This window comes from Urocitellus parryii, chromosome 5 (genome assembly GCF_045843805.1).
Source record: "Urocitellus parryii isolate mUroPar1 chromosome 5, mUroPar1.hap1, whole genome shotgun sequence".
NCBI lineage: Eukaryota > Metazoa > Chordata > Mammalia > Rodentia > Sciuridae > Urocitellus > Urocitellus parryii.
The window spans coordinates 133,907,169-133,979,257 of NC_135535.1; the positions used below are offsets into that span (position 1 = coordinate 133,907,169).

General features: G+C 36.5%; 1 protein-coding gene across 1 annotated transcript; it reads right to left on the reverse strand.

Annotated features, from left to right (window-relative positions):
- Window positions 1-17,801: 17,801 nt before the first annotated feature.
- LOC144254932 (ankyrin repeat domain-containing protein 26-like) lies at window positions 17,802-56,384 on the reverse strand. Its single transcript, XM_077798925.1, has 13 exons — window positions 56,325-56,384; window positions 54,325-54,423; window positions 49,764-49,834; window positions 43,082-43,175; window positions 40,881-40,973; window positions 38,914-38,984; window positions 33,860-34,023; window positions 31,962-31,995; window positions 31,255-31,396; window positions 26,166-26,367; window positions 24,491-24,674; window positions 21,563-22,483; window positions 17,802-18,455 (listed from the first exon to the last, which is right to left on the reverse strand). The coding sequence occupies exons 5-13, from the start codon at window positions 40,948-40,950 to the stop codon at window positions 18,354-18,356; spliced, it is 1,890 nt and encodes a 629-aa protein (XP_077655051.1). The 5' UTR covers window positions 40,951-40,973; window positions 43,082-43,175; window positions 49,764-49,834; window positions 54,325-54,423; window positions 56,325-56,384; the 3' UTR covers window positions 17,802-18,353.
- Between the last annotated feature and the right edge of the window lie 15,705 nt (window positions 56,385-72,089).

A 72,089-nucleotide genomic window follows, 5' to 3' on the forward strand; every position in this document is an offset into this window, starting at 1 on the left:
TTTCTCTTCGCTAGCATAGCTAAGGTCTGTAAATTTTCTTTATTTTTTCAAAGAACCAACTTTTTGTTGATTTTTTAAATTGTTTCTATTTCATTGATTTCAGCTCTAATTTTAATTATTTCCTGTCTTCAACTGCTAAAAGTCAGGTTTTAAGAGTATGATATGCTCATTTAACCAAAGTATGTCTGGTAGAATTATGAGGAATTTTATAATTTAAAATTATATTTTATTATTACAAAATTGTGAAAAAGCACAAGATGTATATGGAGGGGCATATTTGTTTTTAAATTAGCAGGGTTGCCCATGGTGGCAAAGCAGACTAATAAATAAGAAATGTAATCAGATACCCTTTTAGACCTATGGGCACTAGCCCTAATGAACCCAGAATGAGTATCAATAAAAACATAAAGAAAGAAACAAGGATGAAAAGGAGGGAAATGGGTAACATTCATTTATCAAAGTACATTGTAATGTAGGTCTTGTGGATTTATAGATATCCACACAGGGGTGTGGTAGGGTACACACTGAGAACAGTTGTTAACTATAGCATGAGCCTGTTGTAAAGAGATGGAAAACATCTTCATTAGTGTTCAAGTATTTTGATGAAAAAAATCCATGGGATTTTATAGCATCTTAAAAGACAAAAGGGATTTTACAGCTTTATCTGTGTGAGTGTTACCTTTAGTCAAAGGTCCAGCAATTTTGGTGTGTTTTTTTTATATGAGAGGGAGATAAAGGGTTAAAAAAGAGATAGTAAGTTGGAATCCAAATGAGGACATAACACAGCTATAAAAATAAGAGGAACAAGTTTAGTTATCTATGGGGACAAGTGCATGGACTACTGCATACATGGCATAGGTTAATGGCGTCTGAGTGGCAGGCCGCTCTGCTCATGCTCATGCCACTTACCCTGTAGGCACAGCCCTGGGCATGAAGTCATGTGTTGCAGTTTCTGCACTTGCTCCATGGCCTACTCCTGAATTGGTCACTGGAAGGACAGTTAGAAATTGCATTGGTGGCGGCCTGAATTCTGCTTAGCTACTGCCTGAATATATATATATATATATATATATATATATATATATATATATATATATAGTAATTGTACAATAAAATGAGACCTGCTTTCTGATTAGCGGCTCTGCAGCCACATCCTCTACCCTGTTCCGTGGACTTCCTTGATGGACAAGAGAGAGCCAATCTGTAATAATGTTTAAAGTATTAAAAAATATAGTCATAGTGCCAGGATAATGGTAGTTAACTTAGTTTGTTGTGGAGAGATTTGAGGTAGGGTATAATAGTCTATTTCTCATTAATAAGAACCAATATTATTATTTTTTGTTTACCTCCACCCGTTTATATTGTTATTTCATCTACAAGAGGAACAGTAGAAATCAAGGAAGAAAAAGTATGTGTAAGTGAGGCATGTAAGAATTAGTTGGTGTTAAAATATCTGTTAATATAACTTGATGGTAGAGACATGAAATTTTTTATAAGTAAGGTATAAAACATAAATGTCTATGCCTGTTAAGGATAAAATTTCAGTATGATCATTAGTAATTAATTGAGTATACATGTCAGTAAAAGGCAAAATATCATAGCCTGAAAAGTGAGGATTATATAATATATATATATATATATATATATATATATATATATATATATATATATATTTAGTTATGTTGCAAAGGCTCACTTGTGACCCTGAGTTTCATAGTATTTGTATATATATATATATATAAATTTTTTGGTTATAATAGTAACTACTGTTGTAAAAGCAATGACAATGGCACATTAGATATTGAAAGTTGACCCATCATTATTGTTTATAATCCTTCTTAATTTTCTGTAAAGTCTATTTAAAAAAGGAGTTAAATTTAAAAAAGGAGGTAGCATTCTGTTCCTTTAACAACTGGAAAAACTGAGAGATCAGTTTGGCATTAGCTCTAATTTTTAATTTACATATTGAAGAAACTAAACTCTTGATGATTAATCCCTTTTATGTTAAACATGAAAACATAGGAAAAACATGTTGAAAAGTATTAATCATCCCTGTTTTCTTGAAGAAAATTTTTAGAAGTAATGGACATTATATCACAGACATTTTTTTAGAAATTAAAATTTTATTTTTTGGTCACTAGAAAAACCCATAAGTTAGAACCTTAAAGACATTTATATTTTTATTTGATGACTTGATTTGAATTAAGTTATTTGGATTCATTTTTTAATTTCAATTTTTTTTCATGAACGCTCCTTTGTCTAAATGTCAACTTTGATATCAAGTACATAATATATAGACACAGGATAGGCCTGTGTATTTGGAAATGCTAGGTTTAATACCTAACGGCTATGATGGATACTGAAATCAGTGGTTTCAGATAGGCGGCTATTTGTGTGTGATGCTTACCAGAAACATGCCCAACATCATCAAGTCCATATCTTCCTAAGGATTTATTAAAAGAAAATTTCAAATGTATGTGAGAGTTAACTCTGGAGAAATTGGCCTTTGGATAAAGACAGAATGTAAAAACCTGTATAGTTAGATGAAATAAGACTGATCAGAAAAATACATCAGCTTAAATAGAATACTTAAAAACCTATATTGCCATAATACTGACTTTATCAGGTCAGAGTGTACTTGTAGTTTAGATAAGAGTCAGTTGGAAGCCTGTGAAATTTTTAAGAAAAAACTTTTTCTCAAAAAGAAAGCTTGTATATTTAGAATGTTTTTCCTTTTGTCTTTCTGTGCTGTAACATTAGGGAGGAATTAATCAAGAAAGCCAGCTGAACATAGACAGTAGGCATGTAGTTTGGATTTAAGAGAGACACTTTTCTCCTTTTGGCTTAACTAGTTTTTTATAAGTCTAGTAAATCTTGTAGGTCCTGTAATTTACATTTTAAATATAAGGCTAGGAAAGTTAGAGATCCAGCAGAAGTTGAAAGGTAAGTAAAACTGTTGTAACCATTTTTTTTCTTTTATAATTCTCTTAAAGCATGGTGTTGCAATTTATATACTTTGTGGAGAGTTCTTTCTTTTTTGTTTTAAATCTTGCAAATCTAGTAATACTTTCCATATACAGTTGAATATAAGTGATGATTTGTTGTGGATTAGAAAGGATAGAGCCTGGTAGCCCCAGGGAGCCTTTGGATATTTTTTATTTTTATTTCCTTTGCCCTAGACCAGGGTGGTCTCTTGAGCCCATGCATAAAGCCATACCATAAAAGTATTACCATGACATTAGTATTTGTGTCTGATAACCCTGTAATTGACTGCTCATTTAAATAGTAAATTCAGGTCTACTTATAGTAACTGATAAACAATTTCAATGACATTAGAGTCAAATCTTGTACTTCTCCTTTCATTTAAAGGTTGTAATTCTTTCAATATAGCAAAAAGTAACTGTTCATGTTTTGGCTGGTTAGCAGAGTTTATCTTAATAGGATAGACAGGTAAGCTATGAGATTCCCCCTCTTCCACAGCTTGTCCAAAACACTAAATTAACTGGGAACTAGCTGGGGCTGGGCGTCTGCCTCAGCCAGCCACAGAGGCAACTACAGTGAATTTGTCAGAAGAGTTGTATATATGCATGGGAGGCTCCAGGACAACTCCAGGCAGAATGTTGTTGCCAGGGCTGTTGTGCAGCTGCAGGAGGAGCAGCAGGGGATTTAAAGGGGCTGCATAGTTAGGCACAGAAAGAGAAGAGCAGGTAGGTTGAAAAAGAGAGGTTTTTGTCAATTGCATCTCTATAAAGAAACAAAGTTTGAAGGACTGGTATAGAAGTTTGTGGCTTCTCATGAAGTGTTTCGCCTATTTTTTTTTCCAGTCTTTCAAATTTAGTGTCCCACTTTCTGGGGAAAAAGGACAGCAAGAGCTTATCTCTGTCAGCAAGGCAGTAAGATCAGCATTATGTATGGCATGTCCAGTCTTGGGAAGTAGGAGAGAAAGCTCAGCTTGATGATGTCCTTGAGCATCATAAGATAGAGAATTACCCATAGCCTACTGATTAGGGATGGGTACCAGCCAATGAAAGAGATGCATGTCAAAGGCCTGTTCCAGGAATAAGTAAGTTATTTTTCCTCCCATTAACCTGTCAAAATCTGGAAGGGTCTCTATTAAGGCGGATTCTTTTGTCCCACTCTGTGGACTGGGAGGCCTTTTGGGGCAAGAACTCTTCTTGTGCCCCAACAGTGGTTGTCAAGCCACAGTGGCCAGCAGAAAACCACATGCATACTGGACACTACATCCCACAAACACCATCTACCTCCCAGTGTGCCCAGGTTCAAGTATATTGACTTGTGCACCCTAGAGAGGGGTGCAGCCATGTACCGTTCTGCCCCATGGGCCACCCAGCATCATATCAAACAAGTTAAAATACCTCTAACTTACACTGCCACACCTTACACCCTCCAAAATATACACTGGTACCACACCCTGGATTTGACAGCCCTGGATACATGGAGTTTTTCTTCAGCAGAGCACACAAGACTATACCTCCTAACACGGTATAACTAGGCTGCTTACTCGGTATAACTAGGCTGCTTACTCACAGAAAATCAGGTGTCCTCTCCTCTGAACCAACAGGAAGCTACTAGGGACCCAAGTATACCAAAGATGGAGGGAGCCTCCTAGAATTTTTTTAGAGCTGGTGTGAACACTATTGCCACAACCAGAGAAACATAGACTTAAAGCTGAAGATTGGTGGGCATCTTCTAAAGGTCCCAAATTCTGGTGAAATACAAACAAGCAAGACTCAATAAGAAATTTTTCCACTTTGGCTTGGATATTACATAGAGCACTAATATCAGTTTTGATCTTTTTGAATCCATAAATGTTATCTTTTATCAATATTACACCCTCATCAATATTTGATTGTATTCTTGTAATATTTTAAAGTTTGGAAACAATTTTATTTTTGTTTTTCTAGGTCAGAGTTGCTCCTCTTAGCCCCACTTTCCCCTCTTACATTATCTGCTACTAACACAAATTCCTCCATCCATCTTTCTTTTTAACTTGGTTTTTATTTTTATTTTTTCTTTCATTCTTTCTGTCCATTTAATCTCTTCTTTTCATCTCCTACATAATGTAACAGTAACTTTACTATCTTTAATAACTCATTTCCCAACCTATTCCAGAATGTTACAATTTTATACCCAGAATATGAACCTATTTCAGAATGTTACTACATTTTTATACCCAGAATATGATAACAGTAGAGAATTTTTTCATCAAGTTCCACTTGACCTAAGGTTTATTAGTGTAAAGTTTGCTCTGAAGATACTAAGTATACTGGTCAAAAACTACCCACAATCCACATGACTCCCACTTATCAAGAGTGAAAGATGGCCTGGCAAGGTGGTGCACACCTATAATCCCAGTGGCTCAGGAGACTGAGGTAGGAGGTTGGTGAGTTCAAAGCCAGCCTCATCAATAGTGAGGTGCTAAGCAACTCAGTAAGACCCAGTCTCTCAATAAAATACAGAATAGGGCTGGGGATGTGGCTCAGTGGTAAAGTACCCTTGAGTTCAATCCCTGGTACCAAAAAAAAAAAAAAAAAAGTGAAAAATGCTTTTTAGCGGCCCCAGCAAACTTCCGGCTGATTGGCTCCTCTCCGGTGAAGCTCATTGGGCTGTTTCCCCACCCTTTCAGACCACGGAGCTGCTCACTGGGGTACACTTTTGGCTCTGCCCATGCGACCCAGCCAATCAGCCTCAAGAGCGGGAAGGGAGGGGGTTGAGAGGCTGGCAGGAAGCTGGTAGTGGCCTTTGGGCTCTGATGGAATTCCTGAAGAGGTCCTGTGGTGCGGTGTGTGCATTCTAAAAATAAAGTTCATTCCTGCTTGATAAGTGGCTTGTGAATTGTGCCCAGCCAGACTGCGGCATTTGGTGGCCTGTACGAGGACTGCTGCTCCTAGCTGGGGGCTGACAATGCATCCACCTGCCCCAGCCCCAGCTTCCCCTCTGTAAAAGCAGGAGTGATGGTTGCTGCCCCTCAGGACTGAAGACCATAAGGTAGTGTACAGATGCCCAGCACAGTGCGGCCTGGGAGCCGGTGCCTGGCAGGGCTGCTGGGCTGCCCTCGGAGGTGACTGGTTCTGTGCAGCACAAGATGGTACTGGTTTCTCTTGGGGCTGCCAGCTGCTTCTTTGATTCTCTTCTTCTTTCCACAGGACTCAGATATGCTTGCTTGTCATAATTATTGGCACTGGGCTTTATACTTAATTGAAAAGGTAAGATGGCCACCCTGTGGGCACCCTCACTGTGAAGACTTGGAGGAAGAAGTGCTGTCTAGGGTTTGTTGTCTGCCTCTGCCTCACAGTGGCTGGGATCATGGGTATGCGCCACACACAGCTTGTGCCTGTATTCTCACTGCACCCATCTCATGAGGTCTGGTGTGGGATTTTCCACTTGGGGTGTCATGTCAGTGCTCAGAGGTTCTGGATTTCAGGTTTGGGGTTTTCGGTGTAGGGCTGCTTCAGTGATGCTGAGAATGGGAACAGCAGATGATACATGCTGAATGGGAGTATCAATACCTGGATATTCACCCAGCCCAGGGCACTTACACAAAGAAGCTCACTCAATTGTCTCTTGTTTAAAAGTAGAAATAATAACTAGGCGTGGAGCCTCATGCCTGTAATCCCAGGAGCTCAGGATGTTTTTGCAGTAAGATCACAAGTTCAAGGCCAGCCTGAGCAACATAATGAGGCACTAGGCAACTGAGGAAGACTCTGTCTCAAAATAAAAAATAATGGACTGGAGGTGAGGTTCACTGGTTAAGCTCTTGGGTTCTATTCTTGGTACAAAAAACAATAGTAGAGGTAATAATCATCTCAGAAGATGGGTACACACAAATATAAAAAAACAAGTGAACCTACCACCCTAAATAACCCACAACACTTCGACTGATCTCATTGACACCACAGTGAATAAAACGTTGAGAATTAAGAAAGTTCATAGTTAAAATACTCAGTGAACTAAAAATATGTAAGGAGTTTAAAAATACAGGAAGTAAAAGATGATTTCAAAAAAGAGATTCTGAAAAGGAATCAAAGAGAAATCCTGAAAAGATTCAGTAAACCAAATTAAAAATTAAGTGGAAAACATCACTAATAAATTAGACCACTTTGAAGATGGATTCTCAGACCTTGAAGTCAAAGTGTGCAATTTAAAAAAATAAAGTCAACAGTAAAGATGTTAAGAGGCCATGACCTGAATATTCTTAGATAACAAAGAATCATTGGCATAGATGAAGGCACCAAAATACAAAATATATGAATGCACAAACTTCAATATACCAAAAATTTGCAAAACATTTAAAATGAGATGGAAATCCAAATATAGAGCCTCTTAGAACCCAAAATAGGAGGGATCAATAAAGATCTTCTCCAAAACACAGTATAATAAAATGCCTAATATACAGATTAAGGTTAGAATTTTAAAAGGTTCAGGATGAAGGAGGATGTCACATTTTGAGGAAAACCAGTTAGAATTTCAAATGCATTCACAGTTCAAACCCTAAAAGCAGGGAGGGCTTGGAATCATATAAACCAACCAAGATTAACACATCCAGCAAAATTTGTCCTTCAGAATTGAAAAGGAAATAAAAAACTTCTATACTAAATGTAAAAGAATTCAAATAACCAAAAGCTTGCACTATGAAATTTACTCAATGAAATATTTCATGCAAAAGAAAGAATCAGAACCAGTAGAGGGATGAAACTCCCTAGAAGAATACTCAACTAAAAGAGAATCAAGTCTTGGCTTGAAGGCCAAAAAATAAATAAAAATGGCAGGAAATATAAATCATCTCTATATTATCAATGTAAATAAGAATCCTTTGCATGGCATGAAATCCTACAAACATTTCCACTAAGAGTTTGCTAACATAAATACAAAATTGGTAAGAACAAGTTGACAGGGATTCCAAACCCCATTACTCCTCTCAGTACTATGAGGCAGTACACTGCAGAAAACAATGGAAACTCAAAGTGTGTGAATTTTACCCTAGTGGCCCCAAGGTCAGGGGTCAGGTACCCTCCTTACTCAGAGTAGATGGTATCTGCTCTACATGGTCCTGCTCTCATATTCACCTGCTTAATGCCTACAGGTTCTGGCCTCACCCTCCCAGACTACTTGTCAGTGTTGCAAGTTCCTAGTTCCTGGTGACTGCTGGGGCCCAGGTTTATGAAGCTTGCTTCAATCAGTCTGTGGGTACTAGCAGCCTCTTCACTGGTGGTCACTGTTTCCCAAATACCCTGTGAAACTGGAATATGATGAGTTGAAAAAAAACCTCAACTAGACTCTAACACAGCCTTGCTCAAACATCTATTTTTCTCAAAGAAAACAATCCTAGAAGCATGTTTACACGTTTAATTGTGAGAAATAGTGTGTATTTTGTGAATGCATGATTCCATTTGATTTGGAGATATTTGTTCATGTAGAAGAGAACAATAAACCCAAGAAAGTAAATATCCTTATATGAAACAGTTTAAATCTGACAGGATGTACTCTCACAGTGGTTGGATCACAACTTTTGCACTTGACTTTTGAGTGCTTGTAGTTAAACGTTTGTTTTTCTTCATTAATAAGTCAGAGGTTTGATGCATTTTTCCAAATAGCATGGAATTTTCCAGAATTGTATCATAAATGTATAGAATATGTCTTCCAGCCCAGAATACACTAGTAAAATGGTATTAGGTGTTAGAAACAGAACTTTTCTCTGAACTCCTCACTCTATGACCTCAGTTCATGGAGAATATCCCCATAGGAAAACAAAAACCTGTAGGAATTTCCTTAGTGACATATTTGCCACTGGGCAAAGACACTTTGGTAAATATTCCAGTGCACATATACTGTTAGGAAGTCCTAGAAACTGCAGTAGTGATTATTCACAGTGTGTGTAGAGTTAGGCTTTGCAGTTTCATTTGCATCTTTTATGATAGCATGCTCCTGTGTGTGTAATTTACTTGATTCATTAACCATCATCCATAAAGCCATTCCCCTACCCCAGTGTAACTGAAGAGTGGGCCTCCCTGATAAGGGAGGACCTTGGCTTGAAGGCCAGACTTGCCTCAGAAGGATCTGGTTTTGCCCAACACTTTTGGCTGCAATGGGCAGTGCAAATATCCCAAGTGATTTTGGAAAGCATTGGGCCAACTAGATGGTGCTTCATACAGCACTATGTCAAACAGAACATGTATTGTTTGCTCTAGAATCCAGGGTGCTCCTTGAGAGACTACTTACTGCATAGGCTCAGGAGGAGCTCGGGAAACTAGTGCCCTGTGGAAGGAATACTCCTTGGCTTGCTTAAAGTCTTCTGCAAAGTCAAGAAATCACAGTTGTGTTTGGACACATTTCTGGAGTCAATGCAGCTGATCCCCTCTCCCTCACTTTCCTATAAGAGCTACATTGAGTTACTAATTTTCAACTTCCAGTATACCCAGACATGATTACAAACTGTTTTTATTGATCAGTTGACATTGTGTTTAAAGTCTCAAAGCAGAGCAAGAAGGGTTGAGGGACAGGGAAGAGGAACAGGAAATGGAGAATTTAGAATTGCTGGAACCAAACTGACCAGTGTGCCAGGTGCTGGTGGTGCACACCTGTAATCTCAGCAGCTTGGGAAGCTGAGGATCACAATTTCAAAGCCAGCCTTGGCAATTTAGCAAATCAGTAAGCCACTTAGGGAGATCCTGTCTTAAAGTAAAACATAAAAATGTTCTGGGAATGTGCCCCAGTGGCTAAGTGACCATGTGTTCAAACCCCAGTACCAAAAAAAAAAAAAAAAGAAAGAAAAAAAGAAAGTAAAAGAAAAAAAGAAAGAATAAGAAACAATTTTGACCAATGCTATGGACATATATATGTAAATAAAGTACAATGAATGAATTTCACCTTTATCTATAAATCAGTAGTTTAAGACGCTTCAAATAAATTGAAGGAAGGCTTGTAGATTAGAAGTATGGGAAAGGGGGTACTAGGAGAGCTGGGAAACGAGTAGTACTAGGGACTGAAGTGGAGGCAATTACGTTCTATGTATGTATGATTATGTAAAAGGAAAATTCTGATATTATGTGTAAGATATTAATGAAAACATTCAGAAAACTCTTCCAGACCTGTGGTTATTTATTGCTTTTTACTATTACTGTAGTTTCACTTGCCTTTTTTCCCCCTTAATTAAGATTGACAAGGGACTGGGGTTGTGGCTCAGTGGTAGAGTGCTTGCCTAGCACATGTGAGGCTCTGGGTTTCATCCTCAGCACCATATATAAATAAAACAGATAAAATAAAGGTATTGTGTCTGTCTCCAACTAAGAAAAAAAATTAAAGGTTGTTAAGCTGTGTGCAGTGGTGCATGCATGAAATCCTAGAGATTACCCAGGCTGAGGCAGGAGAAGTCCAAAATTTAAGTATCCTGGGCAACTTATTGAGAATCTATCTCAATATAAAGAAACTAAAAATAAGGCCTGGGACTGTTCTCAAGGGCAGGGTGCCCTGGGTTCCATCCTGGGTTCCCTCATTACTGCAGAAGAAAAAAAGAAGATTGAGAGCCACAAATTCAATGATTATTTGAATGTTTTATCAATTTATTCCTGATATTACATTTCCAAAGTCATTCATTTCTTTCATTTTAGTAATATTTTTGATACTTTTAAGATGAGAATGTTTTGTCACTCTTGCTCACCTCTTAACATAAATACTAAGATGTCTTATTTTAAATCTGTCAGGTTTGTGTACGATACCTGCTCTGTCTTCTGACTTACCCTGTAGTGCTCCTTAAACTGACATACCTGTGACTAACTATTTCTGTTTGGATATCCATACAGGGAAACCTTCACTAATAATCTCAGCTAGATATTTCATGACTTCTCCAATCTTTCTGGAAATTCAAATTCTCTGAGCCTTCCAAGCAGAGAGCTGTGACCTTCTGTCACAAATGCATAACCTACTATTCCTGGTGTCTGTCTGCAGTACTCAGGTGCTCAATCAGTTGCCACATTCTCTCCTGTTCTCAGGGTCCCCTATTTCAGCTCTCTGTGTCACAGGAGAAAGAAAGCAATCACCTGAAACACCAGAATGTTGGATTGATGTTCCCTTTTCTGACTCCCAAGGAGAACATTGAGAATTTGTTATTTTCTCCTGATCATACCAGATTGTGTCCACTTAAGAATAGGCTGTTCTGGGTACTTGTTCCTCCCCACTTTCAATAAGGCTGTTCTTACTTTTGCACTCTGTACTGATGTTGTCTTAGCTGTACTAACATTATTTGGATGGGATGGAGGGCTGTCCATACCTCTAGGTGTGGTTGTGAAAGAGAAGTCATTTTGCAGAGCTGCTAATTTACATGGAGTCTATGCCCTTTTTTCATTGTTCAGTGTATAAATGTAAAATGTGGTGAATGTAGTTTTGTCTAGATTTGCTAAAGTGAAAATCAATGGTAACTTTGGGTAGTAGAACATTAGAGGAGTACTTATGAACAAATGTTTAGCAAGTTCAAGAATGAACGAAGAGCCTGAGATATAGCTGAATGGTAGTGAATGCCCTGGAATTGACTCAAGGATTTAAAAGGACAATGAAGCCAGGGAGTACAGACCCTCCTTCTCAATGAATTAAAACTAAATGGCATAATTGTGGGTGATCTAATTTTTATCTTGTTTAACTGTATCTTTGAATTCTGATATAATAATCATGCAATATATTTACCACACTTCAAAGAGTCTTAAATTATATTACATATATGGGGTACCAAAAAATACTAGACTAAGGTTTTAAGTAATAAATTCATAAAATTATAAACTAAACAAAACCCCCTTGAATGTATCTCACCAATTTCTTATTAAATCTATTAATTTACTAGTTTTTGTGAATAAAGAGCATATTAAAAACAATTTGAGGGCAATATTTCTTGAATGATAAAAATACTTTAATTTGAGGATATTTTAAGCTAATCAAACATACGAAGTATGCAATCATATTGAGATACTACATTTAATAACAGTAACCAAGGGAGAGAGATTCAGAAAATAATCTTATTTTATAAACTGAATTTTTGTGAATTGTATATGTTTTGCACAGCCACACCATCATCTATAAAAAGGAACGTGACATGCGTGCAGAGTGCCACTGAAGGGAAGATCCCCTGCATTAGCAGTCCCTTGGGTTTAACACAAGATCTGAAAATTAGTGCCTGTACACCCAAACAAGTTCATTGCCTTTTTTTGTAAATGGAGGTTTTTTTTTTCTTTTTGTTTTGCAGTGGTTGTAGTGAACCCAGAGCCTGATGCCTTCTAGGAAAGTGCTCTACTACTGTACTATGCCTCTATCCCTGAAAATAAAGTTGTGTTGTATTACATTCACATACCTTCACTTAACATTTATAGCACAATCAGTCTACACCCACAGAGGAACTTCTGGTCCACACAGCCTAAACTATTTTCTATCTGGCGCTCTGCAGAAAACTTTTGTCAACTCCTTGTTTAGTATATCAAAGTCCCTTTAAGTCCCTTGTTTAGTATGTCAAAGAACCAATTTAATATGCTTTACTAAATACACTGAAGTATTAGTGGGGCATGGATCCCCATGGGCAATCCCTTAGTGACATTCAGATTAATTTGATGGACCTCTATATGAGCACTCATGCACTGGGAACAAAAACCAAAAATATAACAACCAATAGTAACAAGGTACAGCGCCAGTAGCAGGCAGCTTCCTTTGGCAATTTAGCAATTGTTACAGATATTTGAAATAAATTTGCTTAAGATGTGTTATCTATCTAGAGTGCTTTAATTATACTTCACACTATTATTATTTTCTACAGTTCTAAAATTTTAAACATGGTTGCATACTACATTGTTTTATGGATGTGAAAATAGAATGTTTTTCTTATTGAGTAGTAATAAGATTATCTCCAATTTGATATGATAAATACTATAATAAATGCACTTAGAACACACGTATATATATGTGAAATAGATTTGTATAAATGTTCCTAACACATATATTACATATCCTTTATGCATGTTATCTATATGAAACATATATTCAGCTGTGTATGTTATATATAATATAAAATAAATGTGCTTAACACAACAATTCCAAGGGCAATATTCACAACTACAACAAATAGTGCTCACATCTTTCTCCCCGAATGTGAATCAGAGCTTCTCGGGAAAAAAAAAAAAAAAAAGACTGATTCTGGGTCCAAAGTAGAGAAAATACAAGGTGATCTGGGGAAATGTTGTTGTGCCAGAGAGTCGGAAAGTACTCAAAGATGAGTGAGAACATAACAAATAAACATAGAATCACCTTGAAATGGCCACCATTACCCAAATTTGGGGTGTGCAAAATACCAAAACAATAAGCTGACTTTTCTCTCCCATTTGTGTTTTGTTGTATTTGTCTATGTTGACTAAATGAAAGAATAAGAACATCATCATTGGGTAAATCACTATGGTAATAATTTGATTCAAACAAGAACCATCAATGAAATGCTAAATCTAGAGGGTGATATTTTGAGACCAGCCAGATTTCTACAGAGTTTCAAAGTATCTCTGCATAAGATGTTTATGAATCACAAAGGGAAAATAGAAACTATAGCATGGACCAAACTGGCAGATACTCCTTAACCAAATAGTCAAAGTCAATATTGGCCAGGCATGAAACCAAGTAATTGCCTCCATAGTTTCTTGTGACTGTGTAACTGAGGCCACCAGCTGTTTGCTCATTTGACTAGGAGCTTCCTTTAAGTCCTAGAGGATGCTTGCTCTTCCTGGAGGCTGTAAAGAGTTCTCAGCCATGTGGGCTTCCTCAACATGGCTGCTTGCTTATCAAATCAGGGGTCTGGCAGTGAAGACTGAATATGCTACATTGGGAAGAACTCAACATCACTAGTGGACATTTCTGCCTTGATGGCTGAACCTGAATCCAAATATCAGGAAACATCATCTGATCCCAGACTGAGGAAAAATCCATGAGACTACTGACCTATACCATTCAACATTATATATGTCATGAACAGCACAGAAAGTCTCAGTGCCTGTGTCAGATTAAAGGATACTAAAGAAAGAAGACCTCTGGACACAATGAATCACAAATTGTGAAAATCCCTAATCTTGGATTTACTATGGTTGTTAAGGGCATTGCTGAGATAAGTGGCAAATCTAAATGAAGTTTATATATTAGATATTCTTAGTTAAATTTTAATTTCCTGGTTTAGGTGATTATATTGCGGTTTTATAATACCTTGTTTTTAGGAGACCCTCATATTTAGAAATAAAACAGTATCATGTGTAACTCACAAACATTTCAGAGAAACTAGACTATGTTATATACCTACATTTATATTTATTTACAAAAAGAGAATAATGGGGGGCTGGGACTCTAGCTCAATGAAATAGTCTAGCATGTGTGAGGCACTGTGCATTCTATCCATCTACAATGACAAAAAAATTAGAAAAAAAGAGAATAGTGGAGAAGGGATAAAGCAATAATAATAAACTGTTAATATTTGGGAAGAAGTATCTAGAGATTCTTTGCATTATAATGTGTATAAGTCTGAAATTATTAAACCAGGGCATTTATAAAAAGAAAAATGAGTATAAAATGATATTAACACATAGTACATGAATAAGATAAGCCCTGGATCCATATGGGTAAATAAATGAATAAATTCAAAGTTGCATGAGGAGCACAAACATTTATATAGTCTCAAGTTATATATCCATAAAACATGAAATAATTATGAGGTGAAAAGACAACATCACACAAGAGAAAAATCTCAAGATCCCCCTTTTTAGTGATCCCAGGTTAATATCATCAGTAATGGGAAAATTAAACTTATAGGATACATGATGGGTTTAGAAGAGAATCACAAAATTATTTGATACTCTTCACAGAAAGTGTGATCTAAGTGTAATCATAAAAAAACACATAAAAAAATCCACTTGAGATAAATTCTAAAAGAGATGTCCTTAAAAGATTCCATCCATGTCATGAAAGTTAAGGAAAGACTGAGAAATGTTTGAGACTTCAGGAATCTAAGGAATACAATACTAAGTGCATTCTCCAGATCCCAATGAAATCCCTTTGGCTAGAAAGGACAAGTCACAAAACTTCAAAAGAATCTGAGGATTAAGTGATTGATAGAATGTATTAGTATTGACTTTTTCTTGTGAAAGTTGTATGGAAGTTATGGAGCATGTTCTGACTTAAAAGAAATATTTTAGTAATCACGAATGATGGCAAGTCTCAGAAATTTACGCTCAAATGGTTTAGAGAAACAAAGTTCTTTTAAATAGAACCTGGAACATTAATTTTAAAATTATTTCCAAAAAATTAAAGTTGAAGAACCAAACAAAAAGGGAAATATTTTAAGGCTTTAGACATTCTTTCTCATCAGGAAAAAAAACATGTCAATGCTTAAAATAAAAAATTAGAAAAAGTATATAAGGTTGACTGCACTAAAATAATTATAATACATTAAAACATTGCTATAGCTGCGTGGTTAGGATCCGGGCAGGAGAGGCGGCTGCTCGCAGAGCGAGAGCTAGGCCTCCCGGAGGAGCCGATGACGGAGTGGCTGATGGCTGCGGGACTAGACAAGAGGAAGTGAGGGGTAAGGAAAGAATAATACAAGTGGAAGAAGTGTTTTACAGTAAAGGGGGTTGAGAGAGAAGAGGGGAGGGGAGGGGAGGGGAGGGGGGATAGTAGAGAATAGGATAGAGAGCAGAATTCATCAGACACTAGAATGGCAATATGTAAATCAATGGAAATGTAATTGATGTAACTGATGTGATTCAGCAATCTGTATACGGGGTAAAAATGGGAGTTCATAACCCTTTTGAATCAAACTGTGAAATATATCAAATTAGATGTAATGTTTTGAACTACCAACAATAAAAAAAAAATTGCTATAGCCACAGTCTTGATGTGGCAAAATAATGTCTGTCTAAACTCTTAGGTACATATTTAGAAATAAAAATTGGGAAATAAAAGTAATCCATCAATAATGTGAATTTAATTCCATAAAGTTATTAACAACACTTGGTTGTTAGGGTAGTGTTTAATCAGTTGTCATTTGGGCAGTTTTAGTACATAAAACTCAAATTGATGTGCACTTGCACTTCAAATTTAGTTGTAGGTACTAAGAAAGTTTTAATTTTTTTAACTTAATATGTGCTCACTTTATTCAACTTTGTGAAATTGTATATTACACACACACACACACTCTCACACATACACACACACAAACACACACATACATACAGACATTATCATCACCAAAAAGAAAGTCTAATTCCATTGTAGTGGGAAAATATAACATAACATTTTAGGACCCCTAAGCTTAGTAAATAATGCCAGCAATTAATAAATGGGATGACATCCAATGAAAAAGCTTCTCCACAGCAAAAGGAGTAACTAGGTATGTGAATACAGAGCCTATAAAACAGGAGAAAATCTTTGCTAGCTACTCTTCCGATGGAGGATTAATACATAAAGTATATGAAAACCTCAAACAGTTTACACACAAAAAAATCAAATGACCCAATTAGTAAGTGGGCAAATAAACAGAGGACAACAAATTTATGAAAAATGTCCCACACATCACTAGCAATAAGGGAAACGGAAATTAAAACTATACTGATTTCATTTCAAACCAGTCAGAATGACAAATATCAAGGATACATATATAATAATATAACACGAGGATGTGGAGAAAAAAGAATGTTTGTACTGTTGTTGGGATGGTAAATTAGTATAACCACTACTCAGTATGGAGGTTTCTCAACATACTAGGCATGGAACTGTCACACGACCCAGCAATACCATCTTCCAGTGTTTATCCTGAAGAATTAATGTCATCTTTGTACAGTGACACATGCATGTCCATCTTTTTAACAGCACAATCCACAATTGCCAAATTATGGAAATAGCCTAGGTGTTCATCAAAGGTGAAAGAGTGAAGAAAATGTGCTGAATATACACAATGGAATTTTATTCAGCCAGAAAGAAAAATGAAATCATGTCATTTGCAGCAAAATGGATTATGTTAAGCAAAATAAACTCAGAAGGTCAAATGTTGTATGCTTTCTCTCACATGCAGAAGCTAGAGAGGAAAAAGGTAAAGAAATGTTGGAATAAAATCATGAAAATAAAAGGGAGACCAGTAAAGGAAAAAGATCTAGGGGCAGGAGGTAGGGATGGGCGGGGAGTGTTAGTGACATTGGCCAAATTATATTATAGTTTGGGTAGTTTGAGAGTACATAAAAGTCCAATGGGTACATACTACAACTAAATTCAAATTTAGTTGTAGGAGCCAAGAAAGATTCAATTTTTAAATTTAATATATGCTAATTTTATTCAACCTATTGAATTTGTGTATTCCATATATACATGGAAATACCCATTATCACCAACAACAATTAACTCTAAATCCACTTGAGTGGAAAAAATAACAATTCATTTTTCTATATAGCCCCTGGATTAAAGAGGAATTTGGAATAATGACAACATATTTTGCTACAAAGAAATATTTTACAGTGAATATAGTAAAGTTGTACTGAGAGAAAACATAGTCTTCTATTTATTTTTGAAAGTCTAAAAATGAATAATATAAGTTTACTAATCAATGATTGACCAGGCTGAGTACATTAAATATAAAGTTAAAAAAGCAGAAATAATTTAAAAAGCATGACTAAGAAATATGTAAAACTAAATGTGTAGAAACGTAAATAAAAGCAAACTTGAAATGTTAAACTAGAAATACAGAAGCATTATAAAAACATAAAATAAAAATATAAGGTCAGAATTTAAAAAAGTAATACCCAAGGTAGAAAATATTCCTAAATGATAATAAAATAACTTGATATTTTTACTGGAATGTTTGCAGAAGTTCTATTAAGTCTAGGTACAAATTCTATAGCAAATGGAACAAAGTGCATTATTATTATATTCTGTCTCTCTAAGATTTCACAGTTTACTAAAACATTACTTTGAAATATAATTTGCCCATTGTTGAACACTGAGTTAATTATCAATGTGCCTGAGTAACAGAGCTTTGGGTTTCCCCATTCTTCATTCCTCAGTTCAACATTCATATGATCAGGTAGCATCAGAATGATAAGATTATTATGAGAATGTTCACTCTTTACATGTTCAATCCCCAGTACTGAAAAACAAAAACAAATAAATAAGTTCAATCAAGAGAATAATAATAAAATCATAATAAAAATCAAGTATAATGGAAATCCAAAGAATGCTAGGCACTGAAATTAGTATCCTAAAACGCTTTTTATTGTTTAAAATTTTTAGATTTTAGATTTTAAATGTCCATTTTCATACATATTTGACTTGTGACTTATCTAGTTTCTTCTTAATTCCCGTGTCTCCTCTTCTAAATTAAGGTGACAATCAGATGAAACTTCAAGTGAAGCCCGTTCTTGTTGAAGTGGTCTCACTGCCACCTGGTAAGATATTTCTGTTAATGATTTTATAAATCACCTTATGATTTCTAGATATTAACCACACTTAACTCTTACATAGTTCTCTGAAAAATATCACCACATACATCAATCTATCTTCTGTGGATGTGCTCTTATTTCTGGATTCTGTTGAGGACACAGAAGGTGTTGTGTTCAAGTATGATCACTTTTATGTTCTTTAGACAACAGATTCAGCCCTCTAACTGTTCCTACCCTGATGCAATGCTTGACAACCTACTGAATTCTCAAACATACATGAGTATGTGGATTGGATTTGGACTGGTGAATTCTACAGAGAACATTACCCCCTTTTTTCTTAGAGGCTCAAATTGACAGAGTTCCTCACACATTCACTCCTCTGCTCAAGTCTTTCCAAAATATTCCCAACTAAGAATAAAAAGGAGACCCTGGGTGACCTGGCCTCCACCTACTTCCTTGACCACAGCTCCTAAAACTTGCTCCACTCCTCACTCCATTCCTGGTGTACGTGAGTCCTGCCACACTTTGCTAGTCTCAAAATGGGGATTCAATGCCCAATTAGTGAACCACAGAGAGCTATAATTATCTTTGCATTGGACGAAGTTGTATCCTTTACGACACTAACAGTTAAGTCTGAACAAGTTGTCTGCAAATATGCACGATTAATGACAGAAACGATGGGTAGCTTAAATCAACTATGATTTTCCAGCCATTAATCCCATTATGATTTCACAAAAAGTAGATGCTTTGAAAGAGGTGAGTGGTCATAAAAAATTGAGATGGTTATTTTCAATTCTACTACTACTGCCATGAATAAAAGAACTAAGCAGAATAGATAAAATGCTAGTGAAGGAGAATTATTACAAAATATATCATCTACACTTTGGCTCAGCTGTCAAAATAGCCCACTTAACTCAATCTACATATGAGCATTTCTTTTTGTCAACTTCATCATGGTCTTAAAACAAGGGAACATCAAGGTATTACAAATATTATTCAAGGGTGGGACATAGTTCACTGGGAGAGAATGTGCTAAGCCTGTGCAAGAACTTGGGTTCAATTCCCAGCAGTGTAAGAGAGAGTGATAAAGTAAACATGGTAAGTCCTTAACACATGAAGGCTATGTGGGAATTCTTGGTACTGTAGCAATCTTTCTGTAAGTCTAAAATTGAAAGATTATCAAAATATATTTTCATGTTTGGTTTGCTTAATTACATTCCAATAGAGATCCATACATTATATTTGGTTGGTGTGGACCTTCTGGGTCTTCTAATCTACAACAGTTCATATTTCTTTTCTTAGTGCTGCTTATTTCTGTGTGAAAGTGGATCATTTGTTTGGTTTGGTTTGGATTTTTTCCTTGCATGACATGTTCCTGCAAACTATTTCATAGCTTGATTTAATATTGTTTTTCCTGAATGCATTTTATTTTTTATTTGTTTTAATTAGTTACACATGACAATACAATGATCTTGACATATCATATATTTGAATCAGATGGGGAATAATTTCTCATTTTTCTGAATGTACAGGTTGCAGAATCACATCGGTCATGCAGTCATGTATATACATACAGCAATTATAATGTCTATTTTATTCTGTTGTCCTTCCTTTCCTCCCTTCCCCTCTCCTCCCCTCCCATCAGTTCTCTCTACCCAATCTAACGTGACACAATTTTTTTCCCTCACTTCGTCATACATGTATTCTGTATAACGATGAGGGTCTCCTTACATTTTCCATGCAATTCCCCTTCTCCCTTCCTTTCCCTCCCACCTCTCTTCCCTATCTAGAGGTAATCTTTTCATGCTCTTCCTCCCTACCCCATTTTGAGTCACCCCTCTTATATCAGGGAAAACATTTGTTTTTTAGGGATTGGCTAACTTCACTTAGCATAGTCTGCTCTAATGCTATTCATTTCCCTGCAAATGCCATGATATTGTTATTTTTTAGTGCTGAGTAATATTCCATTGTGTATATATGCCAATATTTTTTATCCATTCATCCATTGAAGGGCATATCTAGGTTGGTTCCATAGTCTAGCTATTGTACATTATGCTTCTATAAACATTGATGTGGCTGTGTCCCTGTAGTATGCTGTTTTTCAAACTAATTTTTTTTTCTCAGCAAGAGAAATAATATGTGAGGTGAATAGGGAGCCTACATCCTGGGAACAAATTTTTACCCTCACACATCAAATAGAGCTCTAATCTCTAGGGTATAACAAAAAAATCAAATAACCCAATCAACAAATGGGCCAAGGACCTGAACAGAAACTTCTTAGAAGAGGATGTACAATCAATCAACAAATACAGGAAAAAATGCTCACAATCTCTAGCAATCAGAGAAATGCAAATTAAAACTACTCTAAGATACCATCTCACTTCAGTAAGAATGGCAGCCATTATGAAGCCAAACAACAAGTGCTGGCGAGGATGGTGGGGGGGGGGCAGGGAAGGTACACTCATACATTGCTGGTGGGACTGCAAATTAGTGTTGGAGGGCAGTATGGAGATTCCTTGGAAAGCTTGGAATGGAACCACCATTTGACCCAGCTATTCCTCTTCTCAGACTATACCCCAAAGACCTAAAAGCTTAATTAAATTTGAATTCAAGTGAATAACTACATTTTTAATATCAGTATAGGTATATTAAATATTTGTAAATTAACATCTTCAAGCTTCATAGGAAACACAATGCCTTTTTTACTCAATGTACAGCATTGAGTAAAAATATCTCAGATTCAACATTTTCAATTTTTTTGGTAAATTTTGAATGCAGTACTATGTGCCTCTGAATTTTTAGTTTTAATCACCACATAATTGTACATATTTATAAGGTACAGTGTGATGTTTCAAAGCATGTATACAATGAATAATGACCAGAGCAGGGAAATAAGCAGACATCACTTCAAGCATGGATTATTTCTTTGTGTTGGGAATTAGGTCAAATGTGAATTTTGCAGAAGTGAGGTTTTTTGGAGTTGATAGAGCAAATACATTTATAGTGTATGGATTTTTCCACACAATTAGATTCAACATTTAGTCATAAGCAAATATTACTTTGAATTCTCCATTAAAGGTAATTCATATGTTTTTATGCTTGATACTTACTGTTCTTTCTGTCTTCTCATTTTCATATTGATTCAGTTTTTCTTCAATACGATCACATTTATTGATTAATTTGTGGTTTTTAGTTTCAGCTAGACGTTTTTCTCCAATATCACGACATTGCTGTTGGATACTTATTACTGTGTCTTTGTTGACAGATTCGTTGTGAGGTTTGTGCAATTGCTGTTGAAGCAATGTATTTTCAGTCTGTGGTGGTGATCTCTCCCCTATGGAATCCTGCTTCCCATCACATTTATTCACTTTAGTTTGTTCATTGTGATATGTGTATTTAATTTTCTTTATCTGACACTGTGCTTGCCGTAGGTCTCTACTTTGTAGAGTTTCTAAATTCAAAATCATTTCTTTAACAGCATGTCTTGTCTGACGGACATTATTTTTTAGGATACAGAATCTTTTTTCATTCTTAATAAATCGTTCAGCAACAAGGTCACTATGAGCTTTGAGGAGAGAGATAGCAAACTTCATTTTGGCCTGTGAACGCAAGTATTCCTCTCTGGCTGACTGGAAAGCAAATTCTTGGTATTCTCTGGATGTCTGGCCTTCATAATGATGGATGGGTGCAGCAGCCAACGTGGCACGGTACGACTTCAATTCTGTTTCCAGCCTTTCCCTGTTTTCTTTTTCATACTGCAGTTGAAATTTTAGGGTTGTTGTCTCATCTTTCATCTTATTAAATTGTTCATTATCCTGGAATGGATTCGCTCCAGCTGTTTCCTCTTTCTGCTTGATTGTCTTTTGAAGGTCATCATACTTACCTTTTAAAATTTCAAAAGCCTCAAGGTATTTCTTTTCCTTTTCTTGGTTCTCATGTTTTATTCTTTCTATTTCTAGTATTTTCCTAGCAATCATTTCCGCCTGACATTTATACAACAGATCTTTTTCCATTTTATTGCTAGTAGAAACCTAAGCAAAACCAAGGAAATAGTTAGCTAGCACTCAATTCCAAAAATTATATATATATATATAATTTTCTCCAGTTGGATATCCATTCATTGCAACACTTAATATATATGGAGAAAAATTAGAGCTAAACTTCAGACCTTATAAAAGCATATATTCCCAGAAGTTCAAAAAGTTAATTGAAGAAAGGGAATCTATAAGAGTACAAAAGAAATGATGAGTTATAAGAATCTCAGAATTAAAGAACACTTTTCCTGAAGTACAACAGACCCAAGACATAGAATCAGTGATTAATGGCTGTGACCATGTTTAAAAAAAGGTTTACATTCTAATATATAGAACCAAGCCATAGTAAGAGCCTTAGCTGTACATATACTTGACTGATAAAAATTTTCCAAAATTTTTTGGTTCTCCATTTCTGAAAATGTTCTATACACATTCTACTTCTCAAAAATAGAAACACAAATTGACAAGAATATGTGAAAAATCTTCAGCATCTCTAGAAATTAAGGAAATGCAAATCAAAATTACACTAAGATTTCATCTCACTCCAGTTAGAATACCAATGATCAGGAACATGAATAATGACAAATATTGGTGAGGATGTGGGAGAAAGGCACTCTCTTTACATTGAGGCTGGGACTACAAACTAGTACAACCAGTCTCAAAAGCAATGTGGAGATTACTCAAAAAACTATGAATGGAATCACCATGTGATGCAGCTATTCCAACTCCTCCTTGAATATCCAAAATATCTAAAATCAGCATACCACGGCAATACCCTTCAAGGTTTATTGCAGAACAGTTCACAGTAGCCAAGCTATGGAACCAGGCCAGATGTCCATTAATGGATGAGCAGATTAAAAAAAATGTGGTAAATATACACCACAGAGTTTTTACTCAGCCATAAAATAGAATGTTAGAAGGGCATTTGCCAGTAAATGGATAGAAATGGGGAAAATCATGCTAAGTGAAATAAACCCCACTGAAAATCAAAGGTGGAATGTTTTCTTTCATAGGTGGAAGCTAGAGCATAATATGGGAAAGAAGCCAGTGGGAGAGGAGATCAAAGAGCAGAAAGATACAGGAAAGATGAGTGAAGTAGATGTAGGAGAATGAGAGGTAGGAAGGAAGAAAAGGGGAAGATAAATGGAATGAATTTAACAAAATCATGTTATATATTCATATATAAAGATACCAAAGGCAATTTCACTTTAATGCATATAGAAAAGAAAGGATGCTTAATAGAGAAGAGAGGAGGATAAAAGGAAGGAGAAAGTGAGGAAAAGAGGGGGAATGGGGCTTGAAATCAAATTCCTTGCACATATGATTTTGATAAAATGAACCCAATTACTATGTATAATTATGGTACTCTGATAAAAATATTTTAAAAAGAAGGAGGCTATTAAAGCACATGAAACTTTATCCCACATGGATAGCTCAAATTTTAATCTCATAAATAACAGATAAATTTCTCAGAGCAAAAACATCTCCTAAAAGCAGAGTGAGACAGCATCATGAAATACAATATTTTACAAAACATTTAATAAGTTTCCTGATAGTTTCAAAGTAATTTAGCCTGTGTTATAACATAAAATGCCCAAATTAACAATTATGTTAGTGAGTTAGCTCCACTCAGCTTCCATTAGTACATTCAGAAATCATGTGGAACATCTATTAGATGTCAACATTGCAATAAAAAATTTTAGCCATAAAAGCCAAAAGATGCCTTTTGTTTTAAACCTAAATAATGTAGTCATGCACAGCATAACAATGCTTTGTTAGACAACAGACTGGTATGCAACAGTGGACTCATAAGTTTATATTGCAGGGTAGACATCTTCTGTTTGTGCAAGTTCAAGCTTATGATTGCATGATGATGAAATTACTGAAGGAGACCTTTCTCAGATCTTATCCCAATCATGAAGTGAAACATGACCACATATATTAAATTATACAAATAGTATAATTAATGTTGAAATAAAGTAAGAAATTTGACACTTATTTTACCTGCTTTAACTTATTTCTTTCAGTATTCAGTTCCATATCTCTTGTTTTCAGAGCCATTTCAAGTTGTCTTTTTATTTCCATTTCTTTATTATAATCCTCTTCTTTTTCTCTTAACTGGTGCTTAATTTCTTCCAAAAGATTATCAGCATTTTTTCTCTTCTTCTCTTCTTCTTGTAGTTCACATCTGCAGTTAAATAAGTTATCTTAAAATTCATTTTGTTAGAAAGAAAAAAGTTCACTTTATGAACTGCTCTTCATATGTTAATTTATTATCCTGATACAAATTCTGTGTTCTCAAATACATTTCCCTTCTTGTTTTCACACTTTATTTCCTACTTCAACAACTCTCAAAGGGGATATATCTATATCTAGAAATAAAAGAGATTTAGATATATAAAGGTAATAAAGAACATTCTGTTATTGGGCAAGATTCTGTTACTAATAACTGGTAAAAATTATGCAAAAGAAATTTTGAGATGATTCTGTAAATTCACAAGTTGAAACTTAACTTTAAGAATTCCTCCTGAATTCTAAATATGATTTAAAGTTGTTTTAAAAAATTATTGTTTAAAAACCAGTTTATAAGTTTACTGGAAATAAGGTTTATCTTCATGAAACATTAAACATATCCCTTGAAATGATTCACAATGTAATATAGTACCTTCATAGGTTTTCACACAACACATAACAGCACATTACTATATTATACTCCTAATCTAAGGAGTATAATTCCTTGTATTACACTTTTTATTATTTCTTTTTGGGTAACACTTTCAAGTGATCTTGTTGATTATTATGTACTTTATAAACAATGTAGAAATTAGTCTTGGAACAAGACAGAACCTTATATTTAATCCAATAATAAAGAGTATAAGTCCTTTTACCAGAGAAATTTGAACTTATTTTATTTATATATGAGATAAATCGAACAAAATAGTAATCACTTTTTAATTCATATTTTATTTCATGGGTCTTAAGAATAAGACAGCATCTGGGGATATAGCTCAGCAAGAGCAGACCTATACACTTGAACAAAATCCTGGGTTCCATCACAGGCACAAGAAGAAAAAAAAATGTGTAATTTTTCAAAACATGTTTCTTCATTGAGGAAAATGCCCATTTCATCCTCTCTTGGAATTGTAAATTTACATAATTTTTCTAGAGTACAATTTAGAAATACTGATTAAATACCTTTTAAAAATGTCTCTACTTTAAATAAATAATTGTATTTTGAAGGATGTAGTCAAAATAAACACATAGAAAACAATTTCTATAAATGAAGTTTCTTGAAGCAATGATTGCCATACAAATTTTTAAATGAATAAAATACAGTCGAAAATTTTTATTTGTTAATGAATATTGAGATTCCTGTAAAGTGGGCTTTTATGTAGCCAGTAGAATTGTGATTGGGAAGAATATGCATTCAATTGGTGGAACTAATCATTCCTACCAACTTGTTTTTATTTCCAAGATTTTCACACTCCAGAAGAATTAGAAGTTTTCTCCCTTATGAAATGCCAAAAGGTAAGTCAGGAAATACAAAATGTCCTGTGCTTGAATAATTTTATCAAAATGGATTTTTCTCTAATGTGTAACTAAGAAGAACTAATAAGATTATTTTTTTCCAGCAAAAAATGGATCATTCAAACATTTCTTTAAAGTTAGGATATCATACCTCAAATTAGAGAGTTCCTGTTTCCACTCTGCTTTTTCATGTTTTAGCATGGCATTTACTTTTTTTGCATCTAATAGCTGTATTTTCAGTTCACAAGCCTTTTCTATAAATAGTAAACACTGTGAACAGTGACATTTTCTATGTTCCATTGTTCTTTGAGATGAAATAACTGCATCCTCGATTTTGGATAGGCTCAAAGAATCTATATAATGGAAAAAAACATGAAGCAATGATTGCAATGCAAATTTTTAAATGAATAAAAAACAGTAGAAAATTTATTTTTTAAAAACAAACAACAATAAATTTTAAAACAAACACGATAAAAGTCAAATATGTGAATATTTTTCATATATGAAGGACTGTACATTTTCCCAGGCACTCATGCACTGAAGAAATGCACGCAGAGTGCCTACAACTTTTGGCACATTATAATATATTCTGTAGAAAAACCTACCAGATGAGATCCATGTTCTTCTTTAGCTTAAAGTGTAGAGGAGAAGAAAGACAAATAAATGGATAATGTAGGGAAACAGAGTTCTGTAATCACATTATGGAATCAGAGCTACAGAAAGTTTTCCCTGAGGAAAATATGACTCCCCAGAGAAATGAAAATTATCAGGAAGCAGCTGGGCAGAGGGTGAAGAAGAGCATTCCAGTCAACATACAGCATGTACTGAGGCTCTACGACAATCTGCTTTTGGCCAAGAGGAAGTAACAGGTAGTGCTTCCTGATCCCACCAGAACCTACCAAACCAAAACAGGCCAAAGATATTAAACTGCATTTCCCAAGACCGTGGACACTTCAGACAATGAGGAAAATGATCCCCAGTAGACAGGAAACAAATGATGTAAGCTTTGTAAGTGTGCCATCTCCCTGTTGTGAGAGCTTCAAGGTGGTGATTCAAGAAGAACAAGCAGAAGGAGAGTCTACCAGCCTCTCTGAGCTGAGGTGATGGAGCTGAGATTCTGGTAAAACCAAGACACAGAGACATCACAGGATAGAGCAGGAGAGGAGAACGTACTACAGAGAAAGAACCCTGGACATCTGCAGAGGACCCCCTTTGAATTTTTAGCAGACTAATGGACCACAAAGGAATGCCAAGAAGCAACCTGAGACCCAAAGAAAAAGCATTGCTTAAGGTTAGAGGAACTGTCTCCTGTTCACAGAGTGCCAAGAAGGGTGTCTCTGCCCATCAGTCAATCTGGAGAAATAGATATTTCACAGGAAAAGGGGAGAGTCATCAGCAACTCCCAGTAGTGGAGAATTCGCAACCAGCTGATCATCTGAACAATCATAAAAACAAGACTGGTAAGGATATCAAGCTCATTATTAGTAACCTGACTCACTTCCAAAATAAAATTCAGAAGGAGAAGAGGAGGATGAAAGAGGTACTAATAGCCTTAAAAAAGAAACACAAACTACAGTTGAAGGGAGGAACACTGATAGAAATCAAAGAGCATGATGATAGGGTAGTCCAACTACATTAACCATTGAACAATACAGGATTAAACTCTGGGAGTTGTCTTATACACAAATTTGTTTATTTGTTTTAGGAAATTAGAAACAATTTGAAAGATCTCAGAGAAGTCAGGAGATGTCATAGTATATAACTGCACTACTCGAATAATTATGTAGTCACCTCCTATGGTTACTGAGTTGTTATGAACAGCTGCATAAAAGGCCCCTTGATGCTAATTATCTCCATGGGAGTAGTTGGTCTCCAGTATATTGGCTATGACAGTAAAAAATGATCTCTCACAGTTTTTATACATTTTCCCTCATAGTCAACACCTTTAACATAAAACATATATTAATTGTTTCTATTAGGAAGACAGCTTTGGTCAACAGCAGGCTATTAGTACCTCTGATTTTTGCAGATTCAAATGTACACACAGATTTTCTTTGATTGCACAGGTCGGTCACACTCCTGACACCAACACTGTTCAAGGGCTAAATGTACATAACAAAAAGCTCTAAAAATTCAAATTAAAAGGCAGGTTGATAGTATGAACAAACTAGTCTGATTCAACTCTATGCTTTCTACAAGAAATGTGCTTTCTACAACTATGTGCTTCCCATTTCCTACATGAAATACTTTTTTAATGTAGACACACATTGGTTAAAAATATAAAGATAAACCACACTGACACTTGATAAAAGAAGGCTTCATGGGAATGGCTACATAAAGGCCTGATGAGATTTCATGTTACAAAACACTACCAGCAATAAACATGGTAATTGCACAGTGATAAAAGATTCAATTGATGAAAAAGTTGATATATCTATATGATCACAATTGTTTTTGTGTACCACATAGATACAAAATTCCTGAGGCACAAAACTGATAGAGCTCCAAACAGTAATAAGCGAATTTACAGTTATCATTTGAGGGGCCAAACTCCTCACTCGATAAGTGGTAGAAAAAGTAGGCAGAAAGTCAGCGAGAATGTAGAAAAGCTTAACACCACCATTCTCTACCAAAATGGAACAGATGCTAAGATAAGACAATAAATTGTAATTTAAGATGTCATAATAATTTAACCATGCACAATATGTTCCCTGATTTTGAAGCCATGATCAGAAATCAACAACAAAATATTTCTGGCAAATGACAAAGTTATTCTTTTTCTGGCTGACTAATATTCCATTGAGTGTGTGTCTATTTACTTCATATGTATAGGTATATGCATACATATATCCCATTTTTTTATTCATTCATCTGTTGATGAGCATCTAGGTTGGTTTCTTAATAGCTATTCCCTAGAAAGTATTTTGCATGATTCTAAAAGAGATAAGAGATATATGAGATATGAGATATCTTAATCATTCTGCTCTTATTATTACACAGTGTATCCCATCAATATACCCCCCCTACTATGTCAGCTTAAAATCAAATGGTTTATAAAAGAAATTAAAATGCTATGACACAAATGACAAAATCTGTTATTTGCACAAATACATAAGTTAGAGTTCATCAAAATTTAAAAATGAAGCTCTTAAAAATAACTGTTAAGAGGAGAAAATATCAAGACAAAAAGTGGTGAAAATTTCTTGCAAAAAAATAGCTGATAAGGAATGGTATCCTGAGGAGAGAGTGGAATGAATCTGACATAACTTTCCTATCTAAATACAGGAATACACCAGAGGAAATCTCAACATTGTGTACATCCACAAGATTGGAAGCCTGATTAGAATAAAATATATTTCATGCTTGTATGAATATATCAAAATGGATCCTCCTGGAATGAATAATTTAAGAGAACAAACAAATTAACAGAGAATTAAAAGGATAAGTGACCAAAATGTCATCCAAATTAATAATAAGCACATGGAACATCCTCAACATTACTGGTCATTAGTGTAAGACATATTGAAACCGTACTGATGTGTGCATGTGTGCAGAGCACCCTCTTAGAAAGGTTATAATTATTAAAAATTGACCATACGACTTGATATTGAAGATAGGAAAGAATGGGACCTTTCATACCATGGGCATTGAAAAAGATGGAAATATTTTGGAAAGCTGTTTGAGACTTTCTTAATTAGGGAATATATAGCAGCATGAGGAGCATTTTGTGATTAATGGGTTTCTTAACTGTGTTTTAAAATTCGTTCTTTCTCAATATATATGACACTAGAATGTATTTTTTGAAATTAACATACATAGAGTATAATTCATTTTATTTAGGATCCTATTCTTGTGGTGGTACATGCTGCAGAGTTACCCTGGTCATGTATTCAAATACGAGTCTAGGAAAGTTATGTCTGATAATTCTATTGTCCTTCCTCCCCACCCTTTTCCTCCCTCATTTCCCTTTATCTAGTGATGGATTTCTATTCTTTCCCTCCCCACCCTCCTTGTTTTGGGTTAGCATATATCAGAAAGAACTTTTGGCCTTTCATTTGGGGGATGGGCTTATTTCAATTAGCATAAAATTCTCCAGATCTATCCATTTACTAGCATGTGCCATTATTTTCATTTTTCTTTACAGTGAGTAATACTCCATTCTGTATATATTTTGTACATATACCACATTTTATTTATCCATTCATCTGTTGAAGGACAATTAGGTTGTTTCCATAGCTTGCCTATTGTACAAATTGAGCTGCTACAAACATAGAGTTTGCTATGTCACTATAGTAGGCTGATTTTAAGGAGTGGGATAACTGGGACAAATGGTGGTTCCATTCTAAGTTTTCTGAGGAATCTCCATGATGATTTCCAGAGTGGTTATACAAATTTGCAGTCCCACCAGCAAGTATGAGGGTACCCTTTTCCCTACATCCTCAACCAATATTTATTGTTGCTTGTATTCTTGATTGTTGCCATTCTAATTGGAGTGAGATGAAGTCTCTAGTACAGTTTTAATTTGCATTTTCTCTAATTGCTAGAAATGTTGAACATCTTGATTATGGCATTTAAATGTGTTTAACTCGTATGTTAAAACTTGTCAAATTGCATACTTTACATATGTGCAGTTTATCATATTTTTAATAATATCTCACATTGAAACTTTTAAAACAAAAAGCTGTACTGTAAGGACAAACATCTAAGACAGTGGTTGGAACACAGCAATGCAGGATAAGCTAGAGAACAGAAATCATTTTCACCTTATAGCAAAAATATGTGAGAGCTAGGTTTTAAGGGTAGGGTTAACATGATCATATCTGAATTTTTAAAAATGTATAATTATGGTTGCAGGCTAGGGCATGGTTTTAGGAGGTGGGGTAGCAGGAAAAACAGGTTTAAGGTTACTGCAGACTTCAGATAGAGACAATGGTAACCTGACCTGATTAAGATCAAGGCACAAGAGAGCAACACAGCCAACAAAAGGAGCCAGGGTGCCATTCACAAAGAAAAGTGCAGTGGGAATTATCCTAGCTCTTTGGCTCAGAGTGAAACCCAGTTTTCCATCTATTTTAATATAACATACATTTCTGATAGGAACAGCTATGAAACATCACCTCTCCCTGGTGCACTGCTAAGCAATGTTATTGTATTATTATTATAACATAATAATATTTCTTATTTATGCATCTATTATTATAATATACATAAAAGGCCTAATTTTTATGCAAAGACCCTACCTTTACATGATGTTTTATGTTGTTCAATCAACTGTAAAATTTCCTTATCATTAGGGTAAGCCAACTCACAATTCTCTGAGGCTGTTTGACATGACTTACTTAAGTTATCAAGGTTTTCCATGAGATTGGCCGGTGTTTTGACCTGTAAAAAAATAATATGATTTCTAAATGTCCCTCAAATATTTATACCATGTACTAAATTCATAGAGGGAACATCTCTCTGTTATTTTATATGAAAAATACAGGTATTTGTTAAATAAGAGCTAGTTTCTGTCAAAAGGATGTCTTTATCAATGGTGACTGTTTCTTAATCACTTTCCCAAAGTAGAAGTCTTTACCTAAAAAGATTCTCTATTATTTCAGGTTACATGTTTTTTGTTTTTTGTTTTTTTTTCCTGGGGGCAGGTTGGAGAAACTGCGGATCGAATTAGGGGGCATCTGACCACTGAGCCACATCCAACCCTATTCTGTACATTATTTAGAGACAGGGTCTCACTGAGTTGCTTAGCACCTCGCTTTTGCTGAGGCTGGCTTTGAACTCAATCCTCCTGCTTCTGCCTCCCCAGCCACTGGGATTACAGGGATGCACTACCATTCCTAGTTCATGTTACATTTTACAATACAATATAAATTTTAAAATTATATCACTTAGCCTTTCACAGTGTGTTTTTGAATAAAATACTACCTTTTATTATTTTTAACAATACCTTTCTCTTTGAGTTAGATGCTTTCTGTCTGGCCCTAATAAAAGAAAAGACACACAAATAAAATCCTTTCAGGTAAATATTAATATGTTAATAAGAATGTATAATATATTTTTATGTAAAATCTTTACATTTGTTATTATTTCTCCTATTCATAAATTTTACAGGCTATTTAAAGTACAATCATTTTCTGCAATCATAAACAGAAAGAGGAACATTAAGGGACAAAGAATAATACTACATAAAGAACATTAGAAAAATAAAATTTAGATCACACTATTTGACAGCCAAAGGAAAAGTATCATGTTACTTGAATTCTTTAATAGAAATAAATACATAAGATTCTGCTATTATAATCAAAATAAAAGACAAATTTTTACCAAGGACTCAAACCTCATAGTAAAATATGGCTTAAATCCTTATATAAGGGAAAGTTTTTTTGTATAATGATATGAGTTAATTTTTCAAAACCTACAATGCAATTACTGTGCATTTTTCTAACACTCTACATGGGTTCAACTTGTTTTCATCTTCATAATTCCATAAGGCAGATACCATATAATGTATTATATAAAGGAAGAAACTAGGCAAAGAAAGGCCAAGTAACTTGCTTAAAGGCATAGAAATGGTCAGCAGCAAACCCCAAATATAGATTTCAGGTTCTAAACGTGTGTATCACAATATACTATGAAAAGTAATAATTCTCTTCTGGTGTTTTTAAGACACAGAATAGCAGATCAATCTACATTATCATTCCATATCTGGTGATAATTATAAATAATAATTTTTGAATTGTGCCAATATGTTTTAAAACATAGTTTAAAAGCTAGTTTAGTTTTGGTAAACTAAAGATTTGGGTTTTTTTCTAAAGAAATTTATCAACAGGTATGATAATCCAACAGTGTATTCATGCATTTCACAAATACTTCCTGAGCACAAAATCCATTTTCAATGCCACTGTTGGTATGGGGAAGCAAGGTTTGTATACTTTAGAATATCAAAGCAATATTTAGTAGTAGGTTGTGGATAGTTCACTTTTCTGTTGTGCACCAACAAACTTTCAATTTTCCTGAGAATCTAAACACCTATCAAGTTGATACACCTGATATTTTAGAGTACCATACAAAATCATATCTATATACATGATGTTACTCTCAAGAATTAGAACAAAATTTGTTTAAGAGGTGTCATGCAACTGTTATAAGTGTACTTTAATGTGAAATTGACAGTATGTTATAGAACCAACCTCATTTTTTAAATGATTGCTTACTACATTACTTTATAGATATGGAAATTTAACTGTTTCCTTATTGATAGGAATTTAGATTCTCAATGATATAACAGTGCTATAATAAATACCCTTAAATAAATAAATAAATAAATGTGTGTGTGTGTACTTAACACATATATTGCATTTAATGTTCCTGTTATGCATATGAAAAATATTCATATATATGATATGCATTATGTATATCATATAATATTTGTCCTTAATATATGTGGGCAGGCATGCATTTACAAGTATATTTTCCATTCCAAGAAGGATCCAGGAATAGAAGTGAGGCTGTTAGGTTTGACGAATAATATTCTAAATCTTTGGTACATGCCTCTAAATTACCCTTCCAAAAGTGCTTATAAACTTAATTTATAAACACTGTATGAGAATGTTCTCTTCATCACAGTTCCCTATCTTAGTTATTACATTTTAAATAAAATTTATCAATACATTCATAATAAAATGGTATCTCATTGTTTACTTTCATTTTTTTCTGGAAACATTGCAAGTTTGAATATCCCCAGGTAAAGCTTAATGTTTCTCAATCGTGAATGTTAGACCAAATTAGAATGAGATTTAGAGGAGAATAACAATTATCTACTGTGGAGTACTGCCACACGCTTACCCATCATGTTCTTGACACTTCGTAAGACAAAACGGCTCATGATCATTTTTTCTTCTCTTTCTCTGTTCCATGGGTTCATCATTATAATCAGTGTCTTCAGTACGTTCACATAGGTTTTGTGATTCTTTTGTTTCAATTGGGTGCTTCATCTTTTTTTCCTCTACCTTTAATGAATGATAAGGATGATCATGCTACTTTCTAATAAAAAAGTTTTCTTTTTTTTCTGCTTTTATCCTTGATTTTACCTCCTGATTTAGTTTAATTGTCATTATTTCAGCCCATAAAATATTTTGAGCTTCCTTTAATTTTATAAAATATCATTGAAAATTTTTGCCAATTCTGCTTCATTTTTGTTGGAGCGGAAATAATAAGAGTTTTCCAAAATTTCAAATAGAACAATTTTTCATTCCATGCTTTTATTTTGAGCCATTTTTGCTATCTAGCATTTGCACTCCCTGTAGCTCTGGCAGACATAAAAAGAAAAGGATAGGAAAGGAGTCCTCTTCTGTCTTTCCTACCTGGATTGTACATTGAACACCCAAATTCAGGGACTGAGTCATTGTTGAGCCTCAGTAAAGAGAAAGATTTCCCCTTTCTGCATTAAGCTAGTCTCCAACCTCCCCCCCCCTTGCCTTGTGCAATTCTTTTGTCATTTGGATACAGGGAGAGCAAAACAGTGAAGGTGCTCATTACAACATATGAACTAAAATTTGCTGCAACACAAGGAGCAGGACAAAATTGCTACCTCGTAACTATGAAATGCTGGAAAATGAGATGCTTCCCAGACTGGTTATCTGCATTAGCCCCATTATCTACTTGGGAGTAAAACCAAGAAAGTTTTAATGACTCCCAATTGGCACTACCTAGCATTTTGGTAGCATGGAAAGTTACCACAATTCTGCATCCGATAAATTATCCAGAAAAAGTAAACCAATTATTTCTTGGGAGATGGGAAGCCTCCTAGTTCATATGCTACTACATTTATTTTTAAAAGGATATGTCTAGATTTTGTCTATATTTAAAACTTAGAACTTCAGACATCCATGTTCTGCATTGGAGTCAAGTACAAAATTTGGGGCTGAGATTTAATGCTTCTTTATGTGATAAGATCAAACATATCAAGATTAACAAATTTTTCAAAACAACCTAAAGTAAAGGGCTGACTGAAACAGAAACACTTAACAGAAGTGACTTTAAAAGAAGTATATATACTTGTAAAAGATATTTAAAGTGCTCATATTAGAATTATGTTTCAATGGTTTGGTAAAACAGATAAATTTATACAGATAAAAGCACAATAAACAGATTGGTTTGTCTGAAAACATATCTCAAAACTAGGCACATGGATATATTCCATCTCAGCCATAACTTTCCCTTACATTTCCTTTGTGTGTGTGTGTTGTGTGTTTGTATGTGTATCTATGTGTAAATAAATGTGAATTAATCTTACACCAAGAGGGAGAAAAAAAAAAACACCTCAAGCTTATTACATTCTGTCAGCAACTTCTTTATGCTTATCTTGGTTGAGAAGGTCATATGGTATAGGACTAAATTACTTTCCCAGTTCACAGGCAACTTGTAAGATTGATTGACTTAAGATGATGAGAAAGAAAGATCATGAGAATGTTTTCCTGAAATTCTCTTTATGGAGAGAGAAGAAAGCATAAATTTCTAGACAGAATTTCTTATTCAGATAATATCATTTAATACATGAGCTTTTTCAAAGCAGGAAATCAGAATACAATTGATACTGAGAAAAATCAAGAGTAGTAACAAGAGAATAGCTCTCCCATTTTGAAGGTGAACATTTTCTTTCTCTAATGTCAAGACCTCTACCTGAGACATGCCTATCTCATTCCTAAACCTTCCCTTGTTTTGCAGTAAGTGTTCACCTATACATCTTATCCTTTTATTATTCTATCACTAAGTGGTAGAGAGAAACTCACCTTTTCTAATTCAGTTCCCATGCTCTTACAGCTATAGCACTGCATCACATGATGGATTCTGGGACAAAATTTGATTTGATTTTGTTTTCTTACAAGTGTCATTAACAGTATAAATACTGTGCCTTTTTATTTGAGTAATTTGATTCACTTCTTGGGATTAGGTAAGATGTGAATCAAGATGGCTTTTGACTTACTAGACCCTAAGCATGGGTCCAGCATTTAAATTCCAACTAGGAGTACTTATGTTCATAGTTACTTTTATTTGTAGATCAAATCCTTGGTCTTCTCTCATTGTAACTATAACAACTTCTAGTTTTTAATTTTCTGTATTATTATAAAAATTCTCCTCAGTGTTAGAAGAATGTTCAGTTTCTAGTTTGTTATGTTCAGGCTTTAATTTATTTTCACTTCGATGCATCTTAGCAAATGACTGGTGAGAATGTTTTAGGGACCCAGAGCATATATGAGAAGGAGAGAATTTTGAAGACTGGGTTCTTTGTGTTTAAGACATTTCTGCATTACTACAGGGATAGACACTCCAGAAGCAACTTTTTCCTCAAATCAAGTACATAACTTCTCAAATTAGAGAGTGTTTTCCTTTAAATTGATTCTTCCTCTGGAGTTAACACATTTTAAGAGCCAATATCAATACGCACCAAGCAAGACAGTGTGTGGATGTGAAGGACCTGAGGAGCAAAAACAGGTGGTCTCCACTGGATGGCAGGGACACACAAGGGCCTGTCAAAGTGAGTTGGGGCCCTCCTACCAGCACAGCTGGGCAGCCCCTCCTCACACACCCAGCTCTGACCCTGAGCCACCCTCCTCAGGGTTCAAATACCCTCCCTGAACTCTCCCTACTAAGGTGCTGTTCCTGAGTAACTCTTGACTTTCTCATCACCCTTCTTCCTTCATCTGGGCCACAGGAATTTTCCTGTGGAAATCAAAGAATTCTAAGTCCTTTAGAGACTGAAGATGGCAGAGCAGGCACAGCCCTCCACCCCTACAAAGTCCAGAAAGGAAGCAGTGAAGTAAGAGCTACCAGACAGAATGAGACTATAATTTTCTACCTGGCCTATAGGTAGCTACTCTCCTATCAAAGTAGGCATCAAGCCAGAATTAATCAGAAAAGACAAACTGGGTTATTTCATACTTATTAAGGGAATCAACCAACAACAAGATGAAACGATTGTCTTTGTGCCCCAAACATTGGTGTACTGATGAACAAAAAGCAAGCCTTTCTCAATATTCTAAAGAATCGAATAGAACTCAATACAGTAATACTGGGTGATTTCAACAAACCATGTCATTATTTGATAGGTCATCCAAACATAAACCAAGAGTAAAAAGTAGAATTAATGAAATAAATTAACAGACATCTATAGAATATTTCATCTATTGAAGTGAATTCATTTTACCCTCAAAGGCACATGAAACTTTCTCTAAAACAGATAATATTTGGGAGCACAAAGAAAGTCTTAGCAAATAAAAAAAGAGGTAATTCCTTGCATTCTATCAGATAATGATGGAATGAAATTAGGAGTTAAGAACCAGATAAAAATTAGAGGCCATTTTAACACCTTGAAATGAAGTAATACACTTTTCTATCAGGAACTGGCCAAAGAAGAAATTGGGGAAGAAATTAAATTATTAAAAACAAATGAGAATAGAACAATACCAAGACCTCTAGGACTGTATGAAGGCAGTCCTAGTGGGAAATTTATAGCATTTATACATTAAAATAAAAGAAAAATACCAAACAAAAAAAAATCTAACATTATATTTTAATACCATCAAAAAGAACACTATAATTCCAAAATCAGTAGAAGATAGGTAATAATTAAGATCAGAGCTTAAATTCATGCAATTGAGAGTTAAAAAGCAATACAAAGGATAAATGCAACAAAGTTGATTCTTAAAAAAGATGAACAAGAGTGATAAACCCTTAACCAAACTAATCAAAGAGAGAGAAGTCCCATTCACCTTAAAACACTGGAGAAACTTAGGATAAAAGGAACAACCTCAACATTGTAAAGGCCAATATGAAAATCCAAAGCCAATGTCATACTGAATGGAGGAAAACCTCAGAGCATTTGCTCTGAACACTGGGAAAACTACACACCAAATAAAGAAGAATGCAACTAGATCCATATCTTCACAATGCACATGGTTCAATTCAAAGTGGATCAAAGACCTAGGAATTATACTAGAAATTTTGCACCTGCTAGAAGAAATCATAGGCTCAACACTCCAACAAATTGGTAGAGGCAACAACTTCCTTAACAAGACTCCTAAAGGGCAAGGAATGAAATTAATAATCAATTAATTGGGACAGCATCAAATTACAAAGCTTATGTAAAGCAAAAACAAGTAATAAATGGGAAAAATAACTAAATTTATAATTCTCAAAAAAGAAATGCAAATGGCCAACAAGGATATGAAAAGATGTTCAACAACCCTAGAAATGATCAAGAATACAAACCATAATAAATGTTAGTGGAACTTCAAATTAACACAAACACTCTGGAAAACAATATGGAGATTCCTCAAGAGACTAGGAATGCAATACCCTATGACCCAGCTATCCCATGCCTCAATAATTATCCAAAAGAACAAAAGTCAACATACTATAGTTGTATAGCAGCACAATTTACAGCAGCACAATTTTCAGTAGCCAAATATGAACCCCGCCCATGTGCTTGTTAACAGATGAATGGATAAAGAAAAATAATGTGGCACATGTACACAATGGAGTTTTACTCAGTCGTAAGCAATAATGACATGATGGCATTTGCTGGTAAATGGATGAAATTGCAGAATATCATGCTCAATGAAATAAGCCGGACTCAGAGAGTCAAGAATGTTTTCCTATATGCAATATTCTGACAAATTGACCTCTTTTCTAAGGATAAAATTTAGGTATAAGTTGCTACGTTACCAGACATATTTTAAGATTAATCATAAGTTAAAAGACTTTGAAAATCAATATTAAAATATTATCTATTGATTCTGAAAGAATATTCTGAATGGTAATTGCATTTGGCATATACTAATTACTAAGCAAAGAAAACAATATGAGAGCAGGAATTTAAATGTACATGTTTTACATACCAGTAACTGGTTACTTTCAGATCCTTCAAGTATATTTTGCTCTTCATTTGATGTAATTTCTAAATGTGGTGCTGTTGAAAAATATACTGGTAAATAAATACTAAATAAAAAGATGTAATACTCTATCAAATTGGAATTAAAGAAGCCAACCATCATCATCATTATCGTCATAATAAAAATTTATATTTATTTTCCCAATAAATAATTCAAATGAAGCTTAATCTTTATCTGAATATCTACTTCTTTTTATCTTATTTTATTTTGTTGCAGTTCATCTCATTTGGTTTAGTTTTCACTGATATGTGTGTGTGCCTATGTGCTACAGGGTAGAACCCAGGGCCTTGTACATGCTTCGCAAGTACTCTACCACTGAGTTCCATCCCATGCCTTTTAATTTTATTTTGAGACATTGTCTTTCCACAGTGTGTAGGCTGGCCTCAAACCTTCCATTTTCCTACCTCAGCCTGCTGAGTAGCTGAGATTACAGGTGAGCTCCAAGTCACTAAGCAAATATGGATTTTTCCAGGAAATAATTCTACTTATCTAAAAGAAATCACTTGGACAGGCTCTAGAGGTCACCAGGTTCCATGCATACAGTGGTTTCAAAGACTCATCCACAAATGCACCCATTCAATAGAAATGATCAAATACTGAGAGACAAAATATAAAAATACCAAAGAAACATAGACGTTTACACTGTTCTCTGTTTTCTAACTCACATCTCATAAGAGTAACTTATTAACAACTTTCAACTTTTCATCATTGATACTTTCAAAAATTACTGATACTTTCTATACTTTCATTTGTAAACACCCTCTTCCTTATTTCTGAAATAGTTTTGTGGACTTTTCTGACAAACTACTTTTCTAAATTTTAGAGTCAGTCTGCTAAGTAAATTCTTCTATTATTATGAATTTTGCACAAAAAAACTGTTATTTCTTTCCTTGGGGTAATTGGTTTTTCTTTATTGATTTTTCTACCATAACTTTACCATCTGAAGAAAAAAATTATTTATTTACATGTCAATCCTATTTGAACCTAGACTTGTGGGGACAATCTTTTGTGTCACCTGGTATGAATAAACAGTCTTTATTTCTTTATTGAATTGCTTATTGAATTCCTTATAAATGCTAGGGTGACTAAAAGGTGTCTGGGATGGCTTTTCTAGAGATAATACCTGAGCTGAGACTTACAGGGTGAGGGTAGCCTGCCAGAGTGCAGGAAAGTGTGAGAGCATGACAAGCAATAGCAGGAGAGGCATTCAAGTATTAAACAGGTTGTGTGCTTGTTTAAAAATATAGGTTACTGGTGAATAGTAATGCCAGAGGAAAGTGTAGATAGGGGAAAGGGTTAAAGACAGAGTTAGGCAAAAGTCATATTACAACAGCATTAGTGATAACTTTCTGACACTTGCCCATTAATGTTGTTTAAGGAGTGGTGCAAGGGCATAACTGCAAGGGAAAGAAGATTACATAAACACATTTCTCTAAATGCTATGCATACAGCGAATGTCAGGGGCATTTGGATAAATGAAAGAAGATGAACAAGCCTGAGGGAATAGTGCAAAATTCAGATGATGCATGCCTGAAATGAAGGAATTCTTATAAAAATATTTTGTGTGTCCTTTGTAAAATTCATTTTAATTGAATGAATTCATGTATAAATCTGATTCCCTGGTAAATGAGACTCTGCTCAGTCTATAAAAAGATACCAAATGATATGTGAAACGAATAACATGGACTAAGTTGCTTTTTTTCACTTTGTATTTGTTTACTTTTATACATTTATATTACAGGTATGGAACATATTCCTCAAACTGTCCTGCAATTTAAGAAGTACAAAGTATGCTAAAAGCCTGATGGAATGAATATACACTTCTCATTAAAGAAAATTTGCTCAATTGATCAGTTTAGCTATTTGCTTTGAGAAAAACTGTTCACTAAAAAAATATTCTTGATTTTACATACCCTCACGGGATCCTGATGCATTTACATTTCTTATATAAATGTAAATTTTCAGGCCACTTGATGCACTCATGTAAGAAGATGTAGGAACTTCACCTAAGAAATTATATATAGTAATCTTACAATTTTAGAATATGATAATCAAAAAGAAAGCAGTAAATACAGTCAGAATTAGATATCAATACCCTTTATATTTCAAAATCAGCATGATTGATATTCAAAGTAATAATTTTGGTATTCAAGGAATAAACTCTCTAATTTATTTTGTTTCCAGCATTACTCTGGTGTGGTGTATCTTCTCAGTCTTTAAAAGATTTTAGTAAAATGACTATCTCATTAAAAATTAGGTTATAGGGCTGGGGTTGTAGCTCAGTGGTAGAGTAGTTGCCTAGCACATGTGAGCCACTGAATTTGATCCTTAGCACCTAATAATAAGGAAAGAAAGAAAGAAAGAAAGAAAGAAAGAAAGAAAGAGAGAGAGAGAAAGAAAGAAAGAAAGAAAGAAAGAAAGAAAGAAAGAAAGAAAGAAAGAAAAAGGTATATTTTGTCAATCACAACTAAAAGTTATAAGAAAAAAGTAGGTTATATTACCAAGGATGGGATGTAGCTCAGTAACAGTGTTCATTCCTATCAAGACCAATGGCAGGGGTTCCATCCCAAGCCCCAATAAAAAAGGAGGTAAAAAATACTAGGGGAACAATTAGCTATCATTTCAAAAACAGTCAATGCTCTTATGACAACATAAGTCTCATATGAGTAGCTAATATCAATGAAATATATGTCCCTGTTACTCCAATCCCAACAATTCCTCCTGCTTCCAATAATGTCTGTAGCAGCCATAACCTAATATTTGGATTAAAAGGGAAGAAATATACTGAAGCCACATGAATTAAATTTTATCAAATTTCCTCATCATTAAGTTCCAAGTTAATTAGCTTACATTTTTTCTTTCCTTCCTTATTTATGCTGCCATTCTGCTTTTAAAAAAACAATCTCTAGACTGGTTGTTTTGATACTTTCCATTTTACATTCTTTGGATTATTCCCATTACTTTCTTCCTCCCTGTTCATTTAGCAATAGCATCTGAGGCTTATAACTTCTACTACTGCATCTTTCCCCCCTTCCTCTTGACAAGGAACATGCATAGATATAAAAGCAAGCTTTTTTTCTGCCTTGATCTTACTGTATCTTCAACTATTATTCCAAGGCCCTTCTTCCAGATTTCTTTAAAGGTACACTGGGGCTAATTAGAATGAGATCTGGAAACCAGAACTACTGCAATCACCTTACAATGTATTCAAAATGTAGAACCACCATCCTAATTATTCACAATGTGCAATTTTAACATGCCCCCCCCACACACAGAGATGATTCATTAAAGATTGAGAATCTCTGGTCTGTACTGAATCTGCCTTCACTTCCTCTAACTTCTCTCTTTTTTTTGTGTGTGTGAAATCTAGCCTCATGTTCCTCCCTATCACACCCCCCAAGTTGAAACTGTATAAGAAGTCACAAACTGTCTAATGAACATTTTATCAGGTTGTGATTTTCTTGTCTTTCCATAAATAATCTTACAATTTCTTCTCCATTATCTAGTACTGGACTATATGATCCTGTCCTAGGAAATAGCAACACTTTAAAATGACACCTAACTATAGATGCAAATAGCTGTTATATGTGGTAAATTAAACAGCTTTGTGTGTTCAGGTATTTCAATCCCTAATGCTTTTCCAACAGTGAGGGAGATGGGAGGAATGGGAAAATTTTGTTCTACTTCTTGGACAAGTTTTGGTTCTAGAAGCTCACAAATTCTTCCCACATTTAATATGCTGCTCATGCTCTTTCTAAAGTAGTAATGAATTCAATTGTATCAGACTGCTCATTTTTCCTTCATTTATTCCCTCTATCTTCTGCCTTTCTTAGTCTCCATTTCCTCTTCTTTCTTTTTATTATTTACCAACTTTCCTCTGGGATTAGCATGTCTGGAAAAGGAACTAATAATTAATTTCCTTTAGTGACATTCCCAACTTAACCTGTAGTTGAAAAGTAATAAGTTATACCACTTAGTATCATTTCACTTCTCTTCTTCCTTACTATTTAATAGTCACTTTTGTCAGTTATTAAAACATGCCAGTGCTCATGTCTTAAGCAAACATTTAGTTCAAAGAACTTGGAACTAAATTGTTATACTGCATAGTTCTTACCTTTTATATGACCACTTACTGTACGCTTTTCTCTTTGATCTGAAGGCGCAGATAGATGTCCAACATAGCTCAGTGAAGGACTCTCACAAATATTCTGGTGGAATGAATGTCAATAGTGAGTTGCATAAAGATTTCCTATTCACATACTCTGAAGACATCTAAATTACCATTTTGGGAATCAATGAAAATTAAAAACAATTATTTATTGAAAACCAAAACTTTTCAAGAAAGGAACTTCATATAAGCACTCAAGATGAAGCCTAACTTTTGTCTTCCTATGGCTACTGGCTCTGAACACTGAGCATGGAAGGAAACACAGAAAACATATTTAGAGAAAGTAGAAACCAGTGTCATGTTTCAACAAAGAACCAACTTCAGTATGCCTAGCTACTTTACATTCCCCACCAATAACTTTTAAAAACTACATAGTTTACCATAATTTTATAGATACACTTTTTATATAAACATTCAACATTTAAAATACTACAATGACAGACTATTTTAGTGCTAAAATAAGATAACTGACAAGACTTTGGAGGATGTCATGTGGGACTAAAATTAGAATATGTCACAGCTGCTTCACTTAGGTTAAAAAAGGCTTAGGAAAATTTAAATATTTTTTGCAAAATTTTTTATTGCAATGAAAGTAGTTGAGGCCTGGGGTCATGGCTTAGTGGTGGAGTGCTTGCCTAGCATGTGTGAGGCGCTGGGTTCCATTGTCAGCACCACAGAAAAATAAATAAAGGTTCATCAAGAATTAAAAAAAAAAAAACATTTTATTTTATTTTTTAAAAAAACAGAAAGTAATCAAAGAGATGGATAAACTACTGAGAAGAATTTTTGTTTACTTAGATAACAGTACTTATCTTTTAGGTACAGTGGGTACATTTTTTTTTCATTTAAGAAAGAACATCAGGGCTGGGGCTGTATGTAGCGCAATGGTGAAGCATTTACCTACCACAGGTGAGGCACTGGGTTTGATCCTCAGCACCACATAAAAATAAACAAATAACATAAAGTTATGTTGTCCATCTACAACTACAAAAACATTTATTAAGAAATAATATTAAAAATATATACTCATGTAGAAAACAGGCAGTGTAGAAACATTCAGTACCTCCTGAAAGCTATCTCAGTGGAATTTAATCAACACTTGTGTAAATGCACAAGGACATGGATGGGCATCTGTGGGTAAGCACTGGGTCACAACTTTAGAATAATAACAGAACTCATAAAAAGAAAACATCCCAGGAGTGCATAGGACAGAGTGATGTTAGAAAGGGGAAACTCCTCTAAATGTGAGAAACCCATCAATCTCAACAAAATTTAATCTACTATAGGCCAAATGAACAGTCAAGGCAAAGGCTGACTTGGATTCTGCACAAGCTGGCACTAGAAATTTGGGGCTCTTCAGGTTCTTCCTGACAGATTCTAATGCTTGGACAGGGAAACATCCTCACCAGGGCTCCTTTGTCTACACCTTCTGAATAGTAGATCAGAAACCCCTCTAATTATTAATAATTATAGTTCCAAGATTAAACTAATACACTAATTCACTGGATGAGCAGAGACCTACCTCAAGATCATGTCAGATCATGCCCCATAGAGAAATTGAGACACAGATCTGTTGAGAACTCTGGGCAGCTGGAGAAGCAGTCAAGTGGTTTTCATAAGGGACAAAAACCCAGGGCACTTTCACTTAAATGCTGTTCAAGCTCTGTGAGTATCAAGTTTGTATCTACTACAAACCCTGGGCTTGGATGTGAGAGTCTTCTGTGTGCAAAATCTGCCACCTCATGGATCCCTAGTGTTGATTCACCTGATCTGTCTTGCTAGGCTGTGTCATATTTTCTTCCTAAGTGCTCATTCTGTGTCCTTCCTAAGGGTGCCAATTTGATCTAAGAGCAACCTTAAACATTTGTAGGAAAACCATTCTTCCAACATAGATAGCTTGCTCCCCTGCTAGAATGTCCAAACAAGCTCTCCAAAAATGTTGGTGAGTGCAATCCCCACTAGAGACCAGATCTACCAGATGTGGACACTCCACCATATTCTGAGACATTAGGAGAAGTGTGGCCACCTCCACCAAGAAAGGGGGTCTAGTCACCTCCCTACAGATTCAGAGAGACCTTTCAGGGGTAGTCACAATGGGAAAAGGTTCATGGCTGACACTTTGTGCAGGGGAAAAATCTTCCAACACACAGTGGTCATCTCTCTTAACTGGGTTGGTGGGCTCCCACTCTGAAAATTAGTTTGAGCCAAGAAAAGAGAGTGTTGTACAGAAATGTTGAAAACTCTGGTTGGTAGGAAATACAATCCATTTGATGGCCAGTCTGTAGATTGGAGGTCAAGGAAATCAATGCCCATTTCTAATATGTGGTTTGAACTTCATGGCAGGGATAAAAGTAACTGTATATTGGATCCTGAGGGAGAAGGGTCCAGGAACAGTGAGGCAGAATCTGGAAGACTAATGGTCTGTAGTACTGAATGGTCCACAGCCTCCTTAGGCAAAACGTTTGAGCACCCAGCTCCTACAAGAGCAATGCCTCCAACTGAGGTATAAATACGTACATAAAAAATAGCAATTTTTAAAAAGGAAGGTGAAATTACTATTGTGACTGGCAACTTTTCCTTAGTAAGCCCTATAGGGAAAGGAAGAGAGGAGCTCAGCCTACACTGATTTACTACCAGGGTTAACCTATTCAGTCCGGTGATAGAAAGGAACATATTGACATGCAATCACTCCCATGAAATCTCCTTCCAATGGTGGATTATAAAATTACAAGACTCAGAAGAATGTGTTTGTATCTTAATTACATCAGTAAGGAGCAATGTTAAACTTTTATGGTTTTTGATCTTGCTTTCTGTAACATTTTGATACAGTTTTTACACATTATGTGTCACATTTCTAAGTTTAGGTAATATTTGCATTATCTCTTTGGTATTTGTAGCTTTGTACTCATTTTCACATGTACTCCTATCCTTTCTCTTCTTTATTTCCTTTTCTCCTCAGTTTTTTTTTTGAAATTTTTATTTGCTCTTTTTAGTTATACATTACAGTAGAATCTATTTTGATATACTGATATAAGCATGAAATATCTTATTCTAATTAGGATCCCAGTCTTGTGGATGTACATGATAGTGAGATTCATTGTAGTGTATTCATATGTACATAGGAAAACTATGTCAGACTAATTCCACTGTCTTTCCTATTTCTACCCACCTTCCTTCCCTTCATTCCCCATTTCCAATCCATTGAACTTCTATTCTTGCTTTTCACATATCAGAGAGAGCATTCAACCTTTGGTATTTGGGCATTGGCTTATTTCACTTAACACGACAGTCTCCAGATCTATCCCTTTACCAGCAAATATCATAAAGTCACATATATATATATATATATATATATATATAATATATATGTTATATAAATACATATATATTGATATATCTCACAACTTCTTTATCCATTCATCAATTGATTAGCATCTAGGTTGGTTCCATAGCTTAGCTATTGTGCATTGTACTGGTACAAGCAATGATGTGGTTGCATCACTGTAGTAGGCTGACATTAAGTCTTTTGGATATATAACAAGAAGTGAGATAACTGGGTCAAATGGTGGCTCAATTGCTACTTCATGAGGAATCTCTGTACTGTGTTCCAGAGTGGTTGCACTATTTTGAAGTGTAGCCAACAATGTCCAAATGCTCCCTTTTACCCACATACTTGCCAACATTCATTGTTACTTATAGTCATGACAGTTGCCATTCTGATTGGAGATATAATCTCAGCATAGTTTTATTTTGCATTTCTGTAATTTCTAGAGATGTTGAACATTTTTTCATATATTTTTTGACCTTTATATTTCTTCTTTTGATAATATCTGTTTAGTTCTTTTGCCCACTTATTGATGGTGTTATTTGTTCTTTTGGTGTTGAGATTTTTTAATTCTTCATACATCCGGGAAATTAATGCCGTGTCTGAGGTGTGGTCGACAAAGTTTTCTCCCATTCTTCAGGCTCTCATCACATTCTTGATTGTTTCCTTTGCTGTGAAGAAGTTTTTAGTTTGATAGCATTCCCTTTATTGATTCTTGTTTTTAATTCTTGTGCTTTAGGAATCTTGTTGAGGAATCCGTTCCTAAGCAGACTTTTTCTTCTAGATTATGAAGAGTGTCTGGTCTAATTCCTAGGTTTCTGATACATCTTGAATTGACTTTTGTGCAGTGTGAGAGATAAGAGTTTCATTTTATTTTTCTACTTGTGCATTTTCAGTTTTCCCAGCGCCATTGGTTGAAGCAGTTTTTTTTTTTTCAGTGTATATTTTTGGCGCCTTTGTCGAGTGTGAAATTACTGTATTTGTGTGTTTATCTCTGTGCCTTCTATTCTATTCCTTTGATCATCATGCCTGTTTTGATGCCAATATCATGCTCTTTTTGTTACTGTAGCTCTGTAATATAATTTAATGTCTGTGTTATGATGCTTCCTGATTCACTTTTCTTGTTCAGGTTTGCTTTAGCTATTCTGGGCCTCTTATTTCTCCTAACAAATTTCATGACTGCTTCTTCTATTTCTATAAATAGTGATATTGTATTTTAATAGGAATTGCACTACATTTGTACTATGCTTTTGGTAGTATGTCCATTTTGATAATATTAATTGTGCCTATTCAAGGACATGTGAGATCTTTCCGTCTTCTAAGGTCTTCTTCAATTTCTTTCTTTAGTGTTCTCTAGTTTTTATTATGGAGGTCTTTCATCTCCTTTGTTAGATTGATTCCCATGTATTTTTTGAGGCTTATATGAATGAGATATTTTCCTTAATTTCTCTATCAGCTGATTTATCATTGAAATATAGGAATGCATTTGATTTCTGGTTGTTAATTTTGTAACCTGCTACTTTGCTGAATTCATTTTTGAACTCTAGAAATTTTCTAGTGGTGATTTTGGGTCTTCTAAATACAGGATCATGTCATGTCATAGGCAATCATAAATACTTCTAGCTCTTCTTTTGTATCCCTTTAATTTTGTATCCCTTTCCTTTCTTTCTTTTTCCTAATCACTCTGGCCAGTTTTTCTAGAAATATGTTAAATAGAAACAGTGAAAGGGCAGCCCTGTCTTGTTCCAGTTTTTAGAGGGAATGCTGTCTTCATTTAAAATGACATTGGCCTTGGTTTTGTCATATATATAACTCATACAATTCTGAGGGATGCTCCTCATTTACCTAACTTTTCTAGTATTTTAAAACTGAGTGAATGCTGTGCTTTATTGAGTACTTTCTTTGCATTTATTGTGATACTCATGTGAGTCTACTTATGTGATAAATACATTTACTGACTTCCAATGTTAAAAAAGCCTTGCATGCCTTGCATAAAATCCTCTGGATCATTGTGCACTGTCTTTTTAAAGTACTTTTTTATGTGATTTGCCAGTATTTATTAAGAATTTCAGTGTCTATGTTCACCAAGAATATTGGTCCCAAGTTTTCTTTCTTTGATGTGTCTTTGTTCAGTTTTGGAATCAGAATGATACTAAACTAGCTTCATAGAATGAGTTTGGATGGGTTCCTCATGTGTTCTTATCTGTCCCTGCCCTCCCATGCTTTTTTTCTTCTTCTAATTTCTGGCTAATGATGGTTGCACTATTACTAATGATAAATTCTTTAGCCAGTTACTTTTACATTGTTATTCTTACTTCATTTCATTGTAGATGGTAGTTTAAAGAGGTTGTTTTCAATAAAGAATTGTTTTAAGCATATATATGTTTTGCATGTTAGGTTGTCAAACTGACTGATGGTTGTTATCTCCTGTGAGAAAGACATCAATGAGTATGGAAACTAAATTGGGGATTTTACACTGAGATGTAACCTGTGACCAGGATGTAACCTGTGACTACCCCATGGAAAAAGTGGTTCAGTAAAAGACCTATCTATAACAGTGGAAGAGGAATCTATCTGTACATAAGCACAAACCTCAGCATAGAAAAAAAAGGCAACATGAGTGAACAATGCATTGATAAGACACTTCCAAATCTTCATTACTACCAAACAACTGAATCTGTAGATTCATTTTCTATTGTCCTCTTAAGATGATGGATAAAAGTGTTTAATGAGATGTATCAATTGCTACACTGAATGCAAATGGGTGTTTGTACTCTAATAACAAAGATTCAATTCTGGTAGGCATGATGACCTTCATTTTCATTAGCGTTTTTATTATAATCCTTTTATCTGCCTTTCCATATGCTCCAAAGTCAAGCAGAATAAGCTCTTGAACTATGGCAATTAGTCACTGGTTATATTAAACTAAAAGTTTTGAGTGACTGGGAATGACCACTCTCTTTCACAATGAGTATAATTAAGCTGCCATCAACTTGACATTTGTTCCTAATTTCAATTGTTTATTCATAAGCCCAAATTTTTCCTTTATCATTTACAGATATTATACAAATGGGAGCACATTCAATAATCTTAAAGTGGCCTCACTTCAAAGGATAAATGTTTTGCCATTTTACTATGGAAAATAAACACATTTTAAGATACATAACCATTTATAATGTTTTAAATTAAAAATTAATCTATGATGTATAGATATATAAATCAATTCTGAAAGGCAATTGCATTTGAACTACTCTACATTACTAAAGCATAGTAACCAGTATGAAACCATATATAATTACACACATGTGGCTGTTTCTTTTCTGGGCCGTTAAGCCTTCTCTGGTGGTTCTCTGATTCTACTTCCACATGTAGTGCTGCTGAAGAAAAGTAAACAGTTATTAAACAATATAGAGGGCACAGAAAGAGCAATAGTCTAATAAAACAATAGTAATATCTTTTTATTTTATCAATTAGTAATTTTAATGGACCATAATCTTTAGTTAAATATGTACTTCCTTTATTCTTATTTTATTATCTTAAATCTCATTTGATTTTATGTCTGTGATTGTGTGTGTGTGTGTGTGTGTGTGTGTGTGTGTATTGCTAGAGATTCAACCCAGGGTCTTGGTTGGCACCTGCTCTACCACGGAGGTCATTCCACAGGTCTTTTTAGTTTATTTCATGACAGGGTCTGTCTCCAGCACCCTACTGGCCTGAAACCTACCAGCAGTCTGCATCAGCCTCCCAAGTCACTATAAATGTAGTGTGCTCCACAGCACCACCTAGGATTATTTCTTTAGGAAATACTTCTATTCATCCTGAAATTAATCAAAACACCTGGTGGGACACTACATGTCACCAGCTTTAATGCATACAAACATCTCAAATGTTAATCCACAAATTTATCTACTCAAATGAAAAAAATCCCCAGAAATTAAATTTGAAAGTGCCATAAAAATAAAATTCAAGCCATACACTCTTCTATACCTCTTGATAGAGAATATGAATCATCTACTTTTCACCATTAATGGCTTCAAAAATTACTGATAACTTCTCACATCTTTATCAGTTAACTCCCTGTTAATCATATCTGAGGTGGTATTCCTTTTCTGTCCCTGAGACTCAGTTTGCTCTGTGAAATCCTACTTGATTATGGCTATCATTCCTTATGATGACATTAATGAGGGCTTCTTTCCTTGAGCCTACTTTACCAATTCATCAACTTCCCTACTATTATTTCACCACTAGAGACATCAACGATTTCTTTACAAGTAAATCTCTTTTGCTGCTTAACTGGAAGGGACAATCTTTTAGGTCATCTGGTGTAAACTGTCTATTCACTGGACCCTCTAAGTGTTGATTGAGCTCCTGGTAGTGCTAGTATGAATAAAAGGTGCCAGGGATGGTTTTTCTGGAGGTATTCCTGAGCTGAGACTTAAGAGGTGAGGGTAGCCCAGCCAGAGTGCAGGAAAGGGTACAAGCAAGACAGGAAGTAGCAAGAGAGAAGGATGAGTATTAAATGGGGTGTGTGCTTGCCCCAAAATATAGGAATTAGTGAGGAGTAAGGCCAGAGGGAAGGGAAGACAGGAAAGGACTAATGATAGAGAGTTGGGCAAAAGTCATATTATGAAAGCACTAGAGGTAACATTGAAATACTTGCCCATTCATGTCCTTTAGTGGTTCATGAACATAATTTCATGGGAGCTAGATTTTTCTAAATGCTATGTGTATAGTGAATGTCAGGCACATCTGGATAAATGAAAGGAGATGAACAAGTACAAGGGAATATGCAACATTAAGAAGATGCCTGCCTGAAATGAAGAAATTCCCACAAAAAATATTCAATATAAACAATATTATAAAATAAGTTTTTATTCAATGAATATCGGTATAAATGTGATTGCCTAGTAAATGAGAATCTGCTTAATTCTCTACAAAAGTATCAAATGATTTGTGAGGTGAATTACAGGGACTGTGTAAGTTGCTTGTGTTTACTTGGTTGGTTTTCACTTTTATATGTTCCTAGGTCCAGGACACTCATTTAGGTGTTTTGTTAATAATTTCCTGATTCTTGGATCTATCAAGCTCAACAATGAATAAGACAAGGATAGGGGTGAGGCTCCTTTGTAGGGAATCTTCTTAGCATGCAAAAGGCCCTGATTTCAAACCCCTTTCATTAAAAAGAACAAAAGGAAGTAAGAACACTAAATTCAATGGTACAAGTAAGTACCTGTAAATTTATAGCTCTTAGGAAATACCCTGGAAATAATTGATTTTCTTCTATAAAAAAACAGTACAAGATGATAATGTACAGGAAAGAGAAAAACATGAAATAGGTGTGATTTCAAAGTACAAACCCAATCAAGTCAGGGAATAAGGGCACTGACTTAACAGATACATAAAGTTGAACTAATGTTCAATGATATTATCTGCATAAACTTGGTGTCAAGTTAGTACTAAAACTGGTTTTTAAGGAGAGTTGTTCTCTCAGTTTTAAAAACTTGTCTCTAACTCATGGAATCAGGGACAACTTTTGTTTTACCCCAAGAATAAGAGATTGCAATGTGCACCAATGTCCAGCAATTCAGTAAGAATTTTTCTAACATATTACAGTCTAAAAACATCAAATTCTGAATCCCTAAAAATTTCTGGGAATTCAAGCGGTGTAAGGATAAGTGTAGGAACATTCAAGATTAAGATCATTTTTTTGTAATTGTATATATCTTTTTTTTTTCAAACACGGATACTAAACATTGGCATTTTCCAAGTTTTCTCAAATATTCCCACCAAACATGGAAAAAGAAAAGAAATAAAAATCGAAAGTCTTGGATAAGCAGGATTAATATTATCAAAATGACCAAACTACCAAAAGCGCTTTATAGATTTAATGCAATTCCAATTTAAACCAATGATATTCCTCATAGAAATAGAAAAAGCAACCATGAAATTCATTTGGATTAATAAGAGGCACAGAATAGCCAAAGCAAACCTTAGGAAGAAGAGTGAAGAAGGTGGCATCACTGTACCAGAACTTAAACTATACTACAGAGCTATAGTAATAAAAACAACATGGTATTGGCACCAAAATAGATATGTAGATCAATGGAACAGAATAGAGGACACAGTCACAAATCTACATAAATAGAGTTATCTCTTACTAGACAAAGGCACCAATAACATGCATTGTAGAAAAGTGGTACTAGGAAAACTAGAAATCCATATGCAGCAAAATGAAATTAAACCTCTATCTTTCACCCTGCACAAAACTCAGCTCAAAATGGATCAAGGAACTAGGAATTAGACCAGACTCTGCACCTAATAGAAGAAAAAGCAGGCTCAAATCTTCATCATGTCAGCTTAGGATCTGATTCCTAAAGTGCAAGAAATAAAATCAAGAATCAATAAATGGAAAGTATTCAAACTAAAATGCTGCTTCTCAGCAAAAGAAAATATCAATGAGGTGAAGAAAGAACCTATTTAAGGAACAAATTTTTAGTACATTCACATCAAATAGAGAAGTAATCATCAGGATATATAAAGAACACAAAAACTTAACACCAACACTTAACACCTACCTAAAAGCAAGCAACCCAATCAATAAATGGGCTAAGGAAATGAGCAGAGACTTCACAGACGAAGATATACAATTGTTCAACAAATGTATGAAAAACTGTTCAACATCTCTAGCAATTAAAGAAATGCAAATCTAAACTAAGTTTTCTTCTCACTCTAGTAATAATGGCAATTATCAAGAATTTAAGCAACAATAAGTGCTGGCAAGGATTTGGGAAAAAACGTATACCATTCATTGCTGGTGGGATTGGAAAATAGTGGAAGCACTTTGGAAAGCAATATGAAGATTCCTTAGAAAACTTGGAATGGAACCACCATTTGACCCAGCTATCCCATTCCTCGGCATATACCCCAAAGACTTCAAATCAGCATTCCATAGTTATGTAGCCATCTCAATATATATAGCAGCTCAATTTACAATGGCTAAACTGTGGAACCCACATAGATGCCCTTCAATAGATGATGGAAAGAAACTGGTTTATATACACAATGGAATATTAAAGATCAGCCTTAAAGAATGAAATTATGGCATTTACAGGTAAATGAATGGAGTTGGAGAATATCATACTGTCTGAAGTAAGCCTACCCCACAAAACCAAAAGGTAAATGTACTCTTTGATAAGTGGTTGTTCCTCCATAATGGGAGCAGGGGGAGGAAAGGGAAGAATGGAGGAACTTTAGGTTGAGCAGAGGCAGGAAGGAGAGGGGAGAAGGTGTGTGTTGGGGAGAAGATGGTGGAATGAAACAGACAGTATTACTCCATGTAAAGGTATGATTCCATGTATCATGTGACTCTACATCATGTACAACCATAGCAATGAAAAGTTGTGCTCCATTTGTGTAAAAAATTAAATTAATTAAAAAAACCAAATGTGACACAAAAACACAACCAAGAATGTAGGTTTCACAAAACATGCAGTCAGAATGCCAAAACTAGATTATGATTTCCGTAACCAGAAATCAAGTAGGACAGTGTTCATTTTCCAATGGCAATATGCTGATTGATGCAGAGAAAGTCTGACCACAGGATAAAATCTTGGCCCTAAGAGGATCGCTGCAGGAGGACTGTAACATTGTGTCTCCTAACAGTGACACACCAGAATTATTTGCACCTGTTTATTACAATGATGGAGCCTATCCCTCAAGTTCTCCTGTGATTTAGTATGTGAAAAGTTGTGATAAAAGCCAGTGGAATACACAATTCTCATCAAAGAAAGCTTTGTGAACTGTTAAACTGAGATACATATCTTTAGAATAACAGTTTATTTTAAAAAGTTATCTTTTTCCATACCTGCATTGGACACCAGTGTGCCTACATTTCTTGCATCATCTGGCCGAGTTATGTTCGCTGTTCTCAATCTATTCCTATGAGAAGATGTACCAAGATCATCTAAAAAATGAGGTAGAAGAAACTCAAATTATTTGAGTTTAGAATAAGAAAGGAGAGATAAACAGATATATATGAATGATTAGATATGAATATCCTTTACTTTTCAAAATCCATGTAGTTGATTCTCAAAGTAACAAATTGGGTATTCAAAGACTGAACTCTAGAATGTGTTTGGTTCCCAACATTACTCTGCTGTGGTATAACTTGTTAGTCTGAAAAATTTTAATGAAATGACTACTTATCTATCTAGGGTTGAGCATGTAGCTCAGTGACAGAATGTGTTGCTTGTATGACCAAGGCCATGGGACCCATTGCCAGCACCAACATCAGAGGGAAAATATGAGTCATGGGGAAATAGTCCCTATCTTTCAAAGTCCAGCCAATGTTCCTGTAACAATACAACATATATCCCCTCCCTGCATATTATGGAAGAGGAAGAATGCATAACTTAGGTGTCTTCCCATGCCAATGTACCCTCCGGCTTCCCATAATCTCTGGAACAGGAATAATCTAATCTTTGCTTCCAATGAAATGTTTCATTTGCTTTCCAAAATGCATTTTCACAAGTTTCCTTATCATTTCTTAAATTACCAAGCTAATTCCTTCCTTCCTTCTTTCCTTCCTTCTTTCCTTCCTTCTTTCCTTCCTTCCTTCCTTCCTTCCTTCCTTCCTTCCTTCCTTCCTTCCTTCCTTCCTTCCTCATTTCCCTTCATTTCAGCATTTTCAAAGTATCCTCTTGATTGGTGGTTGTCATCCTTACCATGTTATATTCTCTGTACAAACTAGTTCCACTTTGTCTCTTTCCTCCATATTTAGCAATTGTATTAAAGAATTATACTTTCTGTCACTTCAACTTTTGGGTCCTCCATATTTGTCAGAAAGCATGTTTGGTTATAACAAGAAAATATAAGCCATCCCTGGATCTTGTTATTCCTTGAACTTGTATCCAACAGATCTTCATCCAGATTTTTCTAAAAGGAAGTCTATACCTTGGCTAAATAGAATGTGGTCAGGATACCAAAAATTAAAACACATGTAGAAGCCTTTGGGAATGTAGAATTCCAGACCTCCTCTGCTCAGACAGAGGAGGCAACAGAAGTTCTGATGAACTGTATCAGCTTCCAATTCCCATAGTTGATCTATTTGGCACCCACCCTCCCTGTCATGACCCCAAATTGAAGCTGTATGAGAAGTCACAGACTATTTGATGGACATTTTCCTGCTGTGGTTTTCCTGATGTCTCCAGAAAAATCGTACAATTTTTCTTTTCCTAATTGTCATGTGCTAGACTATGTGGCTCTCTCCTAGGAGTACAAACATTTTAAAATAACATCAAATTACACACATGTATGGCTTGCTATGTTCAAAGGTTCATATTCACTTAAGGAAAAAAAACAGCTCTGCATGATCAGCTACTTTAATCCTTTCTGCCTTCCCAATAGTGAGGAATACAGGCAGTGTGGGGAATTTCCACTTCTCAGACAAGTTTTGAAACTGGAAGCACACAAATTCTCCCCACACTTGGAATAGCCTCTCCATCATCTTCCTAAAGTATTACATGAATTTCACTCCCACCAATGTATGCACCACCTTCTTTTCTTTTATGCACTCTGTCATTTCTCCCTTTCTTATTCTTTGTTCCCAATGCTCACATCCTTTTCTTTATTTTTTAACTTTCCTATCTGAAGGTGTTTGAAGATGGAATCAATAATTCAGCTCTTCTAGTGATACTCCTAATGAAATGTCTTGCTGAGCCTTTATCCAATATGCCACTCATATATCTTTCATTTCTTTTTCCTTACTACTTATTAGGTGCCTTCCTTCATGTGTTAGAATATACCAGTGTACATGCTTTAAGTAAACATTCTACCTGAAAATTGTATAGGACATGTAACTCTTACCTTCTTTATGTTTATTTATTTTCTGTTCACCTCTTTGATCTTCAGCTGCAGTAAACTTGCCAACACAGCTCAGAGGAAGAGGCTCAGAAACACTCTGGTAAAATTAACATTGATAATGAGTTGCAGAAAGATTTCCTTCTTGCTTATTAGGAAGAGATCTAAATTCCCATTACTGAAACCAAGGGTACTTAAAAAGCAGACAAGAATTTATTGCAAACTAATACCTTTCCAAAGAGAACTTCATATATGCTCTCTAGAACAAGAATAATTTGTCTTCTCATGGCTTTTGTCTCTGTTAACACAGCATGGAAGGAGAGAGGGAGACATATGCAGAGACAAGGTCCTAACTAATGTGTATATTTTAGGAAAGAAATAACTTTACTACATGGAACTCTACTTATGCATTCCCCACCAATAAGAAGAGAGATATTCTTGAACAAACCCTTTACACAAATTCTCATCTACAAACTTGTTATAATACAATGTTTAACATTTAGGACACTCAAATGGCAGGCATTGTTTTAGTGGGATAAAATAAATATAGTTGGAATGATAAAAGACTTTGAAAATATCATGTTGTATATAAATGGAACATTGTAGCAGCTGCTTAATTGGGTAAACAAATACCTAGAAAACTACATATTTTTGGTACTCATTTGATAGAAAAAGGAGTTGAATAAGATGACAAAATAGTAAGAAAACATTTCGTGACATACATTTAAAAATAGCACACAGGTTTGTGTAGACTCTGCAACTCTTTTCTTTCAAAAAAGAAACTTGAAAGATATATACTAAGAAAAAATGTCAGTCTAGAAGTTTATGGCACTACAGAAGCTGACCTGAGATTTAACCTAATTGACTGGCTTAGAAATCCATGATGACACAGGTTACTGAGCAAAAACTTTGCAGTGCAACCGTATAGAGTCAGAGACCAGGTGAGATAGAGAACACATTGGTTATTGGAATATTAAGAGAATTCCTAAAAATGTAAGCTACTGTCACACACTGGTAGGTGGGAGACTATAAGATCCCCCTCCAGAGATAAAAATAAAAAAATTCCAACAATCTCAGGAAAACAGAAACCATTTACATAGACTGTCCATCACACAGTCTGTGACTTCTAATACAGCTTCAATTTGGGGCTAAAAAGTCAGTAGAGTTAACTCCAGGACATACAAAGAACTTAAAGAACTTAACACCAAAAAGGGGAAAAAAAACAATAACCCAATTAATAAGTGGGCAAAGGACCAGAAAAGACACTTCATGGAAGAAGAAATACAATGGTAAAAAATATATGAAAAAAATATTCAGCATTTTGAGAAATTTAAAATAAAACTTTAATGAGAATCCATCACATTCCATTCAGAATGGCAATTATCAAGAATGCAAGTTACAGTAAATATTCATGAGGATGTGGGGAAAACGTTCACTCCTACATTGCTGGTAGGACTGTGAATTGATGCAAGCTCTATTGAAGACCGTATGGATCTTAGAAAAATTGGAATAGAACTTCCAATTATGCCAGTTTGCGTTCTCCCTGGAATATACCCAAGGGAGTTAAAATCAGCATACTATAGTGACACAGTCACATCAAAGTTTAGCCCCTCAATTCACAAACACCAAGCTAAATAATCAAACTAGGTTCCCTTCAACAGATGAATGGATCAAAAAATGTGATATACATACAATTGAATATTACTCAGCTATAATGATGAATAAAACTTTTGACAGAACTAGAGACTATCAGGCTAAACAAAATAAGTGAATAAAATGAAACAATGGTCGAATGTTCTCTCAGATATGTGGATGCTAATCCACAACAAAGGAGGGTAGAGAAGAGAAGAATAGAAAATCATTGAATTAGAAAAAAGGAATAAAAAGAAAGGAGGGGGAGTTAGTAGAGAAAGTCAATAGAGTTAATTGGACTTAACTTTCCTTTTTTAAACTGAATACATGACCAGTGTAATTCCTCATTATGTACAACTACAAATATTGGATCCTAACGAAATGGGTTACACTCCATGTATTTATAGTATGTCAAAATATACTCTACTGTTATGTATATCTAAAAACACCAAATAAAAATTTAAAAAATAAAATAAAATGATAAAAGAGAAAAAAAATCAGTAGAGCTGAGGATAGTTTTGGAATTCCATGTGTGGCCCTGGAGACATGGGGTATTGCAAATTCTATCCTACATATTCTTAGTGGCTGACCAGGGAACCATTTTTTCCAGGGTTTCTTTCTGCAGGCTGACTGTATTGTTAATTCATGCAGTTTTTTATACCTGCACAACCCATCTGCATCATTAATTGACTGGGGCATCAGATTCAACTTGTCTCCTTCCTTGTCTCTCCTTGAAAATCCTTCCATCTCTTTTCAGCCCTGCACTCCATTAAACCCTGCCTCCCTCCTCCTATCTTCTCCCCCACAAGATCCCATCCACAAATGCCTGGAGGTATTAGAGATGATTTTACCCTGCCCTACCACCATTTCTGAGGGACCCCGCCCTCTTCGGACCTCATCTGATTCTCAGATGGTAGCTCCTTTATACTGAAGGGGTTAAAGTAGCAGGGTATGCTATAATTTCCCTCTCATCCATCATAGAGCCAAAACTTGTCTCACACAATATCACCAACCAAAAAGCTGAACTCATAGCTGCCACAAGGGCATGAGAGCTAGCAGAGGGAAAAACCCTCTCCCTATATACCGATCTCCCATGAAGCCATTTGGAAGAAAGGGGGCTATTGAACACCAAAAGGAAGGCAGTCAGTAATTCCACACTTATTTCTGGCCTACTATGGGCCTCCAGGCTGCCTTCGCAACTGGGAATAATCCACTGCAAGGCCTACCAAATTGACTCCTCCATCCAGGGTTCTATCCATCTTTGTCTCTCACTGAAACTCCCTCCATCTCTTTTCAGCTATGCTGGCTCACATGATCCTGCCAGTAAATAAGAGCCAGTTGAGGGTGCAGGGAAATAAGAGAGAGGAACCAGGGTCTGAATGGTGTAAAAAAAAAAAAATACGTGTATGAATATATCCATAGGAACCCAACTATCATGTACATGTTTAATCCAATGCAAAAGCAAAACAAAGGATGGAATTGGGCAAACTGGATATCCATTTCAAGAAGAGTGAAACTAGGTGTCTGTTTCTCTTTATGCACAACACAACACCACAGGGATTAAAAACCTTAGATATAACAAATGAGAAACATGGCAGCCATTGGAAAGAACACAGGGAAAACACCTCCGGATAGAGGCATCAAATAAGACTTCAGGAAGAGGAATATTGCACGTGAGAACGTGCTCGCAAGAAGGGGTGAACATGAGTGCATCCAAATTCAATCTGCAGAACAGCAAAGAAAACCATTCACAGGGTGAGGAGAAGGCATATAGCCTAGGAGATGAGTTTTTGCCAGTTTCTCTTGGACCGTGGATTGCCATAATAATATGTACATAAACAGCTAAAGGTACTGAGCTGTGGGAAGACAAACAACCCATTTACCCAATGGCACATGATCACGAAGTACACAAAGGAACATGGATAATCGCTCAGCTCATCAAGGTCGTAACAATCCCAGTCTTCACACATGAGGGACATGCAAATCAAATTTCAACAGCGAGTCCATCTTACCCCATTCGGGAAGGTAATGTTGAGAACACAAATAACACACTCTGATGATCATGTGGAAATAGAAATGCTGCAACATTGTTGGTGAGGATGCTTATTACTACATCCACTATGGGAATCCGAATGGAGCTGACTCCTGAAACTCAAAAGGGCCCAGCTGTAGCAATGCCCACTCTTGACTGAAAAACTCTAGTCAGCACTCAAACAATGGTTTATTTGGGCTCATGAAAATCTCTCTTCCAGCTTCCAGTAGCTATTTATTGGCTTTGATTTCTAGTTCTTTATTCCCCATTCCCAGGCCTGAAATTTCTTGACTATCACAAAGCACAATCCTGTCCTTATGCATCTCCTGGTGAGACTCTTATTTTCTTATGTGACCCTGAGTTAGGGGCCCTCTCTGTAGGATCATTGGCACCTTTATGAGGATATAAGAGATGATATGCTAAAAACACCAACAAAAAAACAGAAGAAGAAATCAAAGATGTGGCCAGGGGACGGGAAACAAGTATTAAAACATGCCTTACTTTGGGGTCAGGTGATGAAGGGGTAGCATCACGCAAGCCCTTCTTCGTGGAAGGCACTAAACGGGGGGTGGAAACCACATGTTCTCTTTCAGTCTCAGTAGGACTGTTGTCCAGCAAGGCTCGGTGTTGTTGTTTCCCGAGGTCGATTTTTCCTGTTTTGGGAAGAAGTCAAAGTAAAACACACATGAAACTCTGTGTAACTGTAAGTCAATCAATAGCACATTTGGCACTCTTCAAAGACATTACCATGATTCCTGGACTGCCGGGGATTTTCACACACTTCCTCTTTTTCCTCAGGGGCATTCTGGGAAGGAAAAACACAGGATGCCAGGAATTAGCAAGCACTATAAAGACACTTTCTTCTCGGAAGCACAGAGATAGTTTCCTGAAACACACCACATCTGATGCCACAAAGCAAGGATCAGTTCCTAGGAAACAATTAGGGAGAATGCCTGGCGTTCCATCAGACTTTTATGCAATGAAACCAGAAATCAACAGTAGAAATAAAACACAGGAGCCCCTCACGCCCCCTCGACTGAGTGATCAACGACTGGAGAGCAGAAGACTCGAGAGATGAAATAAACCATACTTCAAGGTTACTGAGAAGAGCCACACAACCTACCCACAACCCAGGGATACTCGGAACGTGGTTCAGAGAAGAAGGTTCAGAGCCCGGATCTTATTCCTTAAGAGAACAGAAAACCTCCCATTACATTTCAAGGCCATGGAAAAAGAAGAAATCAACACTGAAAGCAGCCCTTGATGGCAAATAATTCAAATCAGAACCAAACTTTACGAAATGAAAACAAGGTTCCAACAAAAGCAACAATATACAAACTTGGTTCTTTGAAAGCAAACGTAAATTTGACCAAACTTTATGCACACTATCCAAAGACAGGAGGACAAGACTCAATTTCCTGAAATTTGGAATGAAAAGGATCCATCACCGGGGAGCACAATGAAATACAGAGGATAATCAGAAACTCTTTGGGAAACTTATACCAGCATTGCAGACCCAAATGCACATCAGAAATTTAAACAGATCCAAAGCAAGCAATGAAATTGAAGACACGCTGAACCCTACCAACAAAGGAAAGCCCAGGACCTGATGGAAGCTGAGCCCAGTTCAACCAGTCCTTTTATAAAGAGTTAATGGGAAACCCCCTGAAACCATTCCATGAAAAAGAAATGGAGGGAACCCGCCGGACAGACTCATTCTATGAAGGCCGCATCACCCCGATTCCAAAACCAGACAAAGACCCATCAGGAAACAAAACTTGAGGCCAATCATCCTCATGAAAATAAATGCAGAAGATCTTAGTAAAACATCGGTAATTCACTTACCAAAGCACAGGAAAAAGACAGGACACCACTAGGATCCCATGCGATTCATCTTGGGATGCAATTTGGGCTCCAGAGATGCAAAACAACAGACAATAGGGCAACCACACATTAGGGCAACCACCCATTAGAGCAACCACTGTGGGAAGCACTATGGAGATTCCTCCGAAAACAAGCAATGGAGCCACCCCAGGATCTGGATGTCCACGCCTCTCTTGTGTTCAGCTGACCATCAGAGACACAAGTGTATCAATGTCTGCAGCCGCACAAACCTTACCAGCAGCGACATGTTGAATGGATGATACAATGAGGCGTATATACACGAACAAGTTTTAGCATTTGTTGAAGAATGAACTTATACCATTGTCGAGGAGAGGGAGGAAGTGGAGAATCCCATGCTCAATTCAATAAGTCATAGGAGAATATGGAGCATTGAAAAGATTCCAATCAAGGCTGAAGGTAAAGCAACCTACTAGGAACAAGGTAGGCATGGATATCCTGAAGTGAAAGCAAAGCCTGGTAGAGCAGAAAAAGATCTTTGGGGGGACACGAGAGTTAGGGTAGTGGAGGGAATGTTGATGACAATTCTCTACAAGCCTGAAATTATATCATGGTGAATTGCAATTCAATGTATATCTATCAAAAACCACTAAATAAATGAATGCATGGTAGGTAGACCAGTAGATTAGAGCCAGTTGAGGGTGCAGGGAAATAAGAGGCAGGAACCAGGGTCCGTATGGTGTAAAAAAAACACGTTTATGAATATGTCCATAGGAACCCAACTATCATGTACATGTTTAATGCAATGCAAAAGCAAAACAAAGGATGGAATTGGGCAAACTGGATATCCATTTCAAGAAGAGTGAAACTAGGTGTCTGTTTCTCTTTATGCACAACACAACACCACAGGGATTAAAAAACTTAGATATAACAAATGAGAAACATGGCAGCCATTGGAAGGAACACAGGGAAAACACCTCCGGATAGAGGCATCAAATAAGACTTCAGGAAGAGGAATATTGCACGTGAGAACGTGCTCGCAAGAAGGGGTGAACATGAGTGCATCCAAATTCAATCTGCAGAACAGCAAAGAAAACCATTCACAGGGTGAGGAGAAGGCATATAGCCTAGGAGATGAGTTTTTGCCAGTTTCTCTTGGACCGTGGATTGCCATAATAATATGTACATAAACAGCTAAAGGTACTGAGCTGTGGGAAGACAAACAACCCATTTACCCAATGGCACATGATCACGAAGTACACAAAGGAACATGGATAATCGCTCAGCTCATCAAGGTCGTAACAATCCCAGTCTTCACACATGAGGGACATGCAAATCAAATTTCAACAGCGAGTCCATCTTACCCCATTCGGGAAGGTAATGTTGAGAACACAAATAACACACTCTGATGATCATGTGGAAATAGAAATGCTGCAACATTGTTGGTGAGGATGCTTATTACTACATCCACTATGGGAATCCGAATGGAGCTGACTCCTGAAACTCAAAAGGGCCCAGCTGTAGCAATGCCCACTCTTGACTGAAAAACTCTAGTCAGCACTCAAACAATGGTTTATTTGGGCTCATGAAAACCTCTCTTCCAGCTTCCAGTAGCTACTTATTGGCTTTGCTTTCTAGTTCTTTATTCCTCATTCGCAGGCCTGACAGTTCTTGACTCCCACAAAGCACAGTCCTGTCCTTATGCCTCTCCTGGTGAGACACTTATTTTCTTTTGTGGCCCTGAGGTTAGGGGCCCTCTATGTAGGATCATTGTCAACATTATGAGGATATAACAGATGATATAATAGATGAAAACACCAACAAAAAACAGAAGAAGAAATCAAAGATGTGGCCAGGGGACGGGAAACAAGTATTAAAACATGCCTTACTTTGGGGTCAGGTGATGAAGGGGTAGCATCACGCAAGCCCTTCTTCGTGGAAGGCACTAAACGGGGGGTGGAAACCACATGTTCTCTTTCAGTCTCAGTAGGACTGTTGTCCAGCAAGGCTCGGTGTTGTTGTTTCCCGAGGTCGATTTTTCCTGTTTTGGGAAGAAGTCAAAGTAAAACACACATGAAACTCTGTGTAACTGTAAGTCAATCAATAGCACATTTGGCACTCTTCAAAGACATTACCATGATTCCTGGACTGCCGGGGATTTTCACACACTTCCTCTTTTTCCTCAGGGGCATTCTGGGAAGGAAAAACACAGGATGCCAGGAATTAGCAAGCACTATAAAGACACTTTCTTCTCGGAAGCACAGAGATAGTTTCCTGAAACACACCACATCTGATGCCACAAAGCAAGGATCAGTTCCTAGGAAACAATTAGGGAGAATGCCTGGCGTTCCATCAGACTTTTATGCAATGAAACCAGAAATCAACAGTAGAAATAAAACACAGGAGCCCCTCATGCCCCCTCGACTGAGTGATCAACGACTGGAGAGCAGAAGACTCGAGAGATGAAATAAACCATACTTCAAGGTTACTGAGAAGAGCCACACAACCTACCCACAACCCAGGGATACTCGGAACGTGGTTCAGAGAAGAAGGTTCAGAGCCCGGATCTTATTCCTTAAGAGAACAGAAAACCTCCCATTACATTTCAAGGCCATGGAAAAAGAAGAAATCAACACTGAAAGCAGCCCTTGATGGCAAATAATTCAAATCAGAACCAAACTTTACGAAATGAAAACAAGGTTCCAACAAAAGCAACAATATACAAACTTGGTTCTTTGAAAGCAAACGTAAATTTGACCAAACTTTATGCACACTATCCAAAGACAGGAGGACAAGACTCAATTTCCTGAAATTTGGAATGAAAAGGATCCATCACCGGGGAGCACAATGAAATACAGAGGATAATCAGAAACTCTTTGGGAAACTTATACCAGCATTGCAGACCCAAATGCACATCAGAAATTTAAACAGATCCAAAGCAAGCAATGAAATTGAAGACACGCTGAACCCTACCAACAAAGGAAAGCCCAGGACCTGATGGAAGCTGAGCCCAGTTCAACCAGTCCTTTTATAAAGAGTTAATGGGAAACCCCCTGAAACCATTCCATGAAAAAGAAATGGAGGGAACCCGCCGGACAGACTCATTCTATGAAGGCCGCATCACCCCGATTCCAAAACCAGACAAAGACCCATCAGGAAACAAAACTTGAGGCCAATCATCCTCATGAAAATAAATGCAGAAGATCTTAGTAAAACATCGGTAATTCACTTACCAAAGCACAGGAAAAAGACAGGACACCACTAGGATCCCATGCGATTCATCTTGGGATGCAATTTGGGCTCCAGAGATGCAAAACAACAGACAATAGGGCAACCACACATTAGGGCAACCACCCATTAGAGCAACCACTGTGGGAAGCACTATGGAGATTCCTCCGAAAACAAGCAATGGAGCCACCCCAGGATCTGGATGTCCACGCCTCTCTTGTGTTCAGCTGACCATCAGAGACACAAGTGTATCAATGTCTGCAGCCGCACAAACCTTACCAGCAGCGACATGTTGAATGGATGATACAATGAGGCGTATATACACGAACAAGTTTTAGCATTTGTTGAAGAATGAACTTATACCATTGTCGAGGAGAGGGAGGAAGTGGAGAATCCCATGCTCAATTCAATAAGTCATAGGAGAATATGGAGCATTGAAAAGATTCCAATCAAGGCTGAAGGTAAAGCAACCTACTAGGAACAAGGTAGGCATGGATATCCTGAAGTGAAAGCAAAGCCTGGTAGAGCAGAAAAAGATCTTTGGGGGGACACGAGAGTTAGGGTAGTGGAGGGAATGTTGATGACAATTCTCTACAAGCCTGAAATTATATCATGGTGAATTGCAATTCAATGTATATCTATCAAAAACCACTAAATAAATGAATGCATGGTAGGTAGACCAGTAGATTAGAGCCAGTTGAGGGTGCAGGGAAATAAGAGGCAGGAACCAGGGTCCGTATGGTGTAAAAAAAACACGTTTATGAATATGTCCATAGGAACCCAACTATCATGTACATGTTTAATGCAATGCAAAAGCAAAACAAAGGATGGAATTGGGCAAACTGGATATCCATTTCAAGAAGAGTGAAACTAGGTGTCTGTTTCTCTTTATGCACAACACAACACCACAGGGATTAAAAAACTTAGATATAACAAATGAGAAACATGGCAGCCATTGGAAGGAACACAGGGAAAACACCTCCGGATAGAGGCATCAAATAAGACTTCAGGAAGAGGAATATTGCACGTGAGAACGTGCTCGCAAGAAGGGGTGAACATGAGTGCATCCAAATTCAATCTGCAGAACAGCAAAGAAAACCATTCACAGGGTGAGGAGAAGGCATATAGCCTAGGAGATGAGTTTTTGCCAGTTTCTCTTGGACCGTGGATTGCCATAATAATATGTACATAAACAGCTAAAGGTACTGAGCTGTGGGAAGACAAACAACCCATTTACCCAATGGCACATGATCACGAAGTACACAAAGGAACATGGATAATCGCTCAGCTCATCAAGGTCGTAACAATCCCAGTCTTCACACATGAGGGACATGCAAATCAAATTTCAACAGCGAGTCCATCTTACCCCATTCGGGAAGGTAATGTTGAGAACACAAACAACACACTCTGATGATCATGTGGAAATAGAAATGCTGCAACATTGTTGGTGAGGATGCTTATTACTACATCCACTATGGGAATCCGAATGGAGCTGACTCCTGAAACTCAAAAGGGCCCAGCTGTAGCAATGCCCACTCTTGACTGAAAAACTCTAGTCAGCACTCAAACAATGGTTTATTTGGGCTCATGAAAATCTCTCTTCCAGCTTCCAGTAGCTACTTATTGGCTTTGCTTTCTAGTTCTTTATTCCCCATTCGCAGGCCTGACAGTTCTTGACTCCCACAAAGCACAGTCCTGTCCTTATGCCTCTCCTGGTGAGACACTTATTTTCTTTTGTGGCCCTGAGGTTAGGGGCCCTCTATGTAGGATCATTGTCAACATTATGAGGATATAACAGATGATATAATAGATGAAAACACCAACAAAAAACAGAAGAAGAAATCAAAGATGTGGCCAGGGGACGGGAAACAAGTATTAAAACATGCCTTACTTTGGGGTCAGGTGATGAAGGGGTAGCATCACGCAAGCCCTTCTTCGTGGAAGGCACTAAACGGGGGGTGGAAACCACATGTTCTCTTTCAGTCTCAGTAGGACTGTTGTCCAGCAAGGCTCGGTGTTGTTGTTTCCCGAGGTCGATTTTTCCTGTTTTGGGAAGAAGTCAAAGTAAAACACACATGAAACTCTGTGTAACTGTAAGTCAATCAATAGCACATTTGGCACTCTTCAAAGACATTACCATGATTCCTGGACTGCCGGGGATTTTCACACACTTCCTCTTTTTCCTCAGGGGCATTCTGGGAAGGAAAAACACAGGATGCCAGGAATTAGCAAGCACTATAAAGACACTTTCTTCTCGGAAGCACAGAGATAGTTTCCTGAAACACACCACATCTGATGCCACAAAGCAAGGATCAGTTCCTAGGAAACAATTAGGGAGAATGCCTGGCGTTCCATCAGACTTTTATGCAATGAAACCAGAAATCAACAGTAGAAATAAAACACAGGAGCCCCTCACGCCCCCTCGACTGAGTGATCAACGACTGGAGAGCAGAAGACTCGAGAGATGAAATAAACCATACTTCAAGGTTACTGAGAAGAGCCACACAACCTACCCACAACCCAGGGATACTCGGAACGTGGTTCAGAGAAGAAGGTTCAGAGCCCGGATCTTATTCCTTAAGAGAACAGAAAACCTCCCATTACATTTCAAGGCCATGGAAAAAGAAGAAATCAACACTGAAAGCAGCCCTTGATGGCAAATAATTCAAATCAGAACCAAACTTTACGAAATGAAAACAAGGTTCCAACAAAAGCAACAATATACAAACTTGGTTCTTTGAAAGCAAACGTAAATTTGACCAAACTTTATGCACACTATCCAAAGACAGGAGGACAAGACTCAATTTCCTGAAATTTGGAATGAAAAGGATCCATCACCGGGGAGCACAATGAAATACAGAGGATAATCAGAAACTCTTTGGGAAACTTATACCAGCATTGCAGACCCAAATGCACATCAGAAATTTAAACAGATCCAAAGCAAGCAATGAAATTGAAGACACGCTGAACCCTACCAACAAAGGAAAGCCCAGGACCTGATGGAAGCTGAGCCCAGTTCAACCAGTCCTTTTATAAAGAGTTAATGGGAAACCCCCTGAAACCATTCCATGAAAAAGAAATGGAGGGAACCCGCCGGACAGACTCATTCTATGAAGGCCGCATCACCCCGATTCCAAAACCAGACAAAGACCCATCAGGAAACAAAACTTGAGGCCAATCATCCTCATGAAAATAAATGCAGAAGATCTTAGTAAAACATCGGTAATTCACTTACCAAAGCACAGGAAAAAGACAGGACACCACTAGGATCCCATGCGATTCATCTTGGGATGCAATTTGGGCTCCAGAGATGCAAAACAACAGACAATAGGGCAACCACACATTAGGGCAACCACCCATTAGAGCAACCACTGTGGGAAGCACTATGGAGATTCCTCCGAAAACAAGCAATGGAGCCACCCCAGGATCTGGATGTCCACGCCTCTCTTGTGTTCAGCTGACCATCAGAGACACAAGTGTATCAATGTCTGCAGCCGCACAAACCTTACCAGCAGCGACATGTTGAATGGATGATACAATGAGGCGTATATACACGAACAAGTTTTAGCATTTGTTGAAGAATGAACTTATACCATTGTCGAGGAGAGGGAGGAAGTGGAGAATCCCATGCTCAATTCAATAAGTCATAGGAGAATATGGAGCATTGAAAAGATTCCAATCAAGGCTGAAGGTAAAGCAACCTACTAGGAACAAGGTAGGCATGGATATCCTGAAGTGAAAGCAAAGCCTGGTAGAGCAGAAAAAGATCTTTGGGGGGACACGAGAGTTAGGGTAGTGGAGGGAATGTTGATGACAATTCTCTACAAGCCTGAAATTATATCATGGTGAATTGCAATTCAATGTATATCTATCAAAAACCACTAAATAAATGAATGCATGGTAGGTAGACCAGTAGATTAGAGCCAGTTGAGGGTGCAGGGAAATAAGAGGCAGGAACCAGGGTCCGTATGGTGTAAAAAAAACACGTTTATGAATATGTCCATAGGAACCCAACTATCATGTACATGTTTAATGCAATGCAAAAGCAAAACAAAGGATGGAATTGGGCAAACTGGATATCCATTTCAAGAAGAGTGAAACTAGGTGTCTGTTTCTCTTTATGCACAACACAACACCACAGGGATTAAAAAACTTAGATATAACAAATGAGAAACATGGCAGCCATTGGAAGGAACACAGGGAAAACACCTCCGGATAGAGGCATCAAATAAGACTTCAGGAAGAGGAATATTGCACGTGAGAACGTGCTCGCAAGAAGGGGTGAACATGAGTGCATCCAAATTCAATCTGCAGAACAGCAAAGAAAACCATTCACAGGGTGAGGAGAAGGCATATAGCCTAGGAGATGAGTTTTTGCCAGTTTCTCTTGGACCGTGGATTGCCATAATAATATGTACATAAACAGCTAAAGGTACTGAGCTGTGGGAAGACAAACAACCCATTTACCCAATGGCACATGATCACGAAGTACACAAAGGAACATGGATAATCGCTCAGCTCATCAAGGTCGTAACAATCCCAGTCTTCACACATGAGGGACATGCAAATCAAATTTCAACAGCGAGTCCATCTTACCCCATTCGGGAAGGTAATGTTGAGAACACAAACAACACACTCTGATGATCATGTGGAAATAGAAATGCTGCAACATTGTTGGTGAGGATGCTTATTACTACATCCACTATGGGAATCCGAATGGAGCTGACTCCTGAAACTCAAAAGGGCCCAGCTGTAGCAATGCCCACTCTTGACTGAAAAACTCTAGTCAGCACTCAAACAATGGTTTATTTGGGCTCATGAAAATCTCTCTTCCAGCTTCCAGTAGCTACTTATTGGCTTTGCTTTCTAGTTCTTTATTCCCCATTCGCAGGCCTGACAGTTCTTGACTCCCACAAAGCACAGTCCTGTCCTTATGCCTCTCCTGGTGAGACACTTATTTTCTTTTGTGGCCCTGAGGTTAGGGGCCCTCTATGTAGGATCATTGTCAACATTATGAGGATATAACAGATGATATAATAGATGAAAACACCAACAAAAAACAGAAGAAGAAATCAAAGATGTGGCCAGGGGACGGGAAACAAGTATTAAAACATGCCTTACTTTGGGGTCAGGTGATGAAGGGGTAGCATCACGCAAGCCCTTCTTCGTGGAAGGCACTAAACGGGGGGTGGAAACCACATGTTCTCTTTCAGTCTCAGTAGGACTGTTGTCCAGCAAGGCTCGGTGTTGTTGTTTCCCGAGGTCGATTTTTCCTGTTTTGGGAAGAAGTCAAAGTAAAACACACATGAAACTCTGTGTAACTGTAAGTCAATCAATAGCACATTTGGCACTCTTCAAAGACATTACCATGATTCCTGGACTGCCGGGGATTTTCACACACTTCCTCTTTTTCCTCAGGGGCATTCTGGGAAGGAAAAACACAGGATGCCAGGAATTAGCAAGCACTATAAAGACACTTTCTTCTCGGAAGCACAGAGATAGTTTCCTGAAACACACCACATCTGATGCCACAAAGCAAGGATCAGTTCCTAGGAAACAATTAGGGAGAATGCCTGGCGTTCCATCAGACTTTTATGCAATGAAACCAGAAATCAACAGTAGAAATAAAACACAGGAGCCCCTCACGCCCCCTCGACTGAGTGATCAACGACTGGAGAGCAGAAGACTCGAGAGATGAAATAAACCATACTTCAAGGTTACTGAGAAGAGCCACACAACCTACCCACAACCCAGGGATACTCGGAACGTGGTTCAGAGAAGAAGGTTCAGAGCCCGGATCTTATTCCTTAAGAGAACAGAAAACCTCCCATTACATTTCAAGGCCATGGAAAAAGAAGAAATCAACACTGAAAGCAGCCCTTGATGGCAAATAATTCAAATCAGAACCAAACTTTACGAAATGAAAACAAGGTTCCAACAAAAGCAACAATATACAAACTTGGTTCTTTGAAAGCAAACGTAAATTTGACCAAACTTTATGCACACTATCCAAAGACAGGAGGACAAGACTCAATTTCCTGAAATTTGGAATGAAAAGGATCCATCACCGGGGAGCACAATGAAATACAGAGGATAATCAGAAACTCTTTGGGAAACTTATACCAGCATTGCAGACCCAAATGCACATCAGAAATTTAAACAGATCCAAAGCAAGCAATGAAATTGAAGACACGCTGAACCCTACCAACAAAGGAAAGCCCAGGACCTGATGGAAGCTGAGCCCAGTTCAACCAGTCCTTTTATAAAGAGTTAATGGGAAACCCCCTGAAACCATTCCATGAAAAAGAAATGGAGGGAACCCGCCGGACAGACTCATTCTATGAAGGCCGCATCACCCCGATTCCAAAACCAGACAAAGACCCATCAGGAAACAAAACTTGAGGCCAATCATCCTCATGAAAATAAATGCAGAAGATCTTAGTAAAACATCGGTAATTCACTTACCAAAGCACAGGAAAAAGACAGGACACCACTAGGATCCCATGCGATTCATCTTGGGATGCAATTTGGGCTCCAGAGATGCAAAACAACAGACAATAGGGCAACCACACATTAGGGCAACCACCCATTAGAGCAACCACTGTGGGAAGCACTATGGAGATTCCTCCGAAAACAAGCAATGGAGCCACCCCAGGATCTGGATGTCCACGCCTCTCTTGTGTTCAGCTGACCATCAGAGACACAAGTGTATCAATGTCTGCAGCCGCACAAACCTTACCAGCAGCGACATGTTGAATGGATGATACAATGAGGCGTATATACACGAACAAGTTTTAGCATTTGTTGAAGAATGAACTTATACCATTGTCGATGAGAGGGAGGAAGTGGAGAATCCCATGCTCAATTCAATAAGTCATAGGAGAATATGGAGCATTGAAAAGATTCCAATCAAGGCTGAAGGTAAAGCAACCTACTAGGAACAAGGTAGGCATGGATATCCTGAAGTGAAAGCAAAGCCTGGTAGAGCAGAAAAAGATCTTTGGGGGGACACAAGAGTTAGGGTAGTGGAGGGAATG

Bases quoted from the DNA above. Each gene is read 5' to 3' on its own strand.
- LOC144254932 (XM_077798925.1), bottom strand. From the start codon at position 40,950: ATGAGTGCATCAAGTGGCCTGAAAATTTACATTTATATAAGAAATGTA. The intron at 34,024-38,913 runs GTATGTAAAACA...CATTCATTAAAG, and splicing joins CTGAAAGTAACCAGTTACTG to GTAGAGGAAAAAAAGATGAA. The intron at 18,456-21,562 runs GTAAGTATCAAG...ATATCTTACCAG, and splicing joins ATGAGAAGACAGAAAGAACA to GTGGCAGTGAGACCACTTCA.